General features: G+C 40.5%; 3 protein-coding genes across 8 annotated transcripts in view; 1 reads left to right on the top strand and 2 right to left on the bottom strand.

Annotated features, from left to right (window-relative positions):
- The window catches only part of LOC111847762 (nectin-3-like), a 17,376-nt gene extending 7,614 nt beyond the window's left edge, over nucleotides 1–9,762 (bottom strand). For 2 of the 3 annotated variants that reach the window (XM_072716374.1, XM_072716376.1), the window contains exon 1: nucleotides 9,707–9,762. In XM_072716374.1, coding sequence (XP_072572475.1) covers nucleotides 9,707–9,721 — 15 coding nt within the window. In that variant the 5' untranslated portion in view covers nucleotides 9,722–9,762. Of the gene's footprint in view, nucleotides 1–3,428; nucleotides 3,474–9,706 lie in introns of those variants that run through there. The other variant, XM_072716375.1, reaches the window with a different exon arrangement.
- A 10,689-nt stretch (nucleotides 9,763–20,451) lies between these two features.
- Nucleotides 20,452–48,670, bottom strand: LOC111847744 (nectin-3-like). 4 transcript variants are annotated; one of them, XM_072715903.1, is made up of 10 exons: nucleotides 48,619–48,665; nucleotides 47,523–47,574; nucleotides 46,661–46,750; nucleotides 46,174–46,524; nucleotides 24,680–24,785; nucleotides 24,276–24,309; nucleotides 23,413–23,460; nucleotides 21,646–21,693; nucleotides 21,494–21,537; nucleotides 20,452–21,267 (listed from the first exon to the last, which is right to left on the bottom strand). In XM_072715903.1, the coding sequence occupies exons 3-10, from the start codon at nucleotides 46,716–46,718 to the stop codon at nucleotides 21,261–21,263; spliced, it is 696 nt and encodes a 231-aa protein (XP_072572004.1). In that variant the 5' UTR covers nucleotides 46,719–46,750; nucleotides 47,523–47,574; nucleotides 48,619–48,665; the 3' UTR covers nucleotides 20,452–21,260. The 4 variants fall into 4 exon arrangements, with proteins under 4 accessions (XP_072572004.1, XP_023674963.2, XP_023674964.2 ...); XM_023819195.2 differs by lacking the exon at nucleotides 47,523–47,574 and having other exon boundaries at nucleotides 48,619–48,670; XM_023819196.2 differs by lacking the exons at nucleotides 21,646–21,693; nucleotides 47,523–47,574 and having other exon boundaries at nucleotides 48,619–48,670.
- A 20,672-nt stretch (nucleotides 48,671–69,342) lies between these two features.
- LOC140592493 (uncharacterized) lies at nucleotides 69,343–71,488 on the top strand. Its single transcript, XM_072715902.1, has 2 exons — nucleotides 69,343–70,805; nucleotides 70,905–71,488. The coding sequence occupies exons 1-2, from the start codon at nucleotides 70,033–70,035 to the stop codon at nucleotides 71,368–71,370; spliced, it is 1,239 nt and encodes a 412-aa protein (XP_072572003.1). The 5' UTR covers nucleotides 69,343–70,032; the 3' UTR covers nucleotides 71,371–71,488.
- Nucleotides 71,489–72,089: the final 601 nt, after the last annotated feature.

Below are 72,089 nucleotides of genomic sequence, written 5' to 3'. Positions count from 1 at the left end.
TCCACTTGCCTTATATTCAACAAATCCAAGGTGTGTTTCTTTTTCATTAACATGTAGAGCATGGCACAAAGCCCTCACCTCATCCTCTCCATATCTAGGATTGTCATAGTCCCGTTTCTCTGGCTCAAGGACTGCCATTTGGTTCATGAGTGTGGTGTAAGTGTCTCTTCTTTGAGCTGAAACACTGGCCTGTGCTCTGTTGGCTGTGGTTGTGAAGAGTCTCTCATTCAAACTCTCTACCACTGCTTGGATAAACTGTGCCGAGTCAATGATAGGAGACCTGGCAACTTTTAAATGTTCTCCCTTATATTTCATTTTTTTCTCTGCCTGACATGCCTCAACTGTATGTTGTCCTGGGTGTCTGGTGAGACTTTCTATTCGCTTGATGTACATCATCATCATGTTATGTGCCTTTGGGAGAGTGATCCTCCTGTTCTGAAGAATTTCAGAGAGGTTCTTCAGTTCTGTCAGAACATCTGCCATCAGTGCAAGACTTTTCAGAAAATTGATGGAGCACAACTTAAAGAGCAGCCCTTGGAATTTGGCCCTCTCTTTGCTGTCCCTTGTACTGTCTTCTGATGCCCCTCGGAAGTGTTGTGCCAATGCTGCATAAGAATGCCAAACTGCGTCGACAGCTCTGCGTGAAGAAGCCACCCATCGGACAGTGAACACTCTTCCAATCCTCCTTAGTGTGATGTGAAGATTGTGGGCACATTCACTCAGTTCCCTCATGTTCTTTGGTGACTGGCTATATAATGAGTACAAGGTATCAAGGAAGGCCTGGACGTCTTCTGTTCCCCCAGTGGCATCCAATGCCTGGTCCACAGCCAGCTCTAGTCTGTGATTAAGTCAGTGCCACAGGATGATGTCTGGGAAGCCATCCTGGAGTAGTTTCCCAACACCTGACTTAACTCCCAACATCACACTGGCCCCATCACTGCAAAATCCAATTAAGACTTCCTGCAGTAATTCTATGGTGAATCCATTGTTGAACAGGCAGCTCATAAGTTGTTCTTTGATATGAGCTGCACACAGACTATCCAGCTCTACCAGGTCCAAAGGAAAAGCAATAGGTTCCATGTCTCCATCAACACTAGCCTTCAAAAACACAATGAGTGTTGACTTGTGCCCCACATTAGTTGACTCATCAGCCAATACTGTTATCTTACTTCTGTTCTCAATGATCCTCTTCATAAGTTCATTTTTCATCTGTACTGAGATGTGATCAATTATGTCAACACAGACTGTTTTGCTGTGCAGAGTACGGCCTAAATCAAGAGAATTTGCTTGTTGCAGATCAAACAGATTCTCAAAATCTGTGAAAGGCTTGTTATCTTTGGCTACATAATATGCTGTCCTGAATACCCTGGCAGTGGCCTCAAATGCAAACTCCTGACTGGTGGCATTCAGGTTGAGAAGTATATCTTTCTTTGCAGTCTGAAGAATCTTAATTGCTTCACTATGGGTTAAAGAGTCTCTGTGCTCACAAATTTTTTTGCGCAGTGATGTAAGCTGGACATTCCTTGAATGACCAAAGGGGGCGATCTTTCCCTCTGCCCATTGGTTAGCAATATTGACACCACGGGATGCTTTGACACCAAGGTTCTTAACATCACGGCATGAAGTACAGCCAAGCGTTCCATTTTTGGCATACAACCATTCATTTTTACTTTTGAACTGCTCAAACTGTTCTTTTGACCATATAGAGGGGTAGGCATAAGTAGTAGGCCTATCATCACCTGTGCTTGCTTCTAATGGTCCTCCTGCATTTGCAACTTCTGTGTTCTCAATTTGTGCCACCGTGCACTGGACTTCGTGCACGGAATCATTTACCATACTGTACATGTTTTTCTGACTTTAGCATTTGCGTTTTCATCATCTCTGTCTTTTCTTTTAAACATTTGAAGAATTGTTTTCTGCATTTTGGCTTTTCTTCCTTGCAAAGCTTTTAAACGTTTTCACTCACTTCCTGAGTGAAACATGTGATAACGAACCAATCACAAGAATGTTTTGAGTTTGAAGAGTCATTTATTATTTGTCCGAGCTGCAACCACCACTAAGAGCCCACGATCCGGGATATGGTTAGAAAATCCAACGTCTCAGCGCACCAGTGATGCAAAAATTGATCCAATCACTAAAAAAAAAATATTTTTTAATAATATTCGGGTCGCGGTCGGTCAGGTCGTTTGAAATAAAGATGCCAATTAAACAATTATATAATTTACACATTTTTTATAAAAGACAAAGACTTTATTGGCTGAATAACTGCGGAAGATGCAGCGCAAGCTCGAGACTTTAGAGAGGTGACGACTGGGAAGTTCCAAAAACGCACCGACAGAAAGAGCAAAGTAGACATTTGCAGAAATTATTAAAAGCTATTGATCATAGTGCTGGCTTTGTCAACCTTTTAAAATACAATTGGTACCTTTTAGCCTTCTTTTTAAGCCCAGGCCCGACTGTAATAAAATTTGTAGTGTGAAATCCTCGTATAATGAATTCGAGCGTCCCTGCAGCGCACCCCTTCAAAGTAGCCTAATATGCACGCATAGGAAACATTTAAGTTATGACAATAGTTTGTCTGACAGAAAACACCTGTGCAGCGCTCTGTGATGTCGGAATAAACACAAATCACGAAAAAAGAGGAACACATTTTTATCGAGGGGATTCTTCACACCAAACGCCCTGCCAAAATCCGACAGAGCGCAAATAAAAGACCTGTCTGCAGCAGACGCGTGCAAGTGCACCACAGACTAATATCTATTTCGAGTAGCCTAAACGCTATTCTCTTCATCGAATGCATGTCTCAAATTACATTTTGTGGGTAGATGTGTTTTCAACTTAAACAGCGGACGTTACTCATTGTAAATGTGTTTTTTTAGACCGCATAGACCCTCTACTCTTACCAGTACTACGTACCAGCTGTAAATCTTATAACGGTACATCGTACCGGAGCGTACCGGCTTTCTTTCACCCCTGCTGCTGTCCATATGCACTCTCTTGCACAAAGTCATTGTTTTGTACCACTGTGTAGTGTTTTATTGCTCAGTATTTTTTGTTCAGCTGTTCTTGGTTCTAGCTTTCTGATGGTCTGCAGAAATGCAATTTAATTTCTTGTGTGTGCAATGACATTAAAGTGACTTGACCATAATACTGGATGCTATTGGAGGTTGTTATGCAATAGCTTGGATGTAAACAGTGTGATTTAGTTTCTCTGTATTTGAAAAGATATATAAACTATGTATTCTTTAAAAAGAGCTGTGCTATTGTGCATTGAGAGGCCCTGAACTCACCTGTGCTTTAGTGATCGGCTAGTGATCATTTGCAGTGCTGCTAGTTTGCCTTCGTTTTCCAAGCTTTGCATTCAAAAAAGGAACAGACCACCAAAAGTTTGGCAGCACACACATAGATACAGCGAGCAGTGAAGTAGCATTTGTGCTGAAGGAAGAGTCCACAAGAGAGTCTGATCATGGTGAAGAGATGTCCTGCCCGTGAACAGCGAACAGGGCCGAGTGAGTAACAGCACAGGCACTGCTCCACCCACTGTGGCTGCGCCCTGTATGTTATATTTTATATATATTTTTTTATATTTGCTGTTTTAGCCACAGGGAATTCTGGTGATGCTGATAATGCTGTTTATCACACTACTCATAAACCACAAAGTAAAAAAAAATATACAAAGCACTTCTTTACACAGCGTGTAGTTAGAGTATGGAATAATGCTGGAATAATGCTAGTGTAGCGGAAGCTAAGACCCTGGGCTCCTTTAAATCAGAGCTAGATAAGATTTTAACAACTCTAAACTATTAGTTAAGTTCTCCCCAAATGAGCTTGATGGGCCAAATGGCCTCCTCTCATTTGTAAATTTCTTATGTTCTTATAAAGAGGAACCAAGAAGCAGACCAAGAGTGTGTCTGGTTGGTATTTGTCATGCATAAAATGTTGTATGAGGGACATGAGAGATTTGATCAAATCCGTGGCTCTGCAGCTGCATGAACCAAGACCTAATGACTGATGGGAGAATGTCTGGGCAGTGCATGAGCACCCAGCAGTGAAGCTCTTAGAGAATGCAGCTTTTATCATGGAACACTGTACTGGTGTCTCAGTATGTCTGCTTGATTTCGTATTTTGAGAGCTGTCTAGGAGTCGACTCAGACACCCAGGCTAATCCAAAGACATGCAGATCATACCAACCCACTGCTGTAGGCAACTCATTAAAGGTGCAGCCGCATGATTATAACACATCGCAAAGACTGATTCAATTGAATAAAGTAGGAAAAAAAAGAAATTAATGACTTTGATGAAGCCGGTGTAGTTAATAAGCACGGAAAAGGCTGATGTTATTGCCACTATGACGATATGTGTTTAATGTCGGAAACGATATTTCCAAGGAGCCACGGAGGGAGGTCACTTTAATGAGTGTTTTCTTTTTATAATACTGAATCCGGGCAGTTTATGTGCTGATAGGAAGCAGATAGTAAGTTAGAGATCATTGATTAAGGGGTCCATTAAAGTGTTAGTACTGCTGTGAACGTGCTCATGGGGAAAGCCAGAGCCTGCATCAGGCATGGAGCTAACTGGTAATTTCACAGAAAAATATAAACATTGTAAGCAATCTTACTCTGAGATTACAGTGTCATACAAAGAGCCAAAGGTTTCAGGAATCAGCACTGACAGAGGAACAATTAAAAATAAAACAAGTAAATATTTACAGGATTCTGGTACTAATAGCTGACTACTGTACACAAGAGAAGTTACAATACCTAAATTTAATGTTCAGTCATATATACACTCACCTAAAGGATTATTAGGAACGCCTGTTCAATTTCTCATTAATGCAATTATCTAATCAACCAATCACATGGCAGTTGCTTCAATGCATTTAGGGGTGTGGTCCTGGTCAAGACAATCTCCTGAACTCCAAACTGAATGTCAGAATGGGAAAGAAAGGTGATTTAAGCAATTTTGAGCGTGGCATGGTTGTTGGTGCCAGACGGGCCGGTCTGAGTATTTCACAATCTGCTCAGTTACTGGGATTTTCATGCACAACCATTTCTAGGGTTTACAAAGAATGGTGTGCAAAGGGAAAAACATCCAGTATGCGGCAGTCCTGTGGGAGAAAATGCCTTGTTGATGCTAGAGGTCAGAGGAGAATGGGCCGACTGATTCAAGCTGATAGAAGAGCAACTTTGACTGAAATAACCACTCGTTACAACCAAGGTATGCAGCAAAGCATTTGTGAAGCCACAACACGCACAACCTTGAGGCGGATGGGCTACAACAGCAGAAGACCCCACCCGGGTACCACTCATCTCCACTACAAATAGGAAAAAGAGGCTAAAATTTGCACGAGCTCATCAAAATTGGACAGTTGAAGACTGGAAAAATGTTGCCTGGTCTGATGAGTCTCGATTTCTCTTGAGACATTCAAATGGTAGAGTCAGAATTTGGCGTAAACAGAATGAGAACATGGATCCATCATGCCTTGTTACCACTGTGCAGGCTGGTGGTGGTGGTGTAATGGTGTGGGGGATGTTTTCTTGGCACACTTTAGGCCCCTTAGTGCCAATTGGGCATCGTTTAAATGCCACGGCCTACCTGAGCATTGTTTCTGACCATGTCCATCCCTTTATGACCACCATGTACCCATCCTCTGATGGCTACTTCCAGCAGGATAATGCACCATGTCACAAAGCTCGAATCATTTCAAATTGGTTTCTTGAACATGACAATGAGTTCACTGTACTAAAATGGCCCCCACAATCACCAGATCTCAACCCAATAGAGCAGGGGTGCCCAAAGTGGGGCCCGCGGGCCAAGGTTGGCCCGCCGTACTATTTAGATTGGCCCGCCAATGATTATCTAAAATTTTAAATTATACTGTACTAAAATTTGTTACAAAAATTCTTAAAGCAAGAATCCCAGTGTAGCTATCAGTGCGTTTACTTTTTAGTGTACGTTGGCTAATATACAGTCGAACCCGGTTATGTCGCCGGCCTAAGGGGTTGCCAAAAAGCGTCGAGATAACCGATGATCGAGATAACCGAAAACCAATATGGCGGCAATATACTGTATTAAGATATGCTTGAAATGTATTTATGTGCGTTAATAAATTAGAATGTACATGCACGGGTTTTTGGCGTTGCGGTGATTTGTTTGATGACGCGATCGGCATGCTTTAAAAATGCATATACATGTCGGCTAACAACAAAAGGCATATGTGCACCAACTAAAAGCGGAGATTTACCAGTATACAATAAAAACCACCGTCGATTCTCGATACAAACCTTTAATTATATTATCCAACATTGCAAACACAAAGATCGCTCACAAAATCACAAAAAAACCTGCGGGGTGTAGTCCGTTGTTACAAAAAGCAAATCTGCAGTGTCAAAATTACATTCACAAGTCATTTTGCTCTGACAGCTCTGAAATGTATCGTACACGCAGTTAATATAGGTATGTGAAGAAAAATTTAAAACTCAACCAAATTAAATGGTACCATTGGAAAGAGCTTGAATAAACAAAGACAATGACACCAAAATCACTCAGATATCTTAACAAATAAGGAAAATATTGGCAAAAGAAATTCGCTAATTAGCCCTATTTTTTAAAATGGAATGTGTGTAGAAAACTGTGACCAAATACCTAACTTTTTATATAAAAACGCTTGTAGTTTCCTTAATAATCAAGATATCTCAATGAAACTTTCAGGGAAGGTGTATCTCTTTATATTCTTCAATCTGAAAGAATAATATATATTCCAAGTATGTCCTTAGTCTGAAATAAAATTGATACAAGGTGAAGACTGGAATGGTGTATCAACAGGCGCCGCTGTTGGTTTAGGTCACGTGACCATGTGAATATCTCTAATCTTCTGCTTAATTAAATGCGACTCAGTGGATATAATAATCTTTTTCACATCTTAAGATATTTCCCTAATATCATGGCATATTGATGCAACAAATCACTGATGAACATACAGCAGATTTCAGGATTTTTAGCCCGTGACGATCCTGTATGCTGCCGGTCCTGGTCAGTAAACTTTTTTTCTGATCCATAGAAAGCTATGAAACTGCAGGATTAGAAAGATGAAATGATAAACAATATGTCAATTTAGCTTTCAAAAGCGTCACTTAATCCTTTGAAGTGGTTTTTGTATGTTGAAATCGAGTGCATTTTTCAACGTTTCCGGAAAAGGTCTAAATGTACACAGAATTGAAAAATTCAAAACGGGGGACGAAGAGGGTTTCCTCATCTATGTTATCAGTGGGAATACCGCGGAATTCCGCAATGCGATACAATAAGAATGCGTATTTTCCGGGGTATACCCAGCGCTCAGATGACCCGATGGTGGAACAGGAATCTGGAACAAAAAAGGCGGCCATGTTGGTCGCGCACTTCACATACCTAGTTAATATGGTTTCTTTACAAAGTCTAAAATGCTTTGTTGCTTTTTGCCTTTAACAGTCTGCTTGAAAACAAATGCTTCGATATTATTTATGCTGTCTAAAACAGTCCATCCCCTACAAAAGAACCATACTCATGATACTGTCGAAGTTTTTGTAGCATTTCTATCACCTCACCGGCAGAGGGAATTGGTTCCAAATCTTCGTCCGCATCTTCTTCATCTTCGTTGTCATTGCCGCATGCAGATATGCTTGGCTTTGGTTTTGATGGGGATTTACCTAGATCGCGTTTCACCTGCGTTGTTCAGCGAATTACCATGCGAATGCGATTTGAATACGCGCTGTTTAGCACTTGTGATACATTTTAAAAAGCCGCCGATTAGTCACGGGGATCGAGATAACCGATGTTAAGTGGCGATTTTGGCCCTCTTTCGTGCTCGAGATATTAGGGTTCGGCGACGTAAAAGAATCGACATAACCGATGAGAAATGCTATTGCAATAAGGGAATTTGGTGGTTCCACTTCAAAAACGTCGACTTAATAGGGTTGGCGAGTTAGCCGAGGTTGAGATAAGTGGGTTCGACTGTATATTATACAGTCCTCACTCATGGTGCTTTGATTACATTTGAAATATCTAAGACTAAAATTGAAATACAAGCAACTATAAGGGTAATGTAGAGTATATCTGTGCACATATGTACATTTCCACACTTCATAAATAGTCATATTTTAACAATTTACAAAAAGTCCCATGAGTTTTTGCTGCCGCCAGACGGGATCAAACCAGTTTGTGGCGGGTCACCACCGGGCTGCTAGCTTAAGCAACTATCAACATGGAGCGGCATCGTCAGTGGCACACAGACAAAAGACATTTTAAAAAATGCTGGGAGGAAGAATATTTTTTCACTGACATAAATGCTAAAGCGGTCTACCTTATTTGTAACCAGTCTGTTGCTGTACTAAAGGAGTATAATATTCGTCGTTATTATGAGACGAAGCACGCAGGACATCCTCACCCTCTCAGTGAGTCAGCTGCAGCCTAATATTAATAGGCTGATAAACGCCAAAGAACAGCTTCATGTTTCTCACTAGTGGTGCAATTATATTGTTGCTACTGTTGTTGTGTTGCTGTTGGGCATGCACTCTTTGACATTTTGCACTACATGTGATTACAAAAGTTTAGACGTGCTCTAAATGCCTATATATGACTTATTTGTCATATTTTGTTTAATGTTATTTACACAGAAAGGAAGGTTAGATAACTGTTTGATAAATAAAAGTACTTTACTTTACTATTAGTGTTTGTATTTTGTGTAAAATATTACATTTGGCCCGCGGTCCTCCGATAGATTTTCATTTTGGCCCACTAAGGGAAAATGTTTGGGCACCCCTGCAATAGAGCATCTTTGGGATGTGGTGGAACGGGAGCTTCGTGCCCTGGATGTGCATCCCACAAATCTCCATCAACTGCAAGATGCTATCCTATCAATATGGGCCAACATTTCTAAAGAATGCTTTCAGCACCTTGTTGAATCAATGCCACGTAGAATTAAGGCAGTTCTGAAGGCGAAAGGGGGTCAAACACCGTATTAGTATGGTGTTCCTAATAATCCTTTAGGTGAGTGTATGTACAGTATACAAACCATTCAGTCACTTTTAAGTCACTTTGAAGTATTTTCTCGGTATACCCAATTAATGTTTTGTCATACTACACTTACATTTCCTATGAATTCACTTGTAACAACAATATAACAAACTCCTTGGAGGTCAGTTATTATGCTATATATAATGTTAATGTTTAGATTTGGTGCTTATGCACAGCCACAGAGGTGGTAGTTTCAGACAATTTGCAATGTCTCCGGTTTTCAAATGGTTCACAGTAATGAGAAACAATACCAGCTATTCCTTAAACTGTGGCTTCATCATACAGATGCTGATGAGTTGTAATGTACAGCTACTCTGTACAGTTGTGATAGTTAAAATCATCAGTTTAGAAAAAAAAGATGTAGAAAGTTTAGACAGAATGGCTCCAAAGTAAGGATAATTCTCTAAGCAGCAGAGTAAAATAAAGTCATACAGACAAGAGTCTGAAATTTTCTGTGATTTGGTTTGGATATTCGTAGAAATAATTTTCCAGTAGTACAGTATTACATCTGGATTTACTTTCGATACCTTCCTAATAAGCTATGCAAAAGACATCCTGATTGTGAAATTGAAGACCCTGCACTGGATAAGCAATTACAAGAATTTGGATAGACCCTTCAACTGAGCAAAGCTTAGATCAATTAAGAATCACTGACCTTGTTCAAACACATACAGCAGACATCGTTCCAGATAGCTGTCTGAGAATGAGATTTTTAAGTAATACAAAATGATGGAGTGAAAAAATAAGAGGAAGAAGGTTGCAACATTGTGTGGTGAAGTGACTTTTTTTCCCCTCAAAGCTTAACACCCACAGTACTGCACAAGACTACAATGCGAACATATCACACTAGCTATTGTCCCCAATAAGCATAAACCATTTATTTCAAGTTGGTTAAGAGTAAAGATGCATCATTGCATATTATGTGCTATTTAATGTGCTTTAAAATAATTAGATGTGGGATATATGTTATTCTGTAAAGTAGATCATTGATTAGTGTTTGCTGTATGTTCAGGGCTGGATTTAGCCAGCCCCAGTAGGGGGTGCATGTAGAATATTGGGGGGGGCGAGTGTGGGTGAGCTTCTCTAATCATCTATGCAAAGAAAACTATACTAACTATGCTGTCGTCATATCAGTCCCCCTATCCATATCTCTATCTTCTCATTTGATCCATTTGATTTGCCTTACAGGTTTTATGTTTGATGCTCTACCCTCTGCATTTACCCAGGCTTGGGACCGGCACAAATAGGACACTGGATTGCAAAAAAACAAAAAAAAAAAAAACCATAAATGCAGCCTCAAAAGGATGCAATCATTGCACTCTTTTGAGGCTGCATTTATGTTTTCTTTTTTTTTTTTCTTTTTTTTTTACTTTTTAAATTTTCTGCTTTTGTCTGATTGTCTGTCTGTCTATCTATCTACCCTTTCATTTTTTTTGTCTTTTATTTAATTTATATATTTTTTTATTTCTTTTTTTGTGTATTTTTTGTCGTTTTTATTTCTTAGTTCTGTACACAGCATGGCTTATAACAATCATTAAAGCATCAGTCGTCTGCTTTTCTGTGCAAAAAGACTAACAAATGCATCCATATCTAGGCCTGTGGTTATGGCCTTCTCGTGAGCCAGAATAACTAAATTTCTTTTTCTTTCATGTAGCATAGTGCGGCGGAAGGGAGTAAGAACACGAGACAAAGTGGAGAAAGAGCTCTCGCATGATGCAGATGATATTCCAATCACAAGGGAGGTCACATACATGCGATGGAGCTGAGTAAAGGCATTCTTATAACCGTGTAGATATTTGCAAACGGTGGAGAGGTCTACAAACTCTACATTGCCATAATCATCAGTCTTTTTAAATTCTTTTTCCAACATTATTTTTGCTACAAGAATCTCATTGGAAAGTTTGTCACTGTCACTTCCCGCCATTTTTTGCAGAGGACTTAACATGGCAACATCCAGAAAAGAGGGAGATTGAGGTTGAAGGCAATTAACTGCTTTCATGAGATCAAGATTACTTTTGGAGAATCTTGTCTCCATCTCTACAATGGCTATGTCCAAAATGTTGAGAAGAGCTCTCTTCAGAGCCTGGCAAGGAGTCATGGAGTCGTCTGCATGGCCTACAGTGGACATAGTGACACTATCTGTGAGCAGTGAGCTCATTGTTCTCTTTCTTTTAGCACCTGGTGCAGGCATGCTGGTTAATGCCTCGCTCTCCTCATCTCTCATCTGCTTCAAAGCCCGCAGAGATGCACTGACTACTTCTGAAGCACAGCACAGGTCAACAGAATGAGCCTGCAGCATAACATTTGCAGACGTCAACGAACCCAGAACTTTTAGGAGAAATTTTCTTATTTCAAAGAAATTATGCCTCCTTAACATTATCAATAACCCTGATGCCTCTGTACAGATATCAATAGCAGCGGCTCTGTCCTCTGCAACTTCTGACAGGATACTCATAATAGCATCCTGATTCTCCACAAGGCACTTGGTCACATCATGATGGCTTGTCCACCTGATCTCCAACAGTCGTTTAAGGGAGGGAACATTATAGTTCTGTGACACATAATGACGGTGAAAAAATGAGTGCAGTGATCCTGATAGATCAAAAAAGGTTTTTGCACATGGCTCTGCTTGCATTGCATGGACCACTGCCAAGTGCAGCTGGTGGTTATAGCAGTGGATATAAGGAATATCCTTTCCTACCTTCCTTTGCAATAAGGCCTGAACCCCACCCCTGACTCCACTCATGACAGCAGCTCCATCATAGCACTGACTGATAATTTCAGCTGCTCTATAGCCTGAGTCAGAAAGATGCTCAAGAATTTGGGTGGTAATAAATTCAGCATTTAACTGACTGAGGTCAAGCAGACCAATCAGGTGTTCCTCTGGAATGCCTTTAGAGACAAATCTAACCATGACGGACAGATTCTCCACATTGCATCTGTCCCAAGTTCCATCACTTTTAATGCAAAACCCAGCGTAATCTGCTTTGTCATAATTATCTTTGATCTTTTTAAATACCATTTTGGCCAGAGTTTCAATAATTTCGTTTTGTATGTTGTGAGAGGTGTATTTTGCATTCAGTGGGATGTGTTTGTTTATTTCATTAAATTTGGTGTCCTTTGCTAGTGTGTAGTCAACCATTTTTAAGAACAGTCCTGCAGAGAAATCATCTTCATTTGAGCTCTCCACACTGCCACGAAGTGGAAGTTCATTTACTGCTAGGAACTGAACTACTTCTCCAACTGTTTTTATATAATATCTATTTTTTTCCATTTGTGTTGGCCCTAATAAATTACCAATAGTTTCCCCTGTGGCCTCTCTTTGGGACATTTCAGACCAGGCTTTTGCATTTTTTATGTGGCATTGACTTGATGCGTGCTTTGTGAGTCCCTTGTCCTTTTCCAATGCCGTTTTCCAATTATTAAATCCTTGTTTTGTAAAAACCAAATCCCTGTCATTGTTCCCGCCAAATTTACGACATGGGAAACAAAAGCACGCATCAAGCTTTGCTGAATATTCGAGCCATGGTCTCCCGCGATACCAGCCTGGGCAGAATGAGCGTGCGTTTTTACCAAAATTACGCTTGGGGAAAACAAGAGCTATGGGTTGTGACGGTGCTATGGTGTTCAAGCCTATGTCTACATCATCCGCAGCGGCCACTGGACTGCGAACGGTGGGGGCAGCGGGGGCTGTGGTGCTTGTGCAGCTAGAAAAACTTGTACTGGTACTGGACCGGGCACAATGGTTTGTGGCGAGTCCACAAGCAGTACCACCCGATGAGCCGGGACCGGGTAATGATTCTGTCTCCACTGCTGCTGGCAGCTCCACTGCTACTGCTAGGTTTAGCTTTAGCAACCAGAAATCTGTGCATCGTCGACTCGTTACTTGATTCACTTCAACAAATTGTAAATGAGTGAGGAGAAAGAGAGAGAAGATAGAGAAGAAGAACAGAGTTATAGTAATTAAATAATTCCGGTGAGAGACCGCAAAAGAAAAGTTATTTAGAACGATGTCTTTTTTTTTTTTGAGTTTTGAGCTCTGTCGTGCCGTGACTGTGAGCAAGTGAGACGAGCAAGCAAATGAAGTGAGTAGCCACACCCTCCCTACATCTACCAATCAGTAGCTAGTTTGAAAGCGAGCAGAGAGCGCTCTGACCATTTTACTTAAAGTTTTTATGAAATTCGGAATTTTGCATGCCTTCACGTTTGGGGGGGCAGTCACAGCATTTAGGGGGGCATTGCCCCACCTTGCCCATGCCTATGTCCGGGCCCGTGTATGTTTGTTTTTTGTAACATTTGCACTATCCTTCAGCCGTAACCTAGAACTACATGTGTGTATAAAGAGGGAGCAAAGAAATAAGCCAAGAGAGTGTCAGAGATATGCATTCATGCATTCATGAGTTTCGCCTATGATTAATGTAACTCAAGGGGACACCTTAGATGGGAGAAGCAGAGACAGTGCAGAGCAGTTTAGATGTTACATGAGATCAAATGAGAAAATCCTCTCTGCAGCTCCTGTGTAGAATCTTGTATTTTGTATCGATAATTTGAAGATAAATCAGTCATGATTTGGGTATTTATGAATGATCAGGTTAACCACAGGTTAACTAGGTGGTAGGTTAGAGCCCAAATCACAGGTCTGGATAAAGGGTCATTGCAGCCTTTACTGCAGTTCTAAACTCATTAAAGTTATACAGCCTTAAATCAGTCAAGTCTTTGAAAAAGGTACGAGAGAACCTCTTATGACCACTCATCAATATTTACATCTGTAAATATATGTCTCATGTACAGTGGAATTAGGAAATATCCAGAGGGAAACTTTCTTATTTGAGTGGTTAAAGACATGTATGTTAATGTGATTGATTGACTGTATTGTCCTCAGTATGATGTATGACAGAATTGAAGTTCTCAAAACTGCTCGTTCAATTCCCACAACCTCTAGTCAGTTGTGCAGATCATAACAGCAATTTCTGGTTATTTTCGTCATTTTGCAATTGCTTTAGTACACTCAGGCAGATGCTTATGTGCAATTCTCAGCTATATCATACATCAGTGGTTGCTTATGTCATTATGATCAAAATGCATTGTGCTAGCCCTCTTTTGCATAGTCATACACTCCAGACAAACTTGTCATTTTGTCATTGTGTAAGTCATTGCAGTAAAAAGTGTTCAACAAGATATCATTAGCTGTCAAGTGTATTTTAACGGTTTCTACAAAACTTTTTTGGTATGTATTCACAATGCTAATGATTCCTGCACCATTTTCATATACATGGATGAGACTGGCTTCAACTTGGCCAAAGGAAGGAGACATGGGTGTAATCTGATTGGACAGAGAGCTACTGTTGATATGCCAGGTTTTGGGGTGGGAACATCAACATGTGTGCGGCTATTTCGGACAATGGGGTCCACACTCGCATCCCTCTTGTGGGGCCATACAACACCAAACATCTGCTGACCTTCTTCAACACCCTCTATAGGGATCTCATTCCTAAAAAGGAGATTGGTCAGGAAAATGTACCAAAGTATGTGATGTCAACATAGTTTCCATCACTCCAACCCAATCAGGCAATGGTTTGCCAACCACCCCAGCATGCTGATGGAAATCCTACAACCATATTCCCCATTCCTCAACGAAATTGAGGAGTTCTTCTCAGCTTGGAGGTGGAAGGTATATGACCGTAACCCACATACACAAATGACACTGCTTGCTGCCATGGAAGCTGTGTGTGGGGATATAGCAGCAGGCTCCCGCAGAGGCTGGATAAGACAATCTAGGAGGTTCTTTCCACGCTGCATTGCAAAGGAAGATATCCGCTGTCATGTGGATGAGAACATGTGGCCCAATATACAGGATCTCCTGCAACTGTAGAAAGCATTTAGAGTTTCAGTCTGTATATATTGTTCCCCTTTTTGATTTTGTAATTGTTTTTTGTTTCATTTCATATGTTATGCATAAAGCATATCAGTGTTTTTTATTTTTATGTTTCCTGCCCTTGTCATTCAGATGTTTTGTGTCAGAAAATGTTTACATTGTGCCAATTTTATATTGATAACATGACTTTATATTTTGGTTCACATGTCCATGGACGATGATTCATGGACTTGGGATTTTGATGGCACTGACTCCCTCATATCTGCTTTTGCTGGTCATCCATGATATTTTGCCATTTGCACTAAGTGTTTTGAGAAATGCATTCGCTGTTATGCAAATGTTATGGTTGTTGTGAGAAATACACCAAAGCAACTGAGAAAAACTGTAAGAGGAAGATCAAGAGCTGTAGTCTCAGATGAGATCAGAGCTACTGTAATTGATCATGTAGTAAATCATGGTCTCTCAATGAGAGAGACTGGTCAGAGAGTGCAGCCAATTCTGCAACACTCTACAGTGGCATCTACAGGGATGGATTACGGACCGGGCCAGCGGGGCCGCTGCCCAGGGGCCCTTGGGGTGCAGGGGACCCGTGGGGCCCCTAGCCCAAAACAATTTGCAACGCTTATCAAGAGTTTACCCACTTCTCTATTGATCTAAATGCACATCATAGTATAGTTTATGCACAAAATGTGATCACAGAATTCGTAGTTCATCCACCTCTTATTTTACCACTACACCCCTGATCACTCCGTTCTGTAAGGGGATATGGTAACTCATTAAAGTTATGCAGCCTTAAATCAGTCAAGTCTGAGAAAAAGGTACGAGAGAACCTCTTATGACCACTCATCGATATTTACATCTGTAAATATATGTCTCTTATGTACAGTGGAATTAGGAAATATCCAGAGGGAATCTTTCTTATTTGAGTGGTTAAAGACATGTATGTTAATGGGATTGATTGACTGTATTGTCCTCAGTATGATGTATGAAGAAATATGAAGAACGCATAAGTAATGGGAATCTTATGGCTTAAGGGGAAAGAGTCCTGTTGTAAATTCTTGACTACTGGCTAATTCATCCACACATGCCTGTCCCCTTTCATGATTTCATATTTGTTGACAAGCCTAGGCAATCTACTCTGGAAATGACCAAACTTGCCTCGTCATTCATGTAGTAGATTATTAGATTATTTGTTGAAAGTGGTCATGGTTCTCCACCTTGTGGCCATTTTTGTTGTAGTAAGCGTTTGCTTATTACTTCTTTTACTTAATATGTGATCGTTTATATATGGTAATCTTGGTCACGTTATCCCAGGAAGCTCTGCGAATGCGACGTGTGGGGAGAGATATTCCGCGCTGAATTGCCTGGGTTTCAGGTCGATTGTTCGGGTGTTTTTTCCTATGACTACGACAGCAACGTCTGTGAGTGTATATGTTTTTTTTATTATTATTTTGATTGATTTGTGTATTTGCTGTGGTTATGATATCGGCGGATGGTGATGGTTTGTTTATTTGTAAAATAGCGTTGTTTTGGTTTGCCTCAGTATGTGAGATGGTATTAAGTTAATGTTGACGTTATTGGTACAGTATGTGTGGATTAGTGATTTACTATATTTAAGGAGATACTTTAAGTTTTTTTATTGTTTCTGTTTATTACAGTTTTACTCAGTTTTCAAGTATAGAACTTGCACAGAACCAATGTGGAGCCATCTTCACTGCGTAGCACCCATCTGGATGATGCAAAAGCTGCCATTCTGCACCAGTACACTCACCATACAGTACTTAAGGTGGTGAAGGGGCAGGAGAGAATTCACCAATTAGATATAGGGGATGATTAGGAGGCCTGATTTGATAGGGCCACAGTGGACCATTTTAGCCAGGGCATCAGGGTACCACTCCTACTCTTTCGAAGGATTCCCAGGGATCTTTTATGACCTCAGAGAGTTGGGACCTCAGTTTTGGATCTCCACTTGGATCTGTGCATGTCTGGCAGATGTGAGAGGACAATTGAACAGAGAGTATATTTTTCTTAACTAGCTTTTGGATAAACTGCTTTTGGAATGTGTTTTTTCATATTATTGCAAGAACGCCTGGGTGACAGACAGCTGACACTCACGAGACAAGCTAAAAGAAGATTGAGGTTTGAGCTAAGTGTTGCGCTCATGTTTTGGAGCACAGTACTTGTTAGAATTGAATTGAAGATAATGCAGACTGGGGGACAAAGGCGTGAGCATCAAGCACATGTAGCAGACATGGCAGGAACACCACAAAGACAGAGGTCAGGCAAAAGCATAGACGCCTCCTTAGGCCTGCAGCATGCTGATCACGTGAAGTAGACATGTTTGAAAGATGCAATCTGCATAAGGCATATGTGTGTTACAAAATGCACCCCCTACCCTAACCAGTTTGATCTGGTTCAGAGGAGGTGGCGTGAACTGTGAATGTACCCCTATAAAGGCTATGTTGACCAGAAAGTCTTTGGAACATACCACGGGGGTGGCAGCTGGATGCTTGTTCCTTGAGCTCATTAATAAAGCAAAGTCACATACAAAGGCATCAGTCTGTGTTGTCATAATTTTCTACCACAGAGACATCTCATAATCGATGACAACTCATCAGCCAAAACTCAACCCCAGCAAAGCTGAACTGTTTTTCATCCCAGCTGATCCATCCCCACACCATGATTTTTTGATCTTCCTGGACAACTCTCTGATTTGTCCTTCGGTCATCGCCCATAACGTCGGAGTAACCATGGACAAGCACCTGCCCTTTTCCTCTCACATTGATAATCTTTCCCACTCATGTCGATTTCTCCTCTTCAACTTCAGAACGGTTCACACATTTCTTTCCACACAGGCCACTCAGGTACTTGATCAATCCCTTGTCATCCCGACACTAGACTACTGCACCTCACTCCTAGCAGGTCTGCCTCTGAGCACCATTCATCCTCTGCAACTGATCCAAAATGCAACTGCCCAACTCATTTTCAATTTTCCCAAGTTATAGTAGCAGATAGTTCCCAAGTAGCAGAAACTCATCGCCATCATTAATATATCTGACGTAAACCAGTAACTGTGAACAGTTTGCAACGTCTGTAGATTCATCAAGCTGGATACTAAATATTGGAAGTGGAGCAGATTTAATTTCCTGGATTACCTGATCAAGAATATCAGCAGACATGTCATCTATTCTTCTGCAGACAGTGTCGTTAGATAAGGAAATTGCACTCAATTTCGTAACAAATTCGTCTCCGATTATAACTCAAACAGTGTCTTTGGCCGCTGGCAACAGTAAATCCTCAGTAATGGTGTGAGGTTTCATAGCTCTGGCGATTCTGAGTGCCACCAAATATAAGCTTCAACAGCTGCTACGTTTTGTTTGTGGTACTTGCCACCAGTGTCAAGTCTGGCTTTTTTGAGTCCATCAGCTTTGCTTCTAAAATAGTTGGTATCCTTGCCAGCAAAGCTCGGATGCTTGCTATCAAAATGGCGTTTTAGTTTGTTCGGCTTCATAGATTCGGCTGGATTTACCATTCTGTGTTGTTGTTTTTTTTTAACATACCTGTTACTATCACAAGGGGGCAGTATTCACATCAACCACAGCTGAATATAAAAAGTCCGATCAGCATCCAGATTAAGTTCCCATGGTACAGATATTTTTTTTGCAGTAGTTGATAATTTTACAGTACATGATTTTACATTTACCCAGTAATTATGAGGCTAACTTAAGTGCGGTCAGTGACAAGTTATCTTCATCTTCTACCAAAGCAAATAGCCAATCGTAGTCAATATTTAAAAAAAAAAACAATCAAAGGAGCGGAGATATTGGCCACTGTTCCCGCCTCCAAAGTGTCAAAATTCATCCTATCGAGCGAGTGAGTGCTGTGCAGACGCGAGCGCAAAGATAGGGTCCAGCGAATGCGAAGGCATAGAGAGGATGGGTTTGTGTTGACGCACACGCGCCAACAGTTTTTAGACTGGTAGCATTCTTAGCCTGCGTTCTGATAATCTATCGAGTATCAGAATGTATTTACTGACTTCTAAGCACTTATGTAAGTCATTCTGCTAAGGACATCTGCCAAAATACCATAAACTATACATACATTTTTGGTACACAATGGAAACAATGTACATAGAACTACTATAAAGTGATTATTTTCTTATTCATGCTGTATTATGCATAGTTAAATGCAAAGAAAGTTAATATTAGACAATGGTGAATCAAGTGTAATAAACAGAAAACCGGTATCACTGGACATACATTACTCTGTTGGGAATTTAATTTGCGTCTCCAAATAAATTTGCAGATGTTCTTCTTTGTGTTTTGTTTAGTTATCACTGTACTCATAAAAGCTGCACTAACAAAAGCCTTAAACATAGATCCACTTTAACGGCAAAACAATTCATTGGCTGAGTCCTAATTCAGGGGCTACACCCTTCAGGTGCAGTAATGCTGACACGGAAAAGTTTCATTGTCTGTGCAGCACCGAGCGAAAGTGGGCATGGTACAGGATGTGACGTTCAGTTTGATAGTGTTGGTGCAGAGATGTTAATAAGGAATAATGTTAATAAGGAATAAGTCACATATAGTTTGAAAAGTACTTTCAAAATTTTTCTTCTTGCACCCATGCAATTTACAGGGAAAAAATTTGGGATTGGTGCCTCAATTATTGCAGCCACCGTAAAAACTTCATGCAGCTCCAAAAGGGCAGACAGGACTCTTTTATGCTCTTTGCTGCAGTAGCTCTGTTGCACAATGGGCAGCACAGTGGTTATTACTGTTACTTCACATCTCTGGAATCAGGGTTCGAGCTTCCACTCTGATACTGTGTATGTGGAGTTTTCATGTTCTCCCTGTGCTGACACTGGGTTTTCTCCAGTTTCCCCCTACAGTCCAAAAACATGCTGAGGTGAACCGGAGTTGCCAAATTGTCCGTAGGTGTGACTGTGCCCTGCGATGGGTTGGTGCCCCATCCTTGGTTATTCCCTGCTTTGCACCCAGAACTTCTGTAATAGGCTCAGGACCCCTCGGACCCCCACAACCCTGCAACATATGAGTGAGTGTGGAAAATGGATGGATGGAAGTTAGTTAAAAAAAAAAAAGGTTTAATTTGAAAAGTAATTTTTATATGGTTTTAGATTACGAGTCACAAAATTGTCGAAAAATCTGAACATGTCTAAATTTTGGAAATGTTAATATCTGCATTGTTGCAGAAAAATCTCAACACCAATATTATTTATTATGTAATTTAATAATTTTTTGTATCTGTTATAAAGACTTTGGCAAATTTTTGTGAGGCTGATCTAACTTTCAACAAACTCTTATCGAATCACTTTAAATATATATTTATAAACTCCAACATCCAGAGATATTTAAAAAAAATAATTCAAAACAGATTGATCTTATTGTTTGATAGCTACTCAAAACTTTTGCAAAAAGTTCACAGGGAAGTGTCAGGGATCCGGGTGGGTTTGGAACGAGGACGTGGCATGATGCAGGCAGATATGTGGACGACCCACTTGTGGCTCAAAGGACAAATGGGGATTTATTAAACAAACAGAAAAACACAAGAAACACTACAAAATTAAATGGGGATAAACAAAGACTAATTACAAAACAGGGCAGGTAGGCAATATGCAATATCCAACACATTCAACAAATAGAGGCAGGGACTTAAATATAGAGGGGTAACAAGACTAACATGGGGCAGGTGAGATTAATGAACAAGGTTGGGAAAACAGGTCACAGGTGAAACTAATTAACTCAAAGGGACTAAACAGGGAAACTAAGAACTAACCAAGAAAACAGGAAAAACAGACTCTAACACTGGGAATAACAGACAGGTAGAAACACAAGCACAAGCACAGGCACAAAGAATTTAACCAAAACACAGGAACTAGAAAAACTCATACAATGAAAAACTAGGGAACAAAATACAAAAACAGAGGAGGTGGGATTCAAACACATAACTGAGGGTTAACATCGTAGCTGCATACTCAGCTCATTGAGCCATGCAGCTGACAGGGAGCAAAGGAAACACTACAGACTGACAATGGGTAAAAGGACACAGACTGGGACAACAGGAACTGACCCTGACAGGAAGGAATCCTGGATTAAAAAAAAAATCTAATTGAATGCTTAGCAGATGCTTTTATCCAAAGAAATGCATGTTTTTGTGAAGGCCGGCTCTGGAGCAGTTGGGGTTCAGGGCCTCACTCAGGTCGCCCAATGGGGCAATAACTCTGCCATCCCCAGGATATGAAACAGCCACTTTATGATCACAGGCACAGCATCCTAACCCTGAGCCACAAACCACCCCTCAGCCCATGCCTCCTTCAGGGCCTGTGAGAGAAAGAGAAATAGAAAAGGAAATATACATCTCCCATGCTTCAAAATAAATGGCTGAAACAGACAACATAAAACATGGTCAAATAAAACTTGCAGGATAGTGAACTAGAGGTAAACACACTGTACTGATGACATCACTGGTTCCCCCAGTCCTTGCCCTTATGTGAGGCATTGTGTTGTGATTTTAAGGTTGTTGAGGTGAGAAAAATTCTGGACCTACTTGTTCAAGATGCTGTAGGTGGATGTATCACTAAACAGCAGGCCCTATATATGAGAAGAAAAAGAATCTGTAGCAAGCAAGATTAAGCTTCCTTCATTTTCAGTCAGTTTTGGATCTTAGTCAGCTCAGGTGTTAGCAATATATAACCTTACAGTGTATATATGGTCCGAGTCAGAGGATACGGGCTGAACATCTATCAGCTGAAACAGAACAACAGCATCAATCAACATCAAAGTGTGACAGCAACATCTCATATAAATTACTTAAGAAACCATATACAGACAATGGCCACATTATTGGGTACCCCAACACAGTACCTGTTTGGTACCCCTTTTGGTCTCCAGAACCACTTAAAGGATTGGCAAGTTCATTCGGCGAGGCCTTTCTGCATGCCACTGCTTATTTTTGTATGTATACCCTACCTTTAATGGTAATTGTCCTCTGACCTGTCTCATTAACAAGGTGTTCTCTGAAACAGGTAATGCCACCGAATGGATGTATTTTATTTATTGCACTATACTCTGAAAACCCTGGACTTAAATGTAAAACTCCCACAAGGCTAGCTGTTTCTGGGATGTTGGAATCATGGCAGGTATAAAATTGTTAAGATAAGTGTTAATTTCGTTGATGAAGACTATGACGAAAATTATTCGTCAACAAATGGTAAAATGAGATCCGGAGCAGGCAGGTCCGGAGCAGGTAAGCCAGCAACTGCCCCTTTAAGGGCTTCGGGGCGTCGGACGGGGCGCCGCTTTTCCCTCCTGCTACCTCTGTGTCCCCTCCGTCTCGTGCCCGATGTGCACGCCTTTGGGGGGGGTTATGTCACGTTCAGCTCCAAATGATCCTCGTGTGTGCCACGCCCCCTCATTACCTCATGTCGATTCCTGATTGTCATCACCTGTTGCCTATTCCTTTTGCCTTGTCTCATGTATTTAGTCCGAGTCTCAGTCAGTCTTCCCCAGATTCGTCATTGTATTGTCATGTGTTGTTCCTCGTCTGCTAGTCTTGTTACTTGAATAAACCCCGTTTGTCCGTCTTTACGGCTCTGTTTGCCCGTTTTCCAGCTCGCCTGCCCGGCGATCGTGACACCCACTGCCTGAGGTTTTATTGTGGGGACCCCATCTCAGTTCAGTAAATGTTATTGGCAAAATATAAAAATAATAGAATAGTGTTGTCAAAATACCACCGTCTGATCTCTGGTTGGTATGACAATATCAAAAATTAGATACCACCCAACCCGAGTCTGAGCCACAGTCGGCTTTAGGTTGGAAAATCATGTACCGACATATGGATAAATTTCACGTTTGGTGCAAAATGTGTGGCAATGCTGGGTAAAAACACCAATAATTTCAAGTGCCTTGAAATTAATAGAAATAGATAGTTGCTTTTTATGTTATTGTGTAAAGCTGACTGCCATGAACAGAGTAGGAATAAGCACAACCCAGTTGGTTTTCACTAGTATGATACATGTTCATGTCTTTCAGAGAGGACACTTGAGTCTTCTCTATTCGAGTTATATTTCCTGGTGTTTTTTCTTGTAGGTCTCATATGAAGGAAGATGCATTATATGCAAATCCTTTGTTTGAGAATAAATTCTGTTTTTATTTATAATTCATTTAATGATAAAGTTTGTATAATTTTTGAATTACTCCAATGTTTCATATTACAACCTTTACAACAGTTAAATCTGTGTCCTTATGGAGTATGGAGTACAGGGTGAGACGACATTGCATGTCTTGAGGACCACGGTGCAAAAGAATTTCTTGGTTCTGCCTGTTGTGTATGTTCAGTTGCAGCCACATGATTCGCTGCTTGGAGGTTGTTTGCATTAGTGAGAAGGCATTCTTAATAAAATGGCCACTGAGTGTACATTAGCACTAATATGGACTTTAACCCACACAAAGGGCTGAGGTACTCACTGCGCTAGGTCTGAAGTCTGCCTCCATGACGTTTTCATACGCATCACTCTACGAGACAATAGGTTTGAGACGAAAGATGAGTGACTGTAACTCTTAATTGATGTATGGACTCTTGACAGCCTTCACGTTTGGTTAATATTTTGAAGAAAAGAAAAAATAAATAAATATATATATGTGCACACAGCTCTGGAAAAAGATGAGACCACAGCAATATGCTGAGTTTCACAAATTTCACAATTTATGGGTATCTGTGCAAAATATACTTTTGATTTTTTGCGGACTGCAGCCTGGCTCTTCTCTGTTTCTCATTAATGAAGGGCTTCTTCCTCGCTATATGGGACTTCAGTCCTGCTTCTAGGAGCCTGTTACAAACTGTCCTTGCAGTGCACTTCACACCATTTAATGTTTCCCATTTTCCCAAGGTCACTTGGTGTCATGACACAATGTCGGATAACTAGAAGGTCATCTCTGGCATTAGAAAGTCGCTTCCGTTCTCTGCCTGGCTGATTTTTGGTCACTCCCAGTGCCTCCTGCTTCACCTTGTTCATCTTTACTGCAGTCTTACAAATTCTGAGTTTGGAAGCAACCTGCTGCTCAGTGTAGTCTTCTGTCAGCAAAACCAGCATTAAACCCGGATTCAAAAATGCAGATTTTTTAAAAATATGGAGTGGTCTCAATTTTTTTCCAGAGCTGTGTGTGTATATTTATATACAAATTTTTTTCTCCACTGTTTTAGAAGTCAAATGTGTATTAAATGAACATATGACTGTGTAACAAACTTAAGTGTGATTTTATTGTTTTTGGTAATTTTACAGTTTCCATTTGAGTAAAGGTAGCAATCAAGGCTGCAAGATCAGACTCACCTGGCGACAAGAAGGGGTGTCTCTCTGGATACGTCTGCATTAACAGAACATAGAAGCTCAGGAAATCGTCAAGGAAACAAAATGTGAAACTGGTCTCCTAATGAGAACACAACCCTATAGGTGTCTTGTGGTGGCATCAGTGCTGTTCAGTTTTTATCAAATTTAGCACCTGCATTTGTGGCTATGACCAAAAACAATGGCTGGGAAGTGACGTTACTGAAACTAACACATACATCTTGAAGTAATATATCAGTGTCTGCTTGTTGGTGAGCTGGATCGCTACATATTATACGCAATTATAAAATACAGTTCAATGACCATGTGGGAAACAAATGTACAGAAAATGTATTGACATCCACTTAACATCTTGCATGGTGACTTATGGTTAATGCACTGAATCTCACCTCTTCTTCTGAAGAGCGATACATGCTGCCACAGCGCCGACTCCCAGGCAGAGCACAACACCGCCCACCATCACCCCAAGAAGAAACAGCTGTCTGAGTGGATGAGCTGTTATATGGAAATCAACACTGTATCAGGCAAGAAACACTAAGGCTAAGGATCTCATCTGCTGCTCTCATCGTCTGACAGGAGACCCTGCACTAAGCACAGCACCAAAGTGACTCTACCCCTAAACAAGCACGGCTGCAGACCACTGACTAGGAAGGATGTCCCTGAATGAAGAGCGGAGGAGCAGCATAAAGGCCAGCAGCCATGGAAGGAGCAGACTAGCGGACCCTCCAGAGGAGAAATGCCTGAGGAGGGAAAAACCAACGACAGACTGTCGGACACCCACGGCTCATTGAGGGAGCAGCGGAGGCTCAATGGAGCGACAGAATGGCTGCTGTGGCACTACTGATGGAAAATTTTAGTGCTGTGCAGGAAAAGACTGTCACAGTCCATCGCACCCGGCTGTGTCTGGGGCTGTGTAGCTGCAGACTGGTTAGAGTGCCCATCCTTACCCCTCTCCATCAGTGATAGTACCTGCTATCGGCACGCGATCATCGGGGCTGGAGAAATAAATGGTAATACAACAAAGCTGATTAAATACAGCACAGGTAAATTAGACAATTCAGACAATAAAGTTGCATTTTGAGTTGTTCTCCAAACTCATATTAAAGATGAGAGAATATTGACATGTATATTAGAATTACCCGTATTCTACCCTTTGTGTTAATTCTTCATTAATTTTGGGATTCATTGTATAAATATTAATGATTATAAATTTTAATGGTAGGTGCGATTAATCACAGTAAAATGATTAGTTAATTTTTTCATCAATTTACAGCCACAATATACACTCACCTAAAGGATTATTAGGAACACCTGTTCAATTTCTCATTAATGCAATTATCTAATCAACCAATCACATGGCAGTTGCTTCAATGGATTTAGGGGTGTGGTCCTGGTCAAGACAATCTCCTGAACTCCAAACTGAATGTCAGAATGGGAAAGAAAGGTGATTTAAGCAATTTTAAGCGTGGCATGGTTGTTGGTGCCAGATGGGCCGGTCTGAGTATTTCACAATCTGCTCAGTTACTGGGATTTTCACGCACAACCATTTCTAGGGTTTCCAAAGAATGGTGTGCAAAGGGAAAAACATCCAGTATGCGGCAGTCCTATGGGCGAAAATGCCTTGTTGATGCTAGAGGTCAGAGGAGAATGGGCCGACTGATTCAAGCTGATAGAAGAGCAACTTTGACTGAAATAACCACTCGTTACAACCGAGGTATGCAGCAAAGCATTTGTGAAGCCACAACACGCACAACCTTGAGGCGGATGGGCTACAACAGCAGAAGACCCCACCGGGTACCACTCATCTCCACTACAAATAGGAAAAAGAGGCTACAATTTGCATGAGCTCACCAAAATTGGACAGTTGAAGACTGGAAAAATGTTGCCTGGTCTGATGAGTCTCGATTTCTCTTGAGACATTCAAATGGTAGAGTCAGAATTTGGCGTAAACAGAATGAGAACATGGATCCATCATGCCTTGTTACCACTGTGCAGGCTGGTGGTGGTGGTGTAATGGTGTGGGGGATGTTTTCTTGGCACACTTTAGGCCCCTTAGTGCCAATCGGGCATCGTTTAAATGCCACGGCCTACCTGAGCATTGTTTCTGACCATGTCCATCCCTTTATGACCACCATGTACCCATCCTCTGATGGCTACTTCCAGCAGGATAATGCACCATGTCACAAAGCTCGAATCATTTCAAATTGGTTTCTTGAACATGACAATGAGTTCACTGTACTAAAATGGCCCCCACAGTCACCAGATCTCAACCCAATAGAGCATCTTTGGGATGTGGTGGAACGGGAGCTTCGTGCCCTGGATGTGCATCCCACAAATCTCCATCAACTGCAAGATGCTATCCTATCAATATGGGCCAACATTTCTAAAGAATGCTTTCAGCACCTTGTTGAATCAATGCCACGTAGAATTAAGGCAGTTCTGAAGGCGAAAGGGGGTCAAACACCGTATTAGTATGGTGTTCCTAATAATCCTTTAGGTGAGTGTATAATGTATCCATTTAGTATTGATGTAATGATTTTCCAGAGCTACGGTTTGTTCAGACCTTGATTTTTGAGCATGGTTAATGCCTCAATTTTTTTTGTTTTATTTATTTATCTTTTGACCGGGAGGGTGAAGGTTAATATGAAGAATCTGTGAAATCTCTGTGTTATTAATCACCAACAATTTGGAACACTAAAGAGAAGTCCTTGAGCAAGGCCCTTAACCCCCAGCTCCCTGGGCGCCGCTACAGGTGGCTGCCCTTCGTGGACAGCATGCTCCACAAAGAGCAAGTTGAGGGAGGTGTAAAAAGAATTTCCCCATGAGGGACAATAAAGGATTGATTATTTCATGGCTGGTGTGATCATTCGATCATGATTGGACCAAAATAGTCACGTGACACCTGCAGTTGAAATGAAGAAAATGCTTTTGTAACATTAGTAGCTAGTGCTGTAATGATTAATTAATTTACTCGATGCATCAAGCAGAAATCCTATAGATTCAACTGCATGGTAGGGCTACACGAAAAAAAAATGTGAATCTCGATATGTTTGCTTAGAATTGAGATCATGATTCTCTGTAATGATTTTTTTTCCCTTAAATTTAAATGTTTTTTTGCACTCAAACTGCAAAAGTTAACATCAAATCATGACTGTGCCAAACATATTATTGATCCAGGACCGGCTTATCAACTTCTGACAACAGAAAGGAAATGCTCAATTGCCCATTCAATTAGGGTAACCAAAACAGCCATACCAAAAGTGCCAGTGGGGTACTTGAAATGCTTTCTTTGTTGAATGTTTATGCAAATAGCCTGCCTCTGAAATGCAATACAACCATCATCCTGAGAATGGTTGCAAACTCAGAGAACAATGATAACCGAGGAAAAAATAATAATTAAAAAAAATGTGATGCATGCGTGGACAAGTGAAGTGACCCAAGCTTTAACTGCTCTATGGTCGGAAGAACCAGAGATTAGGATAACATAAAAAGAAATATTTTGTATAGTATACCAGGACAATTTCTAAGTAATTTGAAATTGTGATGTTGTAATAAATATTGGAGTACAGTGGTACCTCAGAACTTGAACTTAATCCGTTCAGAACTCAGGTTCGAATCCTAAAAAGTTCGAGTTCTGATCAAATTTTCCTCATAAGAAATAATGGAAAAACAATTAATTGGTTCCCGGCCCCAAAAAATTACACCTAAATATGTTTTTTTTAGCATTTTATCACAAAATGAACAGGATAAAACAAGAAGGGCATATACTGTACTAAACATCTAAGCACATTTATCAAAACAGTAATTTGTAAAGTAAGAAAATAAATGTATTCAAAACATTTAAAAAAAAAAAAACAAAAGTATCCTTCTCCGATCGTCTGCTCCTTCCGTGTGCCACGCCCCCTCATTAACTTCATGTGGAATCCCTGTGTGATCAGCTGTTTCTGGTTGTTGTCATTAGTCCTCTGTATTTCATCTGCATTTCAGTTCGTTTCCACAATCCTGTCATTGTATTGTCTGCCTGCGTTTTGCCTGCCTTACCTGTAATTAAACCCAGTATTCCCCGATACCCTGACGTCTGCGCCTTTGTCTCCGTTCCATCCCTGCTCAGCATGACAATATTATAATTAAATGTATTAATGGTTTATTATTAATGATATTAATAAGAAATCTTTATTTTTAAATGTATTTTATTATATAATTACTGTTACTGTCTGTCATTGTCTAAATGTATTTTTACTGTCTAAATATATGTATTCAGCTAGTGTAAACATGCACGATGCTATCATGACGAATGCGAGGCGGAGACTGAAGCGTTACCCTTTGTTTCCGCTGAGAGACGTGCCGTGTGACTCATTCCCCCACGCATGCAAGTTATCTTAGGTCGGTGTTCACAGTTCAACTTCTGAGATTCAGATAGAGTTCTAGGTCATTTTTTTTTCAAATTGGTTGGTTCGACTTTTAAGAAATTCAAGTTCTAATGAGTTTGAGAACTGAGGTACTACTGTATTTCTAAAACAGAAAGGAGTTCAATATAAATTTCTCAAAAACTTGTCTAGGAGTGATTTAAACAGCAAGGATGAAAATGATTATGATTTTCTCAAAGAATGCACACAGCACTCATGCAGAAGCAGTGTAGGTAAACCTTAAACTGATTTTTAAACATACAATTATCACACCAGGAGCCGATAAGCATGCGAAGGGAGCCGTAGATATAAACAAACGGGGTTTATTCGGACTCAATCCACACATAGGAACATGTAACTTCAATGACATGACTGGGGATACATACTCTGACGTGGACTTAAATATATAGGACTTAATGAAATAAGAAACAGCTGAGAACATCGGGATTTCACATGAGGTTAGATAATCTGTTCAAAACAGTTAACTTTCAGGTCAAAACCTAATGAAATTTAGAGCACTGTCAATTGAAACATGCTGCATTTTGACAGACAAAGGACACTATGCACTTGCACTAACACAAATAATTGTGCTTTTAGCAGAAATTTCCTAATTTTGTTTTTGTTTGCTGCTTCGTTACCATCTACATCATCTATACCAGTGGTTCTCAACCTTTTGCAAGCTGGTCCCCCCCAAAGCTGGCTCATTGCAGTTGGGGCCCCAGTGCCCCCCCCCCCAATCCCAAACACCACCTTGCATAGATAGATAGATAGCCCTAGGCTATTATTTTTAGGCCCACATTATTATTATTATTATCATTATTATCATCATCATCTTCATCATCATCATCAGTATAGGCCTATTATCATTACTAGGCTATTGCTATAATTGGGAATTGACACCAGACCTCTGATATTAATTTATGCTTTATTATTGTTATTATTACTAGGCCTAATAGTAGGCATCATCTGCATTTTTTACAGAAGCTTGCAGGTAGGTGATGTTAATGTCAGACCTGAGCCTGCTTTGCCTTGCAAAGATCCTCAATTCTTGGCTCAATGTTTGATAAACATAGCCTCAAATCATCCTCGATTTGTGCACGATTGCGGTATTTAGTTTTGAGTGCAGTCATTTTTGAGAATCCTGCCTCACACAAATATGTCGACGCGAAAGGAAGGAGAATCTTAAAGGCGACGTCACAGAGTTCAGGATATTCCTGCATCAATGCTGCCCAGAAACACATATATATATACATATATATACATACACACACACACACACACATACATACATATATATACACACACACATATATATACATATATATACACACACACATATATATACATATATACACACACACACATATATATACACACACACATATATATATATATATATATATACACACATACATACATTATTATTATTATGTAAAGTAAGAAAATAAATGTATTCAAAACATTAAAAAAAAAAAAACAAAAGTATCCTTCTCCGATCGATTTGTTGTAAATGAGTCATTTTGCATGACTATCTTGGGTGTATATATATATATAAAACTAAATACGACCTCACGTTTTATACGTTTGCAGCCTGTGCAACTTCCGTGCGTCATAAAAATTAATTTGGATGGTTCGATTTTCTGCAATTTTCGTATCCGTAGCAAATATTTTGAGGGGTGTTTTTGACAATTGAGAGCCACCAAATGACGAATATGAAAAACGAATACGACAGTTTCGGACTCAGTCAGGGTGCAAGGACCTTAAACTTTTGAGGCTTGCGCAGCTTCTCGAGGAGAAATCAAACAAATGAGCGCCGTTTTCTAAAGTCTATGAGCGCAGCACACACAAATAAACTAAATTGACATACTGCAGTTAAATTTCAAAATGTGGTGTTTTTATATTTATAACATTTGAATACAGTTCAGCAACATACATCACACGACCTGAAGCCCAAGAGAGCTGACAATTGACCATCACTTAATTTACCATCACCTCATGATTGAAAATGTGACACTGATTTCATATAAGAGTTCAAAAAAAAAAAGTTAATAATATTAAGTCACTTTCATTTTTGATGAAATAATGACCGTTTTGGTCTATTTTAGCAGCGAAAATAGATCCGATGAATCCAAACAAATCACAAATTTGCAATTTTTTCAGTTTTTTTTCCTCCCATCCAGTAGCCTACTTGCGCCCCCCCCGCGAGAGTGTCCGCGCCCCCCCGGGGGGGCGCGCCCCACCGGTTGAGAACCACTGATCTATACGAATGAGGCCATGGAGTGTCCCTTTCCTTTTTGCAAGGCAACACAATGTAATCTATGCAAAAATAGTGGGTATGGCAACACATATTACAGTACAGCATTTACATGTATTCATTTAGCAGGCACTTTTATCCAAAGCGACTTACAGTGAAGTACTATATCTACAGAGACAGTCCCCCTGGAGCAAGTTGGGGTCAAGGGCCTTGCTCAGGGGCACAATGATGGCACCTCCTGGGATTGAACTAACAATCTTCTGGGGTTCCTAATGGGAGCCCAGCCAGATCCCTAACTACTAGACCACCACCATCCCCCTAGATCAGAGATCTCCAACTCCAGACCTGGAGAGCTACTGTCCAGTAGGTTTTCTATCCTACCTGGCTTCTGATGAGCCACACCTGTTCCTGGTATTTACTTGAGTATAGGTGTGACTCATCAGAAGCCAGGTAGGATAGAAAAACCTACTGGACAGTAGCTCTCCAGGTCTGGAGTTGGAGACCCCTGCCCTAGATCATCCCAAGCATTTTACAATGGTTGAAGTTGGAAAGCTGAATGAAAACACACACCAGCCTGAAATTTCAGCTAAGAACCTATCTAGGAATTTGTTTGGTTAGTGCCAATTTGCCATATGTACAAAAGGGGCCATCTTTGGATTGCATTTTCTGCTAGGAATGAAATATTTACATACTGCAAAAAAGAAACAGCAACACTTACATGATTTCTAATGAAATATATTGCAGCATTTCAGAATTGGTTGGTATTACAATTTTCACACGCAAAAGTAGTTCTTGTTTATTTTATTTTTACAATGCAACATGACAGTAATTTGTTCCAAACTGGAGGATACAGCCACACTTTATATACTGTATGTAATTTGCAATGCTGAAAGTTGTTGGTTGAGTGCCCCAGTAGTGTTGTTGGCTGACAGCATTTGTCATGGTTATGGCAGCATGAGTCACTTTTGGGTGAATTGTGAAACGTTTTGGTGGTTGTAGGGCATTTTGCACCAAAGGTTAAGTGGTGTGCTCAGTTGTGTATTGGTACAGCCCACTGTGTTAAGTGTTTTGAAAAAGTGGACATGGTATTGAGACAAGTGTGAAAATGATTGGAAAAAACTGTAAGTAAAAGAAATAATAAGCAAACGCTTACTACAACAAAAATAGCCACAAGGTGGAGCACCATGACCACTTTCAACAAAGAAAGTAATAATAATAATAATAAACCAAAAAAAAACACTGTTATATATACACTCAGCAAAAAAAGAAACGTCCCTTTTTCAGGACTGTATTTCAACAATAATGTTGTAAAAATCCAAATAACTTTACAGATCTTCATTGTAAAGAGTCTAAACAATGTTTTCCATGCATGTTCAATTAACCATAATCAATTAATTAACATGCACATCCGAATATCACACCTACGTGACAGGTACAGGATGGCCACAACAACTGCCCGAGTCACACCAGGAACACACAAGCCCTCAGTCCAGCCTCTCTCAGCCTATTGCGGACAGTCTGAGCACTGATGGAGGGATTGTGTGTTCCTGGTGTGACTCGGGCAGTTGTTGTGGCCATCCTGTACCTGTCACGCAGGTGTGATATTCGGATGTACCGATCCTGTGCAGGTGTTGTTACACTTGGTGTTCCACTGCGAGGATGATCAGCTGTCCTTCCTGTCTCCTCTTAGGCGTCTCACAGTGCGGACATGGCAATTTATTGCCCTAGCCACATCAGCAGTCCTCATGCCTCCCTGCAACATGCCTAATGCATGTTCACGCAGATGAGCAGGGACCCTGGGCATCTTTCTTTGGGTGTTTTTCACAGTCGGTAGACAAGTCTCTTTAGTGTCCTGCGTTTTTAGAACTGTGACCTTAAATGCCTACTTTCTGTAAGCTGTTAAGGTCTTAACGACCATTCCACAGGTGCATGTTAATTAATTGATTAAGGTTAATTGAACATGCATGGAAAACATTGTTTAAACCCTTTACATTGAAGATCTGTAAAGTTATTTGGATTTTTACAACATTATTGTTGAAATACAGTCCTGAAAAAGGGACGTTTCTTTTTTTGCTGAGTATATTTTTCTTTTTTTTCCCCTCAAAATCCATTAATCAAAATAGGAATTAAATGACTGAGGACAGAACAAATCGCACAGAGATGTGACTTGAGGTTGTTTTAAAAAAAAATTTTTACAATTGTGCAGGCCTATCTTAAAATTACATTGTAAAACTCAGAATTAAAATTAGATCTAAATTGTTACAAATTTTCCTCAAATGAATCACGCTGTAATTGCCATTTTTAAAGTAGAATTAAAAAAAAAAATGTTGTTTACTGTTTATATAGTTGCAAAAGTGTTTCCACCACTTAGCCTGTGCCCCCTATTTGAAAAATTCCACAAAATAAAAAACACTTGAAATACCCAAACAACTTGCACTATATGCACAGACATGGTCTGGTTTAAATCTTGACAGTTGCGAGATACTACACAAATATAAACCAATTTCTACGAGTTTTAGTTATACATTATTCATGTAAACAAACAAGACATGCATAGTCTAATAAATTTTATTAATGTTCTAATATCTGTGGCTTAATGTCCAGATAATTTTTTAATGGTTGGAAACTTATGTATTACTATAATTAAGTCATTTTTTGTTGTAATTTTTTTTCCATTGAAATTTACGAAGTCTGGAAACTAGCACCCATACCAAAGACGGGTCGGCAATCGGGACTATCAGACTAATTAGCTATACCAGGTCGATCAGTTCATATTTTTCGGGAAGTTTCATCTACAACAACCTGACTCACTCATTTTCTATTTCTATTCAAAATCTTAAAACTACAATAGTCCACTGTCACGTTTCGGCAGGCAGGTGAGCAGGGAAGAAGGCGAGCAAGCCGTACTCACAGGTAATCAGGGGTTTAATAGGCAAGAGACAAACACGCAGGGACATCCACGGACACGACAATGACAGATTTGGGGAAACTAACTGAGACACGGACTAAATACAAAAGACAAGCTAAGGGTAACGAGCAACAGGTGGGAACAATCAGGCAGAAACAGGAGGTAACGAGGTGGGCGTGGCACACATTAGGATCGGACAGAGCGGGGCGTGACATCCACATTCCTCATTGTCAAAAGTTAAGCATAAAACATGAGGATGAAGCAAACTGTTTCAATCCAACCTGATGCCTGCATAGTGTATATCTGTTCTATAAAAATGTTGTTTTGAAAATTAGTACTAATCTGAATGTAAAAAAATGATATACAATAACCTCTCTCTCTCCACACATAGATAAGGTATGATGTTTAATTTTAAGTGTTTCCTTTTAAGGTGAAAAATTTTTTTGAAGCAGGGGTGTAGTTAGATGAATGGATAGGAGCCTGAGTGTTTATTAGGGGGGGCTGATGGCAAACTATTCATGACTTAATAAAAATACATATTTATTTGGGCGGCTAACTAGGCCTAATTACAACCCTTTGTTGAAGTAGATATCTTAGATGTAACAATACAATGTATCAAGTTCATAACATTGCCCAAGAAATAATAAGGGAATTCATGTTTATTTTGCACTACAGTGGTGCCTACGGTTCACAAACGCTGTGGTCTACAATTTGGTTTCCGACCAAAAATTTCATGAAAAAAATGCATTGGCTAGTGTACAAAATTTGGTTGACGAACAGATTCCTTGACCAGATTCTTTTTTTTATACTAGTGTAGCACTGGCAGGGCGCATGTCCAGCATACCCCGCGTGCAATTGTATATAGAAGGACCACAACAGGCACCCGACGAACACCAAACCCAAATACACAGACGGGAAACACAAGGTTGTAAGATGCCAAACTGCGAGATGCACACATGGTGAGAGATTTACACACACTAAATACATGCGAGGATCGGGCCGGGTACACACAAGACACGGAAAAACACACATGCCACAATAAGGAAATGCAACCATTAACATTAACAACAACAACAATACAAGGGTTAAGGACTGTTAATAAAGAGTGTGATTTCCCCAGTAAGCAAGTCTCCATGTCTCTCTCTGCTCCCGCGATGCCTCGGTCCGCCTGTCGCCACACTATATTGTGTTTTGTTTTTACTATAACAACCTGGAAATTAATTAACAAAAAATATTATTTGGTAGGCTTGTGAACGAATGAATTGAATTTCAATGCTTTCTTATAGGAAAAATTGCCTTGGTTTGCATACAAATTGGTTCACGACCACTTTCCTGGAATGGATTGTGTTTGTGAACTGCAGGCACCACTGTATATCATGCAGTATGGCCTCATATTGAATTTAATTGCTGAATCAAAGTTTTGCTTATTAATCAAACTGCATTGAATCATTTTTTTAAATTGTCATGAAATCGAATCGTACACAAAAGAATCCATGATCAGATGGATTTATAGCCCAAAGATTCACATCCCTTTTATTAAAGTAATGAGAGGTCAACAAGCTTCAGTGGCAGCAGGTTGGGGGGGAGGGGTCACGGTTCCGGAAGACATGCGATCGTTTGTATTGTGGTTTTGGCATCAGTTTCAGAATTGCTACACCATTACTATTTATATACATGTAATGCCTCTGAGTGACATTACCTTGCAGGATGTTTGATTTGGACCTGTTCCGCATAGATCCCTAACTAAATAAGCATTTGAGATTTTTGTAAATATATATTTGTATTTAAAAAAAAGACACATTCACTACTTTAGTTCTACTTGTATTTTGAACAAAATAGAAAAGGTACGTTTTTTTTTCAATGTAAACTCTCCTTGAGAATAATTTCTGAGTACCCATCTCCCATTTATAAAGAGCCATTATCTAACACTGAACCAAGTTTCCCAGTACGCCCCACTCTTTCCAACCATTTTATTGCCTTTCCTGAGCTTGTGCTCTTACCTCATCCTGTGAAATTCAGGGAAGAATGTGGTACATGTGATTGATGAACTGAATGTTAAGGACAAGACAAATATTATAGCTGCAGGAGGCAATTAATTGGGTCCAAACACTATGTCCTGAATAGAAGCTTTGACCACATTTACCATCAAATGTTCCATAAGAATGTCTGTAGATGAATGTGTATTGAGTATGGAAGCACTTTGTGTATGTATGGCTTTGTAATATCTACCTTACTACTATAAGGGCCTATGGACACTGTAGCACCACCATAAGCCCAACCTGTGTCTTTTACCTAGCCTGAATAGCAGAAGGAATATTGCACAATGACACCAAATTTCATGATTCTCAGTTATTGTTGTCAGCTATGTTTAATTTGCATATGAACTATAAATACCTTTATAATGCATTATACTGGTAAGTATAAGAATTAAGGATACTTTGTACTGCATTATGAATGTATTTATCGTCATAGATGAGAGCTTCATAGAGCATTCATAATTAAGCAATAACATACGAGAAGGAGTGTGGTTGTACTCAGCTTGCGGCCTTGTACCTACGACCAAATCACAGCCATGATATATTGGAGTACAACTACGCAACTTTGAGTATGTTATTGCTTTTATACAATAGTTCATCGAGTAGCATTTATAAGGTAACAGTAATACAATACAGCATATTTTGGCTTCCGCCAGTTTTAACTCGACGCGGCTTGTTTAGTGCTAACGTGTAGCAACTAAGCGAGATCTCTATTAATATCCTCTACACTCTACAAACCTGCAAAATATATCACTTTAACTGCTTAAATTAAATACATTGCTAAATATTGCTAATTTGTAATCCGTATATAACAAGTTGTTAGCACACCGTCAACTTTCAAGGACTTTACTTCCAAGCCCGGAGTTTTCCCCGTTTCATGTGAGTATATCGCCATGGCTCCTGTTCCGTGTTCTGAGTGCAATATATTTAGTCATTCTTCTCCTATCATTAACGGTACATTTATATCAGATGTTCCATAGCCTCATTATCTACAACAACATTTTATAATCAACTTCCACAGTCCTTCAACCTTAACATCTGAAGCCTCCTGTGAAAATGAACTTGAAAAGGTAACCATGAACATGGTGAAATCGTTTCGCGGCACTCCAGATCTTGTAGCTCCACTTAAGAAAATAACACACAGAGATAATAACTTAAACAGGCTTCACGCAAGCAAGAGCACAAATGGCACTCAACTAAACTAGAAGTTTTCAGATCTACATGGAAAGAGAGCTTCTCTAAGTATAGACAAGCACTAGTGACTGCTAGATCTGTGTATCTCTCCAGCTTACTAGAAGAGAACAAAAACTCCTGTTTAGAATTTGGTGATCAGTGTTGACACACCACAGTGCACAACAATGAAATGTATCCTCTGCATTTACCCTATATGTGACATTGTGACATAGCAGGGGCAGCTAATTCAGCACCCAGGGAGCAGTGCTTGGGGGTGGTATCTTGCTCAGGGTACCTCAGCAGTACCTTGCTGGTTGGCGATTCAAACCAGCAATCTTTCAAGTACAGGTGTGCTTCCCTAACCATTAGGCCACCACTGCCCCAATTTTTAACATTTTATTTATTTATTTTTTAATTAAAAAAAAAAAATCTATATAGGTTAACCTATACAATGAGTTAAACTCACAAGTCCCACAAGCTCTTAAGATGACTTTATTACACAGAAAAAAACAGAAATACTGTTAGTTGGGCCTAAGGCTGCTCTATATATTTTTTGAAAACCTCAAACTCAGTGGTCTTCCTACTCAGCCTAACACAGTGGTCAGAGATCTTGGTGTCCTGGTTGATTCAGATTTATGTTTTGATGCTCAAATATGTATTACTAGAACTTTGTTCTACCATCTACGGAACATAGCCAAGCATTAGAAGATGCTCTCCTGTCATGATGCAGAAAAACGTATACATGCTTTTATAACTACTACTGTAATGCCCTCCTTTCTGGTTGCCCATACATAAACTTCAGTGAATACAAACCAAAAAATTGATCATATTACTGTACCTCTATTCAATGCTCCCTTCACTATCTTCCAGTTAAGTCTCGGATTAACTACAAAATATTGCTATTAATAATAATAATAATAATAATAATAATAATTTACACTTTATTAATCCCCGTGGGGAAATTATTTTTATGCCTCCCTCAACTTGCTCTTTGTAGCAACACTGAGCCACTGAGCCACACGCTGCCCCCAAACTAGCTTATAAAAGTAACTTATAAAGCACTGAATGGACTTGCACCAGAATACCTTAGAGATCTACTGGCCTTTTACAACCTTCCTCACTTGCTTCTATCTCAAGGAGCAGGATATCTATTACTACATAGGGTAGAAAGAACTGTGGCAGTCTGCAGAGCATTCTCTTATAGAGCTCTTTGTAGAGCAAGTTGTCCGCGAAGGGCAGCCACCTGTAGTGGTGCCCAGGGAGGTGGGGGTTGAGGGTCTTGCTCAAGGACCTGCAGACGTGCTGAGGCTGGGCTTGAACTGGTGACCTTGTGATTACAGGCACACGGCTTAGTCCACTGAGCCACACGCTGCCCCGAAACTAGGTTATAGGCAGCCCATTCTCTTATAGAGCTCTGCAGCTGTGGAATAGTCTTCCAGCATATGTGCAAGATTCAGGCTCAGTCTCAGTATTTGAGTTTAGACTAAAAACACACTTGTGTAGTGTTGTGTTACTTGGTGATATTTGTGCTGGCTGCTAGTAGCTGCTTTAAAATCTGCAGTCAGTTTACTCTACCCACTACTCTAGTTAAAACTAGGGCTGTCAAAATTAACAGGTTAACGCGGATTAATCCATCATCATGATTAATCTGATTAAAATTTTTAACGCAATTAACCCATCTGCAGCACAGAATGACTCAAAATCCCTGAAATGTCTCTGTCAACCCATTTTGGGCAGTTTTGCTGCATTCCATTTGTCCTCATATTACGAGTCGGATTCCAAGTTTTGAAGCCGGAAGTGATGACATGCACACTCCCATTTCTCGGAGATCTGAGAAATATCTCGGAGCAGCAAAGAGGGTCCCGAGTTCAGAATCCAAGATGGCTGCGCCCTTTATCAACAGAAGGGAAAGTTGTAGTTTTATACTGTTTTTAAAAGCAGTATTTCTCATTTGTGGCTCATTAAATCGGTCGCACACACTATACCGTCCAACTTATCTGTGGATGTGTTGCTACAGAGTTTTATACATAAAGCACCGCGCGTAATGTGTTATCAACTAATCTTGCTAACAATGGCAATTAACCGGGCTAGAACTGAATTTCATTATTACTCGGATTATCTGTCGGTATTTACGGTAGTTCGGGCTAATTGTAAGTGAACGAAGATAAAGACCATTTAAACTGAGGTACCTTAAATCCGACTAGCTGTCCGGCTAAGCAAAAAAATCTTGCTTTTTGATATGGGTCCATGATATTGCACTTCTGTGGCAGATGGAATGCATCCAACTCGTGTTCAAGATGTTCAATAAACATGTTAAGTGCATATATATTCCCTTTTTTCTTGAGTCTGTTTGCTCATGCAAAATGAAATGCGATTAATATAGATAAAAAATGAATGATATTTAATCGTGATTAATCTAAATTAATCCACAGCAAACCTGTGATTAATCTGATAAAAAAAAAAATTATCATTTGACAGCACTAGTTAAAACCTGTCTCCCCTCCCTGGCCCCCCTCATTACTACCATTATCCACTCTTCCCTTAACACTGGAGTTGTTCCTCCATCACTCAAAACTGCTTCTCTTACTCTGATTCTTAAAAAACCAGATGCAGATCCCTATAACTTTTTGATAAACTTTGTCTTATATCAAACCTCCCTTTTATTTAAAAAATTCTTGAGAAAGTTGTTGCCTCCCAGCTTCACACACACCTCAGTAACCATAACCTCTATGAACAATTCCAGTCTGGTTTTCGCCCCTTCCATAGTACAGAAACAGCATTACTTAAAATCACCAATGACCTCTTGATGGCGGCAGATTCTGGTCTTCTCACCATTCTCATCCTAGATCTGAGCGCAGCCTTTTACACTTTTTCTCACAATATTCTTCTGATTAGATTATCATCCATTGGCATCAGTCATACTCCACTTGCTTGGTTCACCTGATATCTCTCTGGCCGCACTCAGTTTATCCAACTCAAATCTCATTCCTTACATTCATTCCCCGTTTCAGCAGGTGTTCCCCAGGGTTCAGTATTGGGGCCCCTTTTATTCATTATTTACATGCTACCTCTTGGCCACATATTTAGGAAATTTAATATCAATTTTCACTGTTACGCTGATGACACCCAACACTATATCTCCTCCAAACCTAGCTGCTCCTTTCCACCCTCTTCCCTCTCATACTGTCTAATGGAGATTACATCATGGTTCACCTCCAACTTTCTCAAACTCAATAGCAATAAAACTGAAGTTCTACTCATTGGTACAACTTCCGCTCTAACTAAATCCCACAGTTTCTCCATCAACATTGATAATTCCGCTATCCACTTCTCCACCCAGGTTAAGAGTCTGGGCGTCATCCTTGATAATACTCTTTCACTTCAGTCACACATTAATAGGGTGACCAGATAATCCATGTCAGGGAGGACACTCTGAGCTAGGACAGGAATTGTAAATTACCATTTCAATTAAAGGGATCTGGATTTCACTTGAGCACCGAGTTCTTGCTGTGTGCTGATTGGTCAGTCTCCTATAATCATGCATGTGTCACTAATGCTAATGTGAAACAGCTGGATGAGTCTTTCAGTCAAGGAAACAAAATAGTCAAAGCACAAGAAAAGCTGAACTATTTGGGCGAGCACAGGAGCCTTTCAATTTGGAAGTAGTTTGTAAAACCCGAAGTAGCTGAAAGTGTCCTCCCTGACATGGATTTCTGGTCACCCTACACATCAATCATATCACCCAGTCAGCATAATTCTATCTGCGCAACATAAACCGACTCCGTCCCTTTCTCACTCCCCATGCTGCTGCCATCCTTGTTCATAGCCTCGTCACTTCTAGGATTAATTATTGTAACTGTCTCCTTTTTGGTCTCCCGAACAAGTCCCTCCATAAACTCCAACTCCTTCAGAACATAAGAACATAAGAACATAAGAACTATACAAACGAGAGGAGGCCATTCGGCCCATCGAGCTCGCTTGGGGAGAACTTAACTAATAGCTCAGAGTTGTTAAAATCTTATCTAGCTCTGATTTAAAGGAACCCAAGGATTCAGCTTGCACTACGTTATCAGGAAGACTATTCCATACTCTGACTACACGCTGTGTAAAGAAGTGCTTCCTTAAATCCAGTTTGAAATGTTCTCCCGCTAATTTCCACCTATGGCCACGAGTTCTTGTATTTGAACTAATGCTGAAGTAACTATTCGGTTGAACAGCATCCAAACCTGTTAGAATCTTATAGACCTGGATCATGTCCCCCCTCAGTCTCCTTTGCTTGAGGCTGAACAGATTTAGCTCAAATAACCTTTCCTCGTATGACATTCCTCTAAGACCAGGAATCATTCTTGTGGCCCTACGCTGCACCTTTTCTAAGGCCGCTATGTCCTTTTTAAGATATGGTGACCAAACCTGTACACAATATTCTAGGTGAGGTCTCACCAAGGAATTGTATAATCTTAGCATTACCTCCCTTGACTTAAACTCCACACACCTGGAGATGTACCCCAACATCCTATTGGCCTTTTTTATTGCTTCCCCACACTGGCGAGAATGAGACATGGAAGCATCAACATACACACCAAGGTCTTTCTCATAATCAGCTACCTTTATTTCAGTAGGTCCCATAAAATACCTGTACTTTATATTTCTGCTCCCTACATGGAGTACCTTACATTTGTCTATGTTAAATTTCATCTGCCAGGTGTCAGCCCAGTCACTAATTAAATTAAGATCCCGCTGTAGCTGCTGAGCCGCTAGTTCAGTATCTGCTACACCACCCACCTTGGTGTCATCTGCAAATTTCACCAGTTTACTGTATATATTGGTGTCTATATCATTTATGTAAATTAGGAACAAAAGTGGTCCTAAAATTGAACCCTGCGGTACCCCACTATGAACGCAGGCCCACTGTGACATCGAGCCTCTTATAACTACTCGCTGCTTCCTATCCGTTAACCAGTTATCAATCCAAGTCGCTATAGTTCCTAAAATACCTGTCGCTTTGAGTTTAAGTGAGAGCCTCTTGTGGGGAACAACATCAAAAGCCTTTTGGAAATCTAAATAGATGACATCATAGGCCTTCTTATCATCAACTTCCTGAGTAGCTTCCTCAAAAAACTCCAACAGATTTGTTAAACAGGATCTACCTCTCCTAAATCCATGCTGGCTATCCCTCAAAATGTTATTTGAGTCCAGGTAATCTACCATTTTCTCTTTGATTATAGCCTCCATAACTTTACCAGTTATACAAGTTAGACTGATTGGCCTATAGTTTGACAAATTACTTCTATCCCCTTTTTTGAAAATGGGCGTTATGTTGGCATGCTTCCAATCAGAAGGTACCACACCTTCAGATAAGGATTTTTGAAACAGTAATGTTAAGGGTCGGCAAATAATATCCCTCATCTCTTTTAACACTATAGGTAAGATGCCATCAGGGCCCTGTGATTTATTTATTTTGAGCTTAGCTAGGCTTTGCAAAACATCAGCTTCAGTTATATATATATATTAGTTATAGACGATGTTGAATTAGTAATAAGAACTGGTAAGTTACTAGTGTCCTCGACAGTGAATACCCGTGCAAAACTATCATTGAACTCATTTACTATGTCAATGTCGTTTTCAATTATAAGACCCTTACTATCCTGCAGATTAGTAATTTCAGCTTTTAGAGCTCTTTTAGAGTTAAAATACTGGAAGAAACTTTTAACGTCATCCTTAGCCTCCAATGCGATCTTCCTTTCGACATTCCTTTTAGCTCGTCTAATGTCATTTTTTAATTCAGCCTGTAGATTTAGATACTCTTGCTTTATTATGTCATCATCAGTTATTTTCCATCTCTGGAACAAAGCCCTTTTCCTCCTTACTTTATACTTTATGTCCCTATTAAACCACCTAGGTTGCAATTTCCTAGATTTATTCTTGCTAGAAACAGGTATGAAGTCCTCTTGTACTTGCAATAATGTGCTTTTAAAAAATTCCCATGCCTCTTCAACAGTTTTGTTATTTAACTCCATCCAGTTCACGGTTTCTAGTTTTAATCTCATACAATTGAAGTTAGCCTTCCTAACATTATATATTTTTGATTTGGACTTTGCTCTTCGGGCACTAAACTTAACCTCAAATTTAACCATGTTATGATCGCTACTGTCAAGTGGTTCTAAAACATCTAATTTACCAATCCTGTCCTGGTTATTAGACAAAACAAGATCAAGAATGGCATCTCCCCTGGTAGGGGTGTTAACAAACTGAGTAAAAAAACAATCCTGTACTAATTCCACCATCTCAAGTTCATTTTCAGAAGAGCCAGCAACAATGTCCCACTGTATCCCCGGTAGATTAAAATCACCCATAACTACCACATCATTTTTATTGCTCATAATCCTAATATCACTGTATAACAATCTGCTTTCCTCAGCAGCTACATTGGGTGCTCTGTAACAAACACCGACAATTAGGCTATTTGAGTTTGTAGCATCTAATTTTACCCATATAGCTTCCGTACTTTTACTTATATCAGTAAGCTCCCTTGCCTGCAAGATTTCCTTTACATATACTGCAACACCACCTCCCTTCTTACCTATACGGTCTTTACGGAACAATGTGTAACCATCCATATTATATTCTTGTCCATCCTTATCACTCAACCACGTTTCAGTTATTGCTATAATATCATAAGAGTCCGATGAGATAAGAGCCTCTAAATCATGAATTTTATTCCTAATACTCCTGGCGTTTAAATACAGACAACAAAGGGTAGGCTTATTACAGTGCCTACTTATAATATGATTTTTTTGGGCTTTCCGTTTCCCCCCAGTTACATACTTAACTAACCTCCCTGCCCCCCCAGTCCCTAGTTTAAACATTCCTCAACTACTCTACAAATACGCCTTCCCAGTACACTGGTTCCCCTCCGGTTCAGATGCAACCCATCCGGCTTGAACAGGTCCCACCTGTTCCAGAAGGTCCTCCAGTGCCCCATAAACCTAAACCCCTCTTTCCTACACCATCCTTTTAGCCACGCATTTAATCTCCTTATCTCAGCTAACTTAGCCTCACTTGCGCGTGGCACGGGGAGTATTTCGGAAAATACCACCATGGATGTTCTGCTTCTAAGCTTATTGGCGACTTCTATAAATTTATCCTGCAGAACAGCCCTTCTACCCTTGCCTATGTCGTTGGTGCCAACATGCACCACGACAACTGGATCCACCCCAGCTGGGGCCAAAAGCTTGTCCACACGATCTGGAAGGTCTCCTACCTGGGCACCAGGCAGGCAAGACACCGTACGGGACCCTCTATCACGCGTGCACACATAACTGTCTACTCCCCTAATAATTGAATCCCCCACTACCACAACCTCCCTCTTTCTGGGGGGAGGGGGCTCCTCAGTGCCCAAGGGCCCACCTGCTTCCCCAGTCCCTTCCGGCTCTAAAGCTGGAAGCACCTGAAACCTGTTAGACACAGACACCTCAGGTGATGCCGCCTCTGTAACGTGTGTACGCCTTTTCCTGCGTCTACGACCTACGGTCACCCAGCTCTCTCGACCTCTCTGCTCTTCATTCTCCCTCCCCCCCGTTAGTGGCGTACACACCGTCTCCCTAAACGGCGTATCAACTAGCTCATCTAACTCACTGTTGCATTGGATGCAAGCCAGTTGCTCCTCAAGGTCGCGAACCTTGACCATGAGTGAGTCCACTAGCTTACATCGCTCGCAGATGAAGTCCGACTGGACACTAACGTCCAGAAGGGCAAACATCTTGCAAACGCAACACTGAGCTGGCCCCATAATTAACTAACTCACTATGACCCCGTACTCCCAGCCCAGTAAATTTATATAGTGTATTTAACTATAAAGATTAATTTGCGTAACAATAAATGCAGTAACGTGCGGAGTACACTAAAATAAGTTATTACTTGTGTTAAAACGGAACTTAATTATTATTTTATTAAAAATTTTAAACCTGATAGATAAACTTACTACTACTTACCAGAAGAACTTCTGCCTGAACCAAGTATGAACTAAAAACAAGGCGAAATCGAAGTTGCTCTTGGGAGGTCGAAAAACCACAAAAACCCCCTCACAGCAGGCTACTGCCGGAGCGGGAAAAAAGTGGAAAATGTCCTCCCGGCCCCGACTGGCGACCGAGCAAAGCTCAGGAGCAACTGTCCTTTTCCGACGCTTGGTAGCGATACCGACGTTAGATGTTATTAGTTATAATCGCCCCGCGGGTGTTTGTTACGGAGTTTAAACGCGGACAGAAAAACGCCGCGCACGCGACACCCGCAGCTCTCTGTCGGTAATAATCGCGCTGTTGATTAACAGACAGGACAGACAAGCACTCACGCTGACCGAAATAAGAACAATAAATAGAAATAAACAGCCACCCACGTAAACAGGTAAAGCACACAAACACTCAAAACACTCCAAAAAAAAAACAATCCCAAACAATCGCTGCAGCTCAACACCACTCTCTCGCAGCAATCCCAGCAATCCTCGCAGCAATCCCAGCAATCCCCAAGAACGCTGCAGCTTGAGTTGTAACTCGTACCCCCTTAAAGGAATTTATCATCCCAGTCTTTCAACAGCTTCACTGGTTGCCCATAGAAACTAGAATAGCATTCAAGATTCTGCTTCACACTTTCAAATGCATTTACAATCTCGCCCCTCCCTATCTATGTGGTCTGCTTCACATCGCCACTCCCTCCCACTCTCTCAGATCTGCCACCCATTTTATTGTTCCCTCTGCCCGCCTCGTCACCATGGGAAACAGAGTTTTCAGGTGCTCTGCTCCCCGACTCTGGAACTCACTTCCGCCGGATGTCAGAAATATTGACCCTTTTCTATTAAAGTCAAAACTCAAAACCCATTTGTTTAAATTGGCTTACTCGCTTTAACCCAATTGTTGTCTAATTATTTACATAACTCTTTTTAATTATTTGTTTTTATTGTTTGTCTTTTATGTGCTATGTAAGGCGCCCACAAATAAAATGTATTATTATTATTATCATTATTTGTTGAGAGCTAACTTTACCAGTGACAGGCTCCTCTGTGTATCTTTGCATAACACATACAAACTATTCAGCATAACATCTCTGCTCTTACCTGTTACGGTGACTGTGGTGGTCGCTTGAAAGTTGCCGCTGGGGAAGGTGCTGTACTGACAGGTGTAGTTTCCGGTGTCATTCATCATCACGTCTGAGACTCGGATGGACACATGATGCTGGGAATGATTGAAGAAAGTTACTCTGCCACCGAATTTGGGACTCAGGTATTTTGTCCCAAACTGTTTGTCAAATACAACAATTATTTCTTCAGGCTTCTCTGATGATCTCCACGACCACTGAACCTGTGACACCTTGGTATTGCTCAGACTCAGCCTACAGTTCAGTGTGAAATCACCACCCAGGTCGGCATCAACATGTGGATCTGAAATGACGTGTGGTACATTCCCAGCTGAAAGACATGTGGACAGAGAAATCATATAGACACATTACAAGTCTTTGCAGAGCATGTCGTTATGAATTTCTTATAGAATTTGTATTTCAATAGAATTTAAAAGACCAACAATGAAATAAGCTGAGTTTCTTACTAGTGTAGAGAGGCAGGCTGGTCAGTACCAGCGAAAGCAAAACCAGAGTGAGACCCATGAACGGGATCTAGTCCTGCTGTCACAGCAAACCTGGAAAAGCATGAGAAGACAAGGGTGATTTATAGAGAGATTCCTCTCTGCTGCTGTTTCTCAAATAGTGTTTTGCGACCCTAAATTGGGTGTTGGGATCATTTTCACTGGATCACATAAAGTACGTGTTTAAAAATACACATTTTTAATTTTTTTTGTGATGTGGGACTTTTGTTTTTTAACAGTGCATGAAGGCATTGTGCTACTGTTACTGTACTAAGTTACATTCACTATTACTAACATATTTGTTGTGAAACAAATTTGATTCAAAATTTTCAAATTTTGGGTCATGACTTAATGACTAAAGAAAAATGTGAGTCCTGAGGCTGAACCAATTAAGAACTAGTGCTGCGTGCCATGATTTTACATAGACAAAACAAAGCATTGGATTAATTAAGTGAAAAGTAAGTAGATAAAAAAGGCAAAAAATACCCTGACAATTCGTTCATCGATTTTAATTTTATATAGCATGAAGCAGCTAAATTAATAGAAAATGAGCACAATAGCTAATTACATTCTACAATATGGAATGGGTGCTCAGTTTCATTGCATGCTTTAATAAAAATAGTTGTTTTAAAGAATGTAAAGTTAAATTAGTTTGCAGTGCAATAGCATTTTGACAGGTTAACTGTTCATAAAACACGAACCACCTCATATTTATTCAAGATTTATCAAGGGAAGTGGAACTGATTGCTGGAACTGTTTACTCTTGCGAATAAGGCCCCATAGTGCTCATATTAGCTAAAATAAAAACCGACTGACCTCAGTTTACCTGAGCTAGAGTTGAAAGAGTGGCCAGTCATCTTCTGTGTCTGTTTCTTGTGCTTAAGGATTTAAATATTCATATTCACAAGAGATGTGCTACAGTACATGTACAAAAATAATCATTAGCACAACTATAACTAATGTTACATAGGTTATTTCCCCTAAACAGCCTCTGGTGTTTCTTTTGGGTACTAAAAGGCAGTATATGGAATCTAACAAGTGCACACCATATGTATCTCTTTAAATGACTTACAGTACTGACCTTTTGATTTATGTCTGGCAAGACACTGCAGCATTTCCATAGAGATTCACACCACATCAACTTACTTCATATTTTATACTTGTTTTTTACATCCCTTGAAACGTAGTTTTAAATTAAATTGCACAGCTAACTTGTGTATTCTGCAGCATTGTGGTTAAAAATGACCTTCTTTTTCTGTTTTTTACATCACAGTAGCCCTTTGTAGGACACGTGTCTGTGTGTGTGTTTGTAAAGAAGCATATTACATGTTACAATGGGATTTTTTTTATTGGTTGCATACTAATGTTTCTGCTCTATGGTTGGCAGAAATCAGAAATAACATGATAATTACCACTGTGGTTTCAGAGAACAGATGCAGAATGTACATCTGTAAAATAATGTATAACATAATGAGATGATAATGTAGGGCATGCTCATCAACTCTGTCCTTTGTGACCTCCAGACACATTTTTGGTCCAGCTGGGAGCTGAGAGGGAACAAAACCATGGGCTGTCCGGTAAAAAGCTGGGAGGGAGCGAAAACGTGGACTGTCTGGGGGTCCCCAAGCACCGGCTTCAGAAAGACTGATGTAGGTCGTTTAGACAGGATTGACAGATATTATTCAGTAGGCAGCCTGATAACATGGAACTAAAATGGCCAAGAGGCTGTCAAATATAATTTGACTTTTATTAGTGTGTATATTATTTTATAATAGTGGAATTATTTTCCTTTGGTGCACTAGATTTTCTTCCATAAAAACTACAACCTGATTTTAAAAACATGAAATATTAATATCAGCAAGATAGAATTAGTTTAAATCCTTCTTTTGATGCAATCCACATATTAATTAAAAATTACTGACCTTGTTCAAGTACACAAGCCAAGTGACTTTCTTGCTGTCCAGTCAAGGTCTGTTGAATGTGAAATGTTTAAGCAAAATGCTTTGTCGAGTGGAAGGCAAATGAAAGGAACTGAGAAACTGCACATGTGTGGTCACATGACCTTCACTTCGTCACAGTTTGGAAAAAAAAAGTATTTGCCAACTCAAATACAACAGAAAGACATATCAACACATCATTTTGTTATCCATTAAATGATTTTGTACTTTTGCAAGACAGTGTAGAGCAGTGTTTCCCAACCCTGTGCTTGGGGACCCCCAGGTGGTCCATGTATTTGCTCCCTCCCAGCTCCCTGCTATACAGTCCACTGTGGGGGGGGGGGTCCATCAGCACCAGGTTGGGAAACACTGCTGTAGACCCTTATTATTTAAAAGAGTTTGTGAGTTTTGGATCCCTTTTAAGTAGGGGAACAGTAAATACAGAAACAGAGGTTTTTTTGAGTAATAACATACGAGGAGGAGTGCGTTTGTACTGCAATATATCATCACGACAGTGATTCGGTCGTAGGTACAAGGCCACAGGCCAAGTGCTGAAGACAATCACAGCTGTGATATCCTGGAGTACAACACACAACTTTTAAAAATATGTTATTGCTTTTATACAACAGTTCATGTGGCATTTATAAGGTAACAGTAATAAGAAACAACACTATTTGTTTATTTACTTAAACATTTACGGGCCTCCACAAAGAAAAATAGTTCCGGTAGCGTCAGCGAAAGTGGGACGGGCTATCGCTCCAAACCTTCCACATACCTGGAAAATTCAGTCTATAGCCAATATAGTTTTGTCTAACATCACTGGTGCCAGCAGTGAAACAACTGGCCAGCATATTAGCAGAATAACTTTGCATTGTAAATTAAAACCATGCCGCAGGTCTAATAGATAAAATACTGTGGCGCTTGAGAGGTGAAGAAATTATACTTTGATAATCGCACGCATAGATTGCCTCTTGTCCAATCAGATTTTTTGTTTGGAACTAATATTTGCATAGTATTAATTATGATTTAATATAATTATATGCCAGCTACTCTGTAAAGTAAATCACTCACTATGGGCAACTTAGAGATGCGTCCTCAATGCTTGGTTTTGGGCAGAAGAAGGAAGGAAAAGGACTGGGATTGAGCTCACACAAACTTGGGGAGAGCACACAAACTCGATGCTGGGTAATATGAAAGGTGCCTGAATCTTATATAAACTGACACTATAAGCACTTCTGCTTACAGCAGTAGCAATGGAACAGTATTGTAATGTTTTGATTTAAACTGTGCTCTACTACTATAATGCTCAAGACTAATTGGATAATGAACTGGTCCTGTGATATGAAATCGCTATGCAGTAATATCCATCCCTCGTCCATAACTACTTATCAAGTATCAGGATCACAGAGAACCTAAAGCCTGTTCCAACATGCATAGGACCCCGTGTAAGGGACAGCAGTCGGTCACAGGGAAAACATTCACACTCTTTGGGCAAGTTTTGGACCTCAATTCACCAAACTGCCTGTTTTTGGACTCCTTCTGAAAACACAAGGAGCTAGAACATGCAAAGCCTGCACACTTACAATTATAGGCTCACACCTACGAGGACTCAAGTTGTGAACCTGCAATTCTACCCACAAGTTACAATTATATACTACTGATGTGTTTGTTACATTTTGGTTGTACGTGGTAGTCAAGTCTGTGTAGACTGTGCTTTAAAAATGCATAAGTGATACAGCCCAGTGGCTCAATTTCACAGCCCCAGGGTAGGGCACTGCATGCGGCTGCACATTGGGTCTTCCATAGGTACTAGGATTACCTTCAAGTCTGGTGACCTTCTGCTCAGGTAAGTTAGATATATGAAATGTGAATAAGTACTGGATTGAGTCATCAGATTTTTGCATTCAAAGCAAGCATCCCTCCATTTTCTATATCTGCTTGTCCTATTCGTATAGGTGTCCTATAGACACAAAGCCAGAAACAGCCCAGGATGGGGCACCAACCCATTGCAGGACACACTCACACATGCATACCTATAGGCAATTTGGTAACTCCAACTAACCACAGCATATTCTTGGACTCCATGGGGAAACCAGTGTACCTGGTGGAAACACCACAATGACATAAAGCGAATGTGCAAACTCCACACTCATAGAACCCAGGCAGACCCTTGAACCCTGGTTGCAGAGATATGGCGCAACAATTCTAACCACTGCACCACTGTGCCACATCCACATGCGCATGAAAAACGTAAATCAAATATTCCTTTCATGCAATAGCCAATCAATGACAAAATGGCAAATGTAGCACTTAAGCAAAAGCCATCATAATCTGAATGGGAAAGGCTTTGAAACGGATTAGCATAAAATGCTACATTTGAAGAATCAGTTTGGTGTACTGAAAATAGGCCTACACCTACAGACATATTAGTGTACACTATTTTGCCAAAAATATTGGGACATCCCTCCAAATCATTAAATTCAGGTGTTCTAATGACTTCCATAGCCACAGGTGTATAAAATCAAGCACCTAGGCATGCAGACTGCTTCTACAAACGTTTGCGAAAGAATGGGTAACTCTCAGGAGCTCAGTGAATTCCAGCATGGTACGATGATAGGATGCCATCTGTGCAATAAGTCCATTTGTGAAATTTCCTCGCTACTAAGTATTCCACGGTCAACTGTTAGTAGTATTATGCCAAAGTGGAAGCAATTGGGAACAACAGAAACTCAGCCACAAAACAGTAGACCACGTAAGATCATAGAGTGGGGACAACGCATGCTGAAGCGCATAGTGTGCAGAAGTCACCAACTGTCTGCAGAGTCAATAGCTACAGTCCTCCAAACTCCGTGTGACCTTCAGATTACCTCAAGAACAGTGCGTAGAGAACTTCACGGAATGGGTTAACATGGCTGAGCAGCTGCATCCAAGGCTTACATCACTAAATGCAATGCAAAGTGTCGAATGCAGTGGTGTAAAGCAAACTGCCACTGGACTCTAGAGCAGTAGAGACGTGTTCTCTGGAGTGACGAATCACGCTTCTCTATCTGGCCATCTGGACGAATCTCGGTTTGGCGGTTGCTGGGAGAACGGTACTTGCCTGACTGCATTGTGCCAAGTGTAAAGTTTGGTGGAGGGGGGATTATGGTGTGAGGCTGTTTTTCAGGGGTTGGGCTTGGCCCCTTAGTTCCAGTGAAAGGAACTCTTAATGCTGCAGCATTCAAAGCCATTTTGAACAATATCATGAACTTTGTGGGAACGGTTTGGGGATGGCCCCTTCCTGTTCCAACATGACTGCGCACCAGTGCACAAAGCAAGGTCCATAAGGACATGGATAAGCGAGTCTGGTGTGGAGCAACTTGACTGGCCTGTACTGAGCCCTGACCTCAACCCAATAGATCACCTTTGGGATGAATTAGAACAGAGACTGCGAGCCAGGCCATCTCGTCCAACATCAGTGCCTGACTTCACTAATGCTCTCCTGGAAGAATGGTAAAAAAAATCCCATAAACACACTGCTAAATCTTGTGGACAGCCTTCCCATAAGAGTTGAAGCTGTTATAGTTGCAAATTGTGGGCCAACTATTAAAGCCTATGCATTAAAAATGGGATGTCATTAAAGTTCATGTGTGTGTAAAGGCAGGTGTCCCAATACTTTTGGCAATATAGTGTATGTTACACCAAAAGTAAGTCTTCATGTGGAGATGATTCATGACATTTCATTAAAACTGCATGTTGTGCTTGTTGGCAAGTGTGCTTTTTAGCTGAGCTATTAGGTTGCCAAACCATGCAATGATAACATATCTGATTACGCTCTCTACTATTGCATGATAGAAGATCATCATGATCTAGCTACTCACACCATTCTTATCAAAATATCCACTCACCCATTTGTTGATCCACTGATATCTAATAAAATGATATCTTCTCTCAGACAGCAACCTGCAGCACTGTTGCCCCACACTTCTTAACCTTATAAGTCTAAGTCATGTCTGCTTCTTTAGGTCAACACCAGCTTCTCAAAAATTAAGCTTTGTTTCTACAATATTGAAATTCTGCTTCCTCACACCTCCATGGTTGTGGTTGTATCACTGGCTATATGTGTGTGGATTTGCATGTTCTCCAGTGTTGTGTAGGTTTCCTCCTGCAGTACAAAGACACTCAGTTATGCTAATAGACATCTCAATAATTTCCCATAGTGTGTAGCCTGCCATTCTATCAACAGATTTCCATGCCTTGTTCCCTGTGCATTATGGGATCAGCCCCAGGTTCTCTGTAAACCCGTACTGGATGGTTGGAACATATAAGATCATCATGATGGATTTAGGATTTTTACATAGACAAGCTGACCAGAGCACACCAGATATTCCATGCATCGTCATAATTATGATATGAAGTGAGCTCTCGGATGGAGAGAGAATGTTATGCCTTTTTAAATGTTTAATTTGGTCAAAAAAGATTTAAGTTAAACTTCTTAGTTATATTAGAAGAAATTTACAAGTTGATAACCAGGGTCAACTGAACTGTCCACCGTATTGCCTCAAAAGAAAAAAATGCAGAAATTGTTTTTCAGTTTCTTCATGCATCTACCCATATTGCAATGTTTTACATTAGCTGCAATGCTTCCGATTTCAACAGATAGTTATTTTCTTTACAATTCCCTCACCCCATTGGCTTAGTATTATGTTACTCATAATGTATACTCAGATTAAAATGCAACTCAGTGATTTTTGCATTTATTCCCATTTACACAGCTGCATTTATTTTTGTTATTTATTTATTTATAGCTATACATACTCACATGTATCTGCGTATGTATGGAATACCGGGAGTGCAAACTGATTGGTTGTACTGGATACTCTTTGCTTGCTGGCCCTGGGCATTTGGGGGGAAATGAGATACCAAATATCACTAGGCGGGGATAAGGGCTGCTTCCTTGACTTGTAGTTTTAGACACACCCCGGGTTTGCATGGTTTTCTCATAACCTCTCGTTAGTGTGCAACAGGAGGAACTGAGATTCAGCGACTAGCTAATGTTATTTCAGTTCTCCAGTGTCCAGTATTTTCATTCCTTATTAAACTGAAACAGCAATTTCTCACTTTTTTGCTGAAAGAACTGGAACTCCTTAATCATAATTTTAAAGTTGGAAAGATCTTGTCAAGTTCAGATTTGAAAGAATCTAGGGTTTTAGCTTGCACTGCCCCTTCGGGCAGACTTTTCCATACTATAATTACATGCTATGAGAAGAAGTTCTTTCTCAGATCCAAACTAAAGTGTTCCCCCAATAGTTTCCGACTGTGGCCACGGGTTCTTGAAGTAGAACTTACACTGAAGTAACAATTTGGATGAATGGCATCTAGACCCGGTACAATCTTTTCCTGGATCATGTGACCCCTTAGTCTCCTTTGTTCGAGGTTAAATAAATTCAGCTCTACCAATCTCTGCTCCTAAGACATCCCCCATTTATACAGTTAAGCTAAGTTAAACCAATTGTTCTATAGTTTGAGCGGTCACTTCTACCTCCCTTTTTGAAAATGGCATCCAGCTTAAACAGGTCCCATCTGTTCGAGAAGGTACCCCAGTGCCCCATAAACCTGAACCCCTCAACTCTCTCTCTCTCTCAATCTAGTCTTCAATCTCCCGCTTGTGGCACACACACTATCTCCCTACAAAGCGTATTAGCTACCTCTACTACCTGCTAAATGAGAACCAGCTGCTCCTCAAGGTCAGGAACCTTGGCCCTGAGGGAGCCAACCAGCTGACATCGCTCGCATATGAAGTCCGACTAGATACAAGCATCCAGAAGGGCAAACATCGTGCACATTATTAACTACCGTATTAAGACCCCTGTTCCTTATTCCCAGCCCAGCTAAAAATAATAAATTAAAGATAAACTTCAAAATAAGTAAATCTGCTTTTAAATACTCTTGGATAACACCTACTGAACTGACTGCTCAGTTGTAAACTTTAATATAAAAAAAGAGAGCCTTTACTCACCGAAGGAGATATTCCTGGACAAATGAACAGTACTTACAGTAAAAAGGAAACAGTGCACTACAGTTGAAAGTTTAATCTTGGGAGGCCGAAAAACCATACAAATAACCTTCTCGCAGGTAGGCTACTGCTGGAGCGGGGGAAAAAAGTGGAAAATGTCCTTTCTGCCCCGAATGGCAACCAAGCAAAACTTTAAGAGCAACTGGCCCTTTCTATGGCGTGTTATGCTTACTGTGGGTGTTTGCTATAGACAGTGTTGGGAGTAACGCGTTACAAAAGTAACAAATTACTGTAATGCATTGCTTTTTGCTGTAACGAGGTAATGTAAGGCATTACAGAAAAAAAATTGGTAATATTTTACTCAGTATAAATGTCAGTAACGTGCATTACAATGCATTTTTAACCCGGAATGAAGTGATGGTTTTTTTTCTTCATACAAATTCGCCAAAATCACCGAGAGATCAGCAGAGGAGAAATGTCCCTGCAAAACGTTTCACTTCTTGTAGTCAGACAGAACAGAGAGATGAGTGAACCTGCAACTGAGCTAACGTCGGATAGTAAAACTGAATCAAATTGACAGAAAACAGCTGGGTTGCATATGTGGTTAATAAGGGGGCGTGGCACATAAGAGGATGGGGCGTGGCACATAAGAGGATCGGACAGGCAGGTCATGACAATTACACTCGTATTACCCAAAATATTAAAGAAGAAATATTAGATGTTATAAATATATTGTTATTATTGTACATTTAATTACGAAGAGCAAAGATGCTTTCGATGCGTAGCGATGTATCATTTTCATTGTCTCTATCAACTTTTTAATCAATAGACAAAAAACCGCGATAGAGTGAAGCCGCGAAAGTCGAAGCGCGAAGTGGCGAGGGACGACTGCAAAGGCATAGAAATGCTAATTTTGCATCCTGTCATATCTTTAGACATTACAATACAGTTCAATTAATGCTAATATGACTAGGCCTAAAGTTACAGTATTTCTATCACAATTTGCCAGACTTTGACCTTTTGTCTGTTGTTGCGATGATTGTTCCTTGTATTGCGCCATGAGCCATCGCTGTGGCTATTATATTCTACTGTTTTTAACCATAGGCCTATAGCTCAGTTAGATACCACATCACCTTCCACTGGATGTGTAATGAGCTAATTGAGCGTCATGAGCAAGATGAGCATAGATTTCCAAATCCATATTTCCAGTTATTTTGGTGAGAAAAACTTAAAAATAATGCAATAGTAGTGCAATGCCTTACATTTTAAATACAATAATATTGTAATGTAACAAATTACTTTGAAATTACAGTAACAAGTAATAAACAATGCATTACAGTTTTGAAGTAACTTGCCCAACACTGGCTATAGAGATGTGCATACAGATAAACGTATCTTCAGCTGCGCTGTTTATGACAATCCGCAAACGGCACTCGCACAGAGGTAAAACACCCACACAGGCGCCGCCTTACAAAGACCAAGTTAAATAACTCTGGACAAGCTATTTCACACGCATAAACAAATAACACAACAATGCACGAGCACAGCCCTCTCTCAGCTCACTGCCACCACCCTCTGAGGAATGTTCTACTATGCTCTACTCTCTACTACAGCACCTAAGTCACCAGCTCCATGCATCATTCATATTTAGGTGCAATAATATAATATTTTTGTAATATAATAAATATTTAGGTGCAGTTATGGGCTTTGTTGGCATCAATGCTATATGGGGCTATACTGGGCTGTCAGTTGACTAGCAACATTTGATGTGTGTGATTCACCTCCTTTCACCTGTTTCATCATGGAGCCTTTTATGATCACCAGCCTGCCACTAGCTGGATGCCTTTTTGGTGGAGGACCTCTCCAGATACACACTGGACACTGCTGAGCCGCAGCAGCTCTGTTCAGAGAACTCTTCTTTCTTCTCCTTTCTCTTTCATGTACATGATCGTCTTGATGGACTTACTGTAAACTTGAAAAATCCTTCTTCAAGCTGTGTCCTCTTCATTAACACTGATTGAAATGTATTCAGTTGAACTGTGTTAGTGATTTCAGCTTTCATTATATGGGAAGTCTGTTTTGAAATTGCAGGTGTGCCTAAAGATTTGTATGAGTGTGCAGAGTAAAAATGTGTTTCATTACATTATAGTTTGACTTGTTTCTGCTTTGCTGCAATAAAAAATATTCATTCTGTCATTCAGAAGCTTGGCCTACTATGGGAGGAATTCTTTTAATTTGGCATAAACTAAGTGGCACAATGACTTTAAGTGCAGTACTTATAATGAAGTATACATTTATAATACGCAAGTTTTTCATCGAAATAAACATGACTAGATGATTTTAAACATTATAAAGATCAAAACATATATGTGCAATTACAAATAGAAACTAACAACATAATTTGTTAAAAGCTTTGCCGGAACAAAACCAGAATAATGTAATGTAATAATGTAATGCTAAGCTTCTGTTGCATGATTATTGAATAACAGTCTGTGGGTTTCATGATTTCATGATTCTTAAACATATTCTCGCTTGATTCTCCACACAGCCCTATATTTCCTTATAGGAAATTGATTTTAATGTATATACAGTACTGTAATGTGCAAAAGTCTTACCCACCCAAAGTAAATTATACTTAGCATGTTGTCCAAAAAGACATCAGTCACTTTTTTACGTACAGAAGTTATGTATACTTTTTATTGTATTACAGATTATTTGTAAATGTTCAAATGTCAAATTGTTTTGCATTCTGAGTAAATATACACATCCAGCACAGATAAATAGCTTTAAACATAATTTATTTTGGCCTCCTATGACTTTGCAGAGTACTGGAAACACCACAGTGAGCATTTGCAAGCACATCATCTCGGTGTACATGAAAAAAATAATGTGCTTACATCCAAGTTTAATTTGTTCTTGTACATAAGTAAAAAAAGAGCTATATGTCAAAATAGATAATAAATTACAATATATACATTTAATATGAACTAGAGGTCAACCGATATATTGGGCCGATATTTTTTAATGTATCGGCATCGGCCGATATCTGAGTGCACTACGTCAATTTACAGACAGGCACGTCTGCGGGCAGCCCAGTGTTATTGTTGCTGTGGAACACGTAACCCATGCTGCCTTGTGCAAGACCCCAGCCAGAAGTTTTGGAAGAGTCCTGGGAGAAAACGGTAAGACTTTAGTTCTGATCTTTCAATGACTATTTATTTAACTGCAGACCATGCAGAACTGCAGATATGTATATGTATGTGTGTGTGTATATATATGTGTATATATATATGTGTATATATGTGTATATATACACTCACCTAAAGGATTATTAGGAACACCTGTTCAATTTCTCATTAATGCAATTATCTAATCAACCAATCACATGGCAGTTGCTTCAATGCATTTAGGGGTGTGGTCCTGGTCAAGACAATCTCCTGAACTCCAAACTGAATGTCAGAATGGGAAAGAAAGGTGATTTAAGCAATTTTGAGCGTGGCATGGTTGTTGGTGCCAGACGGGCCGGTCTGAGTATTTCACAATCTGCTCAGTTACTGGGATTTTCACGCACAACCATTTCTAGGGTTTACAAAGAATGGTGTGCAAAGGGAAAAACATCCAGTATGCGGCAGTCCTGTGGGCGAAAATGCCTTGTTGATGCTAGAGGTCAGAGGAGAATGGGCCGACTGATTCAAGCTGATAGAAGAGCAACTTTGACTGAAATAACCACTCGTTACAACCGAGGTATGCAGCAAAGCATTTGTGAAGCCACAACACGCACAACCTTGAGGCGGATGGGCTACAACAGCAGAAGACCCCACCGGGTACCACTCATCTCCAAAATAGGAAATAGGAAAAAGAGGCTACAATTTGCACGAGCTCACCAAAATTGGACAGTTGAAGACTGGAAAAATGTTGCCTGGTCTGATGAGTCTCAATTTCTGTTGAGACATTCAAATGGTAGAGTCAGAATTTGGCGTAAACGGAATGAGAACATGGATCCATCATGCCTTGTTACCACCGTGCAGGCTGGTGGTGGTGGTGGTGTAATGGTGTGGGGGATGTTTTCTTGGCACACTTTAGGCCCCTTAGTGCCAATTGGGCATCGTTTAAATGCCACGGCCTACCTGAGCATTGTTTCTGACCATGTCCATCCCTTTATGACCACCATGTACCCATCCTCTGATGGCTACTTCCAGCAGGATAATGCACCATGTCACAAAGCTCGAATCATTTCAAATTGGTTTCTTGAACATGACAATGAGTTCACTGTACTACAATGGCCCCCACAGTCACCAGATCTCAACCCAATGGAGCATCTTTGGGATGTGGTGGAATGGGAGCTTCGTGCCCTGGATGTGCATCCCACAAATCTCCATCAACTGCAAGATGCTATCCTATCAATATGGGCCAACATTTCTAAAGAATGCTTTCAGCACCTTGTTGAATCAATGCCACGTAGAATTAAGGCAGTTCTGAAGGCGAAAGGGGGTCAAACACCGTATTAGTATGGTGTTCCTAATAATCCTTTAGGTGAGTGTATATCCACAGAAGAAAGTTCATTTGTAGTTCTAAACGTATCTATGTAAAAACACTTTTTGTCTCTCCCACGACATGATTCCTCTCTCCTAGAGTTAATTACAATTACATGCACATTATGCAAATGAGGAGATGGCGTCATTTAGCGACTTTTGGGACAGACAATAGCGACTTGCCTTGCTGAAGAGTTGGCAACAGTGGAGCTCAGTTGAGATTCCGATCGGCCCAGATGTCAATTAACGCAAGCCCCCCCCCCCCCATCAAAAAAAAAACTCTCCGGTTCTACACGATTCACGTGAATGACCCAATTGACAATGAAAACGGCGATTGTCGCCGAAAAGCGACAAGTTTGCAGGTATGTAACTGGTTTGCTATGAAATGTTGCTTTAAAACAGTGGTTCCCAAACTAGGGGGCGCAGAGGTATTGCGGAGGGGCGCGCCAATGGGATAGCCTCAGGGGCATGTGCCACCCTAAAATAATCCCTTCACAGACTGGACGATTAAACAAATAAAGCAGCGCAACATTACAGTAACTAACAATAAATAAACCACTAACTTACGTGTACTATTAGAGCATTTATGTAATTTATTTAAACTTTATTTTACTAGGTAAGTTAACTGAAAACCAGTTCTCACTGCTTTACGTGATATTCGGGAGAAAAAGCAGATAACGCATCGGAACTTCCTGGGATACAAACGTCATACAAACGATACGTTCTTCAGCCAATAAGGGCAAAGTTGTGTCGTCACGGAGGCTATTCCAGTTTGTTCAGCCGGCTGAGAGGTACTGTACGATCTGTCTTAAGTCGTCTCTTGCAAGGTTTTTGTACCATGTGGCATGGTGACGTGTGACGACGTTTTGCAGCGCCGGATAAAAAAAATCTAACCATATCATAAAAAACGAGGTTTAAAATTTTCTACGTGAAGTGCAGGGAGACTATCAATTAATGGGTATGATTTGGTGTTGTTTTGTGCTATAGTATAGGCTGAAACCTGCGGTTATCATTAAAAACAAAATGCGGTAATCGTAAAACAAACTTTAATTTGTGTACGCCAATGAATATTAACAGGAATGTTAAATCTTCATTTGCATAATTTCAAACTTATGCTGGACTTTTATTTTAATTTGATTGCTCTTTTTCCCACAGTGATTAAATTGCACCATTTGTATTTTGTAAATGCATTTGTTTCGCTCAATTAGAAAAGGAATTTCAAATAAAATTTGAATCTGATCCTGTGTAGTTTGAATGGGGAGGCTCAGTTATGTTCCTATCTAGAAAAGGGGGGCCCTGCAGAGAAAGTTTGGGAAAAACTGCTTTAAAAGAAAACGCGAATTACGCTGTCGGGAACTGGGGTAATGATAATGAGCTTTCAACCAACTGTAACTTACAGGTAACGTATAAGGGTCATTGATTCTGACAGAGTTAGTTTTGTACGCTTGTTGGTCGGCTCACAGACGTTTTTTCAATCGTTAAAAATCATTTTAATCGTTAGCATTTTAATTATTACCATATCAGCCCGATGTTATCAGTTCTGTTTTTTCTTGTGTAGGAGACTTTCACTCTGTCTGTGTGTGGGGGGGAGCAAGCAGCTCTCAAACACTGCAGAGTCACAGACAGCGCCGTCCTCGGAGATGCAGAGCTGCTAAGGACAATGCATGGTGAATAAAACTGTTTGTTCGAAAGCGTGGTTACCATTCACTTGAGCTGATGCTGACAATGGTCCTTCTGTGCAACTTTTTTGCATTTGAGAGCGGAGATTCGAACAATTTGTCAGACGTCTAGATAAAAAGTGCACGATTTTGCGCAGTTAGTTTCCTCATTAAACATGTCTGTCCGTTATACCGGCTTATACGTCGATAATGTCACAATCACTAGGGGCTTATGTTGTCCTTGCATACAAGGCTGTGTAATACGACAAAGTTATTTTGCTTTATTACATGGCTCTCTGGAACGCTTGATTCTGATTGGTCAGTTGAGACATTTGCAGGTTCGTTCTTTTCAAATAATAACCGCTACAAAGTAATAACGCATAGCCGGTACTACTTTTATGTTTAAAATCCCTCCGCGGCAACAAAGATTACCGTTTAAAAATGTTAATTTAAAACAAATATGCCAATAAAATGTTTCTAATTCAAATTCATATTCATGTCCAGTTTTTTTCCTTATGTGGCAAGTAGCCGTGTAATAAGCGGGATAATGTACAGGCAGCCGCTAGCCTCCGCTTCGCGTCGGGTCCTGATCACACTGTCGGGGCTTATTTCTGCGATAACTACCGGCTGCCTGTACATTATCCCTTACTTATTGTCCGCGATCGCTAGATTCTGATTGAGAATTTGGCTTGTAAGCTATCTGTCTGCTAACAACATAAACAACATGTTAGTGAAAGGTTTTGGGCCTTGTACACTACTCATCATACCATGATGCACTTAGTTAATAGTGTTTTTTTTTTTTCTTTCAAAATGTATTAGAGTGTAATTGTTTTAATGTGCATGGAATACTGGAATTGTAGAATGAATTGAAGATGAAGGCACTATAATAAAAATGCTAACCTTGAATTTTTTCTTCGGTTTTAGTAATTGCTGTCTGATGGCTGAGCAAAAATCTAATCCTGTACGGCAGCATTTAACCAATCCAACACCAGGAAAAGCCAGGTGCAATATCTGCAGCAGGCTGGTGAGCTTGGGAGCTGAAGAAGGAGTTTGCTGCTAAAGAGATTCTGATGATGCTATTTTTATTGTTTATAAGTTTAAGTTGTTTACAAGCTGTATTGTGTTTTTGTTATTTAAGTTTATATTTAAATTTACACAAGTCAGTATTCAATAAATGCTAAGTTGAGAAATTTTGTGTATCGTTTGTTATTATTAATGTGATATTTTATCATGCAAATAGAGGGGAAAACGTCCAATTTTCAGCCAAGAAATATCGGCAGCATATATCGGCCATCCGCTGACCCTGACTCCTAAATATCGCCATCGGCTATTGAAAAACCCATATCGGTCAACCTCTAATATGAACCAAACTAATATTTCAGTTCTTATGATGCTATCCAGCCATCAATATAGCCAAGATGTGCTCAGGACAAGCAACAAAAGTGCAGGTGTGCAAAAACTTTGCCTTGTTACACTTTACAACTGAAGGTGCGCAATTTTACAGTCACACGTACGTACCATTTGCGTAAAGGCTTACTTAATTAAACAATGCATAAATGTACTGCCAAAAAAGATTACAGTATTACAGTACTGATGCGTTTTCCTATTACATTTTTGTGTCTAAAAGGTTAAGTGTGGGATGCAGGTGAAGACAATGTGAGACGTTTGGTTGCTGCTACTTCAGTTGATCACTAGAGGGTGATATAATCTTATCTGTGTTCTTTGTTCAGTCTTGTGTTGGTGTTCTCTGTGATTCTACATCAGTCACATCCTGATTTGTTTTGATCTCTGATCTCTGACTGAAGTCCATCTGTTTACTGTAGCCACTTGCCCTATTTTGGTTCACAGGGGGTCTGGAGCCAGAAGCTACAAGTGAAAGGCAGGGAACAACCCAGGATGGGGTGCCAACTCATGACAGGGCACACTGACACACCATTCACTCATACAACCACAGCAATTTAGTAACTTCAATTAATCTCAGTATGTTTTGGTACTGTGGGTGGAAATTGCTCGTCACCATCTTGGATAATTCCGATGACTGTAGTGTCATCTGCACACTTCAGGAATTTGACCGCTGTGTCAATGGAGGTGCAGTCATTTGTGTAGAGGGAGAAGAGCAGTGAGGAGAGAACACAACCCTGGGGAGCACCAGTGCTGACTATCCGTGTACCAGAAGACACGTCCCCCAGCCTCACATGCTGCTTCCTGTCTGTTAGGAAGCTGGTGATCTGTCAGGGTCAGCTCCTGTTGTCTCTGTCTTTTGTGTCCCTTCCCCTGGGTAGTCCAGGTGTTTCAGGATCAAGTGCAGACCCATGTTGATTGAGTCATCCACTGACCTGTTTGTCCGGTAGGCGAACTGCAGGGGATCGAGCAGGTGGGCAGTAGTGTTCTTAAGGTGGGCTAGCACCAGTCGTTCAAACGACTTCATGACTACAGACATCAGCGCGACAGGCCTGTAGTCATTCAGTCCTGTGATGGAAGGTTTCTTGGGGACTGGGATGATGATAGATCTTTTGAAGCAGGAGGGGACTTCATACAGCTCTAGGGATCTGTTGAAGATCTGCGTGAAGACTGTAGCCAGTTGATCAGCACACACTTTGAGACAGGAGGGAGAGACACCATCTGGGCCCGGTGCTTTCCTGGTTTACTGTTTCCGGAAGAGCTGGATTACATCCTTTTCGCATATCTTGAGTGTAGCCTGCCCAGTCAGCACAAGTACATTGGCGCTACGTCACTGATACGTTTTTTGAAGGTTAGTATTTAGTAGCATTTCAGTCGTTTGCACATTGACACTATGTAGTGCCTCCGTAACAGCTCCGTCCAGGCGATGTAATCGCGACGTTTTCCGTCTCAACAGCGATGAAAACGCTACGTCTAGGCGAAACTCTGCGATGATTCCCCAACCCTTTTTATTATCCTATGCGATCATTGCCTGACCCTCTTACTATCCTATGCGATGATTCACTGACCCTCTTATTATCCAACGATTGCCAACAATTATTTCAACGTTTGCTTTAGTGTTGAACACGTATTGATACTAATGTATTTTATTTATAATATATATAAAAAATACAAAGGTGTTCGTTAAAAGAGTTTTTATTAAAAAAAAAAAAAAAACATGAAATGCACACACAAAATATAAAATGCACACGTTACAAAAATAAAAAATACAGAAAAATAAAAATACTGAAAGAAAAGAACTATCGGACACGCCTGGTCAGTCTGTCACGAGCCACTCTTTGATGGTTGTTTCAGCTTCAGCCTCATTTGGACTAGACACCAGTGGGTTTCGTAATGCAGACTCTAAAAAACAGAACAGACACAATTCACTTACATTAGACCTTATTAAATGGTAAATGTCAATCATGAACAGGTGAATTTATTGTTATTCCTTTACGTTGTGATTGTTCAATTTTTATCTGTAGTCTGAAAAAAAAGCAACTTTGGGCATTAAAACCAATGAAAACTATGGGAAAGAATTATGCAACATGCATGGGGAGGTTAAATCCATATTGTGTGTAAACCTTTAGGATAAAAACATTATCCTGAAAGGTCAAGTTTTACTTTTGCTTAAACATTGGTTTTACTTACGGATAATCATGTCTATGATGTTTGTATTCCTCATTGGTGTTTTGTCCCCTCTGCCACACCAGTTTAAATGAACTGCCAACTGGGGAGCAAACACCTTTCCACTGATCCTCCAGAATGTTTTCTTTAATGTTTGACCCCAGCCAGTGACAGTTTGGAAACCTGGAGGTGACAACAGATGTTTGGTCATACAAAATTTATTACATACTTTTGGGTAGTGTGTGTATGTATATATATGATATACTGTAGGTATACACTCACCTAAAGGATTATTAGGAACACCATACTAATACGGTGTTTGACCCCCTTTTGCCTTCAGAACTGCCTTAATTCTACGTGGCATTGATTCAACAAGGTGCTGAAAGCATTCTTTAGAAATGTTGGCCCATATTGATAGGATAGCATCTTGCAGTTGATGGAGACTTGTGGGATGCACATCCAGGGCACGAAGCTCCCGTTCCACCACATCCCAAAGATGCTCTATTGGGTTGAGATCTGGTGACTGTGAGGGCCATTTTAGTACAGTGAACTCATTGTCATGTTCAAGAAACCAATTTGAAATGATTCGAGCTTTGTGACATGGTGCATTATCCTGCTGGAAGTAGCCATCAGAGGATGGGTACATGGTGGTCATAAAGGGATGGACATGGTCAGAAATAATGCTCAGGTAGGCCGTGGCATTTAAACGATGCCCAATTGGCACTAAGGGGCCTAAAGTGTGCCAAGAAAACATCCCCCACACCATTACACCACCACCACCAGCCTGCACAGTGGTAACAAGGCATGATGGATCCATGTTCTCATTCTGTTTACGCCAAATTCTGACTCCACCATTTGAATGTCTCAACAGAAATCGAGACTCATCAGACCAGGCAACATTTTTCCAGTCTTCAACTGTCCAATTTTGATGAGCTCGTGCAAATTGTAGCCTCTTTTTCCTATTTGTAGTGGAAATGAGTGGTACCCGGTGGGGTCTTCTGCTGTTGTAGTCCATCTGCCTCAAAGTTGTGCGTGTTGTGGCTTCACAAATGCTTTGCTGCATACCTCGGTTGTAACGAGTGGTTATTTCAGTCAAAGTTGCTCTTCTATCAGCTTGAATCAGTCGGCCCATTCTCCTCTGACCTCTAGCATCAACAAGGCATTTTCGCCCACAGGACTGCCGCATACTGGATGTTTTTCCCTTTGCACACCATTCTTTGTAAACCCTAGAAATGGTTGTGCGTGAAAATCCCAGTAACTGAGCAGATTGTGAAATACTCAGACCGGCCCGTCTGGCACCAACAACCATGCCACGCTCAAAATTGCTTAAATCACCTTTCTTTCCCATTCTGACATTCAGTTTGGAGTTCAGGAGATTGTCTTGACCAGGACCACACCCCTAAATGCATTGAAGCAACTGTCATGTGATTGGTTGATTAGATAATTGCATTAATGAGATATTGAACAGGTGTTCCTAATAATCCTTTAGGTGAGTGTATATTATATTCTTAGTATCCATGTATTAGCTATGTATAAGGTAGTTTTGTAAAACCATAATCATACCAGTTTGTTCATACCAGTTTCGATGTTCATCAGCTCCTCAATGTCTTCAAGTGGAAGTCCACCATCCTCTGCACACTGAAAAAATAATAGATTCTTATAGAAAGACCTGCAAAAAGTATTTTAAAAATCTCTGTAATTGAGTTAATAGTAATTCACTTAGAAATATAATTGGTATGAAATATAAACTTAAATACACCTTGAAACTTTATTATCTAGACTAGGAAAAAAAAATAAACATTTCCAAAATCAATCTAAAATAATTTAATTAAAATAGATCATAAAGCAATTTTGTACAGTGCACTTGCCGTTGTTAATGGTGTGTCTGCTGGACTGTTACCCCAAAAGGGAGGTCTTTGGGTAATAATCTCTGTCAGGTGTTGGACCTGGCTCTGCAACTCCCCCAACATTTGCAGAAGGATCCTCTCTGTTGCTGTAAGCTCAACAATAGAGAATACAGCATTAAATATTTAGACATACATTAAGACAGATGTAGATGTAGATTTGTTTTCAACTTACGTGTGCATTGACTTGGTATAAGTTGCCCTGTGTCCTCGAAGGAACATCTGTAAGAACAAGACAGTAAAAAATTACTCAAAAACCCTAAGTGATCACAATTACTATCTTGTACTATATTGAAAATTGAACACAATTGTGGTAATTTTCTGCATGCACATGTATTTTGAGAGTGATCTTATGCCATAGTAATAAAACTCAAATGAATAATAACATACAAACACATCACACAAAAGGTCGAGCGTGGTAACGTTAGCATAGCCATAGATGTTAAAATGGTTAAAGTGCGATAAAAAGTTTGTAGCAAGAAATAAACAAATCTGAAACTATTTAAGAAAGAAATGATTTTCAACCTACCTTTCCAACCAAGCGTAGGCGATGGAATAGACTTTTCTTTTTTTTCTTGTCTTTTACAGCTGATTTAACAGGGAACAAAATGTCTTTTAAAACCACGTTTCTCAACCACTGATGAGTGATGCGTAGTTTTCCCTACCAAAAAGCGACCTTCGACTTAAATGCTACGATCTGACGTTTTGACGAGCAACATTTTTTAACACCGCGACGGTCCGACGTTTTCGCGAATAAAACGCAATGCTTTGTAATGGAACGCGATCCAATTGCGACCATCCGCCGTTTATGCAACGTATTGCCTACATACTTGTGCTGACTGGGTGTGTATCCGGGGGGGGGGGACTGCCAGAGGTGTGATGGAGGCTCTTGTTGCTGCGCTGGAGTGGAGTGTGAATTTGTTTCTCTCAAACCTACAATAGAAGCTGTTCAGGTCGTCAGCCAGGTATTTGTTTGCCTCAGCAGGGGGGGATGGTCTCCTGTAGTCATGCAGGCCTCGCCATACTGCTGCAGGGTCATTGGCTGAAAACCTGTTCTTCAGCTTTTCTGCGTAGCTTCTTTTAGCCACTTTGACCTCCTTAGTAGATTTCTGGTCTGGCTGTACAGGACTCTGTCCCCACTTCTGTAGGCATCCTCCTTAGCCTGACAAAGTTGACGTGGACTTGCTGTGAACTATAGCTTGTTATTGTTGAATGTGCGGAAGGTCTTGGATGGGACACATGTGTCTTCACAGAAACTGATATATGATGTCACAGTGTCAGACTATTCGTCCAGGTTGTTGGTTGCAGCTCTAAAAATGCTCCTGTCAGTGCAGTCAAAGCAGTCCTGTAGTTCCTGCTTCGCCTCATTAGTCCATTTCTTTACGGTCTTGACCACAGGCTTAGCCGATTTCAGTTTCTGCCTGTACATAGGGATGAGATGGACCAGACAATGATCAGAGTGCCCCAGAGCTGCCCAGGGAACAGAGCGATATGCATCTTTAAGGACTGTGTACAGATCCAGCCGCTTAAAATTTCCCCACTTTCCATGACAGGTCCTTGACAGGACCTTGACTGGCTCTTGGCTGGTCCTTGACTGTAATGAGATCCCCCACGATGATGTAATGAAAAAGGGGGCCGGCATGATCCACCCCTCAACTCTCTGTGTGTAAAGTACTTGCAATGATCTATTCATCCACCAGGGAGAGCAGTAATCTGAAGTGACTTACCTGAAATCAGGTAAGATACCTGAATCAGGTATTGTAACTACACTGCAAAAAATGAAAATCTAAGCAAGTACAATTTTCCTATATTTAAACAAAATTCCAATTTCATTAATAAACTTACTACACTGCAATAAATGGCCTGTGAAATTTAGAAATAGTTTCTGTTGTGAGGCAAAGATGGCCTAAAACTGTCAAAATGTGTTTTTAGTCAGTTTATTGATGAAATTAGAATTTTATTTTACTTCCCTCTTTGGAGATGAGGCGGTCCCAAGATATGTCCAATACAATAATTACAGGTCTAAACAAAGTATTAAGACTGATATTGTCAAGCAATGAGAGGTATATGAAAATTAATCAGATTTGAAGCCCATTAAGCTTGTTTGGCACAAGATGAAAGATTTCATCCGCAAGAAGGCCAAGCCAGGTACAAAGCAGCAGCATGTCCAAGAGTTATTTTGGGAGAAGAGAGTGACCCAAGATGTGTGTGACAGACTAAGTACAGGTCTAAACAAAGTAATAAGGTTGACTGTGGAGAATAAAGGTGTGTTCTTTCTTTCTGTCTGGCTAACAGCCGGATAGGCTGCTGGTGGCTGCACATCCACGGGGGGGGTGATGTGTGAATGTGTCATTAACTTCTCTGCTTGACCACAATGAAACAATGAGACAGATGAGACAGATGTTTGAAGCGGTCAAGGTGAGGTTATTTTTTTAACATAAGAAACACTGCTTTCAGATCATAAGAACATAAGAACTATACAAATGAGAGGAGGCCATTCGGCCCATCAAGCTCGCTTAGGGAGAACTTAACTAATAGCTCAGAGTTGTTAAAATCTTATCTAGCTCTGATTTAAAGGAACTCAAGGATTCAGCTTGCACTATGTTATCAGGAAGACTATTCCATATTCTGACTATCAAGCCAGTCGGTTAAATAAACACTACTAAACAGTCATTACACACTACCAGTCAAAACTGTTGTTGGCATGTAAATTAGAAACCAGAAGACTATAGCGGAAAAAAAGTATGATCGTCTACCAAAAACATTTATACACTGTATAGTCATGACTGACATGCTGAGGCTGGGTTTGAACCAGTGACCTGGGGAACACAAGCACACAGGTTTAGCCCACTGAGCCACACAGGGACCCTGAAAGTGCAAATGTTTTTTGCATGAAAGTTCACCATAGCAAATACCCTGAGCAAGGAACTGCCCACAAGCACAAGAAAAGTGGTGGGGCTGGGGGCGGGGGCTGGGGGCTGGGGGTCAACTGAATGTGTGAAAGTCATTAACATCTCTTTTGACTGGTAGTATGTGTGCGTTTGTGTGTGGGTTTGCATAGATCACATTTGAGGACCAAATTGCCCCCAAAGTGTAGTAAAACCTGAAATTTTCCTACTTTTGGGGACATTTTTTGAGGTCCCTATTTGGATAAACACTTTTAAAGCCTCTGATCACAAATTTTTCTGAACACATACAAATCGAATTTCAATGAAAAAGTTGGCCAAAATTTCACATCTGTTCACGACTATACGCTCGGGTGGTGAACAAAAGCACTGGCAAAGTCTTGCATTTCTGAAAAGTTTCAATACGCAGAAAAAGGCTAGTCACATTAGAGCGCTATTTCGTGAAGTCTGGTCCACCATCTAAACGGCTAAACACACCAGAAGCCCCTGAAATAGAAGAAATCACAAGACAGAAAACACTTTAACATCCCTCCATCACAGAGCCGGACTCGCCATCAAAACTGTAAGCTCCTCTAAACCCAGCTTATTGTACCTTGATACCTTGTACGTTGCTTTGGATAAGTCTGCTAAATGCTTTAAATGTAAATATAAATATTGTACAGTGTAAAGCCATGTAGCAGAAATGACTTGGGGTCAGTAATCCAGGAAACATGGAGGTGTACAGTAAATATCCATTGTCTTCCCAACATCAGTCACTGAATGGTATTAAAAAAGCACTGGAGAGTTCAAAGCATACAATTCTCACAGTCTATCAGCACCACCAACATTCAGATGTAAATGAGCTTCAGATGTAAATGCACGCTGGCCGACCAGATCACCCCCCCTGGAAAGAAAATATCCCTATTCCCTTTTATTGTCCTTGGTGATTTTAACAGAATGAATCTACACCAGGAACTTCCTAAACACAGACAGCATATCGACTGCCCCACCAGGGACAACATCACACTGGACCACTGTTACACCATTTTAAAAGATGCCTATCGCTCTGTCCCCCGGGCAGCTTTAGGACATTCTGATCACTGTATGGTCCATCTTATTCCAATTTACAGGCAACAGCTTAAACGTGCCAAGCCTGTAGTCAAAACTGTGAAGAAGTGGACCAATGCAGCAAAGCAGGAACTGCAAGACTGTTTTGACTGCACTAATTGGACTGTCTTTGAAGCTGCATCTGATAATCTGGATGAGCTGACAGACACTGTGACATCATACATCAGTTTTTGTGAAGATGTGTGTGTCCCGACCAAGACCTTCTGCACATACAACAACAATAAACCATGGTTCACTCCCAAACTGCAACATCTTCACCAGGCCAAGGAGGATGCCTACAGAAGTGGTGACAGGGCCCTGTACAGGCAGGCCAGGAACACGCTGACCAGGGAGATCAAAGTGGCAAAAAGAAGCTACTCTGAGAAGCTGAAAGAACGGTTCTCAGCCAATGACCCTGCATCAGTGTGGAGAGGCCTGCGAGATATCACCAGCAACAGACGACCCCTACCCCCCGCTGAAGCAAACAAAGACCTGGCAGACGAGCTGAACAACTTCTACTGCAGGTTTGAGATAAACAGATTCACACTCCCCATCCACCCCACTCCAGAGACAATAACCCCCATCACACCTCTCACCCCCCTATCCTCCCCCCTGGAACTCAGAATACACGAAGCGGAAGTGAGCCGGCTGTTCCAGAAACAGAAAACCAAGAAGGCCCCGGGACCAAACGGTGTATCCCCCTCCTGCCTCAAAACCTGTGCTGATCAGCTGGCTCCCATCTTCACCCGCATCTTCAATAGATTTCTGGAGTTGTGTGTAGTTCCCTCCTGCTTCAAACGCTCCACCATTATCACGGTCCCCAAAAAACCCACCATTACAGGACTGAATGACTACAGACCTGTCGCCTTGACGTCTGTGGTCATGAAATCCTTTGAACGCCTGGTTTTAGCCCATCTAAAGGACATTACAGGACACCAGCTGTACCCCCTGCAGTTTGCCTATCGGGCAAACAGGTCGGTGGATGATGCAGTGAATATGGGGCTGCATTATATCCTGCAACATCTGGACCGTCCAGGAACTTATGCCAGGATCCTGTTTGTGGACTTTAGTTCGGCTAAACGAGCATAGATTTTAACGAGCAGTTAAAATCATTTCAGATCCGTCACATCCTGGACACAATCTTCTCCAGTTACCCCCCTCTGGCAGGCGCTACAGATCTGTTTACAAAAACTGTTTACACTCTACCTCGCACCTTAAAATTGCACAGTGTTACTCACCTGTGTATATTTATAATATTTATAATTTTTCACATTTGTATTGTATGTGTATTGTATTGTACTGTATTTGTACAGTATTTCTTGTATAGGGTATTTTGTTTTTATATTGTCACTTATTGTAGAGCTGGGTGATATGGCCTAAAAATAAAATCTCAGATTTTTTCACAAAAAATCTGATTTCCGATTTCAATTGATTCTCCCCTCCCCTACACAAAATCAAACTACTTTATTTAGCTTTTTTTACTTTAGATACTCCTTTAGGGGCAGTGTGTGGCTCAGTGGGCTAAGCTGTGTGCTTGTAATCAGAAGGTCACTGGTTCAAGCCCAGCCTCAGCATGTCTGCAGCTCCTCGAGCAAGGCCCCAACAGGTGGCCTTCACAGACAACTTATTCTTCAAAGATCAAGTTGAGGGAGGCATAAACACAATTTCCCCACGGGGATCAATAAACTGTCAGTTATTATTGTGAACACTTTTAGAAAGGTTTCTCTATAGCTTATTTTAAAACTGGCAACAACACAATACACCCTCAAACTTATAAATAAAAGTAATAAGTAATATTGTAATAATAA

This window comes from Paramormyrops kingsleyae, chromosome 9 (genome assembly GCF_048594095.1).
Source record: "Paramormyrops kingsleyae isolate MSU_618 chromosome 9, PKINGS_0.4, whole genome shotgun sequence".
NCBI lineage: Eukaryota > Metazoa > Chordata > Actinopteri > Osteoglossiformes > Mormyridae > Paramormyrops > Paramormyrops kingsleyae.
The sequence above is the reverse complement of the archived record's forward strand: the minus strand, read 5'-3'. Positions and strand labels throughout refer to the sequence as shown.

Coding starts and splice junctions, on each gene's coding strand:
- LOC140592493 (XM_072715902.1), top strand. CDS start 70,033: ATGAGCTTCAGATGTAAATGCACGCTGGCCGACCAGATCACCCCCCCT. Junction 70,806..70,904: donor CTGAACAACTTCTACTGCAG/GTTTGAGATAAA, acceptor CCTGGAACTCAG/AATACACGAAGCGGAAGTGA.
- LOC111847744 (XM_023819195.2), bottom strand. CDS start 46,718: ATGGGTCTCACTCTGGTTTTGCTTTCGCTGGTACTGACCAGCCTGCCT. Junction 24,786..46,173: donor CACCACAGTCACCGTAACAG/GTAAGAGCAGAG, acceptor TCCATATAACAG/CTCATCCACTCAGACAGCTG. Junction 21,694..23,412: donor CAGACTTCAGACCTAGCGCA/GTGAGTACCTCA, acceptor GTTCTGTTTCAG/CTGATAGATGTTCAGCCCGT.